A 72,089-nucleotide genomic window follows, 5' to 3' on the forward strand; every position below is an offset into this window, starting at 1 on the left:
ACATACAGTATATTTGAAATGTAGTTTTAAAAATATTTTCCATATATTTTATAATAAAAACGCATTTCAACATGCAATATATTTTGAAATATATTGAATATGGCCAAAATTGTAGTATTTCAAATATATGGCAATATATTTGGGAAGAATATTTGTAAAATATATTTCAAATATATTTTTCTTCCATGTGGGACAGTACAAGTGTATATTGTTAGTTTAGTAATTTAACATCAAAAGTTTAAAATATGAACATTACATCTATTTATATAATTCTATTTGTTTCTTAAGGGAACAGGTATTTTAGAAGCAAAGGCACTAAAACAATGACACTAAAGGCAAAGGCACTAAAACTCATTAATGCAGATGCAAGGACAGACAGTTGGTATGTTGCCTGGGGTCCCTTTTGTCTTATCCTCCTGTTGTGCAGGTCTAATCTACTTTTCATATCAACACCTTTTCTGCTTGACCCTTTTAAATTGCAAATCGCTCCTTGCATGAATATTCAATGTGCAAATGAGGAATTGGCCCCACTCCCCTCTTGGAGACTTTCATCCTGATTATGTGGCTCTAAAGACCCCCTGTGCATTTCATTCAATATGGTAATTGTGGGGGGGTTTTTCTAAACCTGAAGTTAAAACAAATGGGACATGAGAATCACCTGATTAATTTAAGCTGAATGCCTATATGTTATAACAAATTAGATATTACTGTATAATAGAAGGAAGGCATAAGTCTATATTGCCAGAATGCTTGCCTTGCAGGGTTGGGCTCATCGGTTCAATAGTCATCAAGGCAGGGGCGGACTGACAACTCATGGGGCCCCCGGGCAATAGGGGATCATGTGTCCCCTGTGTTTTTGCCCAAACTCAAAAAAGCCTATGAAAAAGGTACCAGGGGCATCTCATGGGGCCCCCTACTGACCCCGGGCCCTCGGGCAGTGCCCGAGTTTCCAAATGGTCAGTCCGCCTCTGCATCAAGGTGATTATCAGCATAACATTCATATATTTTATTCATGTTTCCACTGGTTTCCTCTAAGTGATGAACCCAAAAACATATTTATTGGAGGACTGATTATCACTACTGCCTGTCAGTAAGTTTTACTGTACATAACCAACACCAAAGAGCCAAATCTATATGGATTCCCTCTAAGTTGTTGAGTTCAGGTGTTTTCAGTGAAGTTTACTGTTATTGCTACAGCAGACAAAGACATTTTGGGCTTCCAACATTCTGGTAGCTGTTGGAAAAAGGCCCTTTTTTGTTGCAGGATGACAGTGCCCCTATGAACAAAGCCAGCTACAAAAAAACATGGTTTGATGAGTTTAGTTTGGAAGAGGTCATATAGCCTGCATAAAGCCTTGACCCTCAATCCAATCAAAACCATTGAGATAAATAGGAACATTGTTTACGAGCCAGGTCTTCTCTTCCACCATCAGTAATTGACCTCACAAATGTTCTTCAGGTTGATAGGCACAAATTCCTTCAGAAACAATCCCAAATCTTGTGCAAAGCCTTCCCAGATAAGTAGAGTTTGATATAATTGCAAAGATGGGAACAATTCCATATTAATGCTCATGATTTTGGAATGGGATGCCCAACAAGCTCTTATAGGAGGTATGGTAAGGTGTCCACAAACCTTTGGAGATATGGTGTATTTTACCTCTGTAGCAGCAGTGCAGCCAAATCACCCAGACCATGGAGATGGAAAAGATGTGCATATTAAAAGCCTGCATTCCAGAAGCTGGCCATGCATACAATCTGATTTTATGACATCTGTACAATCTCTGTACAGTCTTTTAGATCCAGCAGGTCTGTGCAGTAGAAGCTCTGTCTTAAACTGTTTGTACACCCTTAGAGTTTAGAAAAGTCTAAAGCTGGCAAACATGGTTCAGTTTGTTTTGAGTGAAAAAACTTAACTAGTTCCCCCATCTACACATTTGAGGTTGATGGGGGAATCCTCCCAGCTGTGGTATTTTATATTCTGACAGTGGGGAAACGCTATCGTAATACACAGATCTGTGCTGGCTGCAGCTGCTGATCAAGCAGCTTTTATCCGACAGAGTGGTTGAGCAGACGTTGATCAGCAGATTTAAAATTTGCCTGGCTGCTGCTGAACTGAACAAGTTTTGATCTATGGCCACCTTAACAGATTCCATCATTCAAGCTATACAATGCAGATAAACACATCTCCTGCAGCAGAAGATGTCAGAATACCCTTATAACAGTTGCATCTGAATGGATACAGCCACTGTTCAATCAAAAAAATCTCCATCCAGCACCTTCAATTTTTCAATGAAAAGATGTAGGGTAGGAGGGATCCAGAGGGGCCAAGCATAGAGTGAATTTTTACTAGAAATCAGCTGAAATCTGAATAGTGTATGAGCAGCTTAAACAATCCATTCCATTTGCATTCAGTTGGGTGGGTCAAACAGAGATATATGAACAGCTTTGGGGCTTGTTCAGATCTCAGCAGTAAAGGGCCACTTTACCAAATCAATGATAACTGTATATGGGATAACTGTATATGGGAACTGGACTATCTGATCAGGAGGCTCATTTCAGATCTCTGTGGTCCTATGATGGTGCATTCCCATCCCTATAGACATGAGATGATTGTTGAAGCCAAACTGGATAATCTCCTGTTTGAGGCAACAAGGCCCAGAGAATCGCTCTCAAAATGTTTTTGAAGTGTCTTGTCACCAGTCCTTTCTTCTCAGAAAAGTCACTAAGAGGTGTCTGTTGATGTTCTGTGCCCCTCCAAAGGTTCAACTAAATAGGTATGCCCTGATAAACCAGGCATACATCTGCATGTTATGGTCAGCAGATAGATGCCTTAGGAAGATGAATGGTACCTGACTAGTGATGGGCCAAACACCCCTGTGTTTGGTTCGCGGTCGAACGTTCAAACCTAATGAATGTTCAACCGTCAACTTTGCACTCAATGTAAGTCTATGGGACTCAAACTTGTAAATTCAAAAGTGCCAATTTTGAAGGCTTATGTGCAAGTTATTGGCCATAAAAGGGGTATGGGGATTCGGGTACTGCTCTGAGGGACATGAATCAGTGAAAAAATGAATTTCAAAAAGTACCATTTTTAAAGGTGCAGTCATTTTTCATTGCTTAAAGTAAAAAAAAAAAAAATCCTGTAAACATCATGCCTGCGTGCCCACCCCCCCCCCCCAATATCCATAACAGACCCTTTAGTAAAAAAATGTTTTTTAAAAGTGTGTGGGGTGCCCCCTAAAAGCCATACCAGGCCCTTTACGCCTTGTAGGACTTTTAAGGGGAACCCCACTCGCAAAAAATGAGGGGGAAAAGTTTGAGGTCCCCCCTAGATTCCTACCAGACCCTTGATCCAAGCACAGGCCTGGCAGGACAGGAGGAAAGGGGGGGGGGTGATCGAGCGCCCCTCCTCCCTGCGGCTTACCAGGCCGCATGCACTAGGCAAAAAAAAAAAGCCAAAAAAAGATTCCATCATTGTAATCCATCATCAGTTACTAAAGGCGGACTGACAACTCATGGGGCCCCCAGGCAATACGGGATCATGGGGCCCTGGTGTCCTCGCCCACACTCAAAAAAGCCTTTGAAAAAGGTACCAGGGGCATCTCATGGGGCCCCCTACTGACCCCGGGCCCTTGGTCAGTGCCCGAGTTTCCAAATGGTCAGTCCACCCCTGTCAGTTACGGTGTCCAATGTTGTCACGGCGATGCCGACTCACCAAGATGATAAAAAAACCTGACGCAGCCGACCTGTCCACACCTGCCGAGCACTCGCCACAATTGCTTATGTCGGACAATCAGACAATTGCTTATGTCTGATTGGCAACTGTCAGAACTGTCATCAACAATAGTGCAGAGCTAACGGTGACTGGCAACTGTCACGCCTGTCTGGCATGTTTATTTATTCTCAATTTAACCCTTTAGTGAATGGGTAGTGGTACAAGTACCCCTACTTATTCACATAGTGGGGCAGCATAAGGGTGCCCTGATGCTAATGAGCCCCCCTGCTCGCAGACCCCCACAGCCACCAGGCAAGGGTTGTGGGGAACACAACCGCCCCAATGCCGAGGGCACGTGGCCTGGTAAGCTGCAGGGAGGCCTTTCCTGGCCTGCCAAGCCTGTGCTCAGATCAAGGGTCTGGTAGGAATTTAGGGGGAACCCACGCTTCCCCCCATTTTTTGGGGGTGGGGTTCCCCTTAAAAGTCCTACCAGGCCTAAAGGGTCTGGTATTTATTACAGGTACTTATATAGTGCTGTAAATTTACACAGCACTTTACATATATTTTGAAACGTAACATCAGTCCCTAACGCTCAAGGGGTGTACAGTCTAAAGTCCCTAACTTATATCCATACATACACATACTAGGGCCAATTTACACAGGAGCCAATTAACTTGCCAGCATGTCTTTGGATTGTGAGAGGAAACCGGAGTACCCGGAGGAAACCCACGCAGACACAGGGCCTGTCACTTGTAAACTCCAGGCAAGTGGTTCTGTGGTTGGGATTCGAACCAATGACCCTAGTACTGCCAGGTAGAAGTGCTAACCATTGGTATGGCTTTTAGGGGGAACCCCACGCACTTTCCTCCCCCCTTTTTGGGAGGTGGGGTTCCCCTTAAAAGTCCTACCAGGAATTTTTTTTTCTCCCCTCTGTCTTATATAGTGTAGGGTGGGGACTGTACACTGTGAGAGTGCAGTGCATTGTGGGGTGTTTGGCTGGCGAACAGTTGGCGGTGTATTCACACTGTAACCCTACTTGATGAGTGCAGGATTGGACCCTGCTCTAACAATTCAAAATGTCACACAGTGTGTTGAAAAAATGGGTCTTGGGTGTTGGTGCCTCTGCACTGTAACTCCATACAGTTACTCTTCATGAGCACGTGAAATTGGCACTGCTCTAAAAAAACGAAATTATACAGTTGTGGCCAAAATTATTCAACCCCCACTGAAATTGAGTGTTTTGGCCAGTTTGACATTGCTTTTGATCATTCAGTCATCTTGCTTACATTTACATTAAAGAGGCACTTGTAGGTCAGACAAATATAACATAACAGTTATAATGAAATAACCACAAATGTCTTTTCTGTGCTCACAGCATTATCAGTTTTATTCAACCCCCAAGTGACATTCAATCTTAGTACTTAGTACAGCATCCTTTTACAGTTATAACAGCTTTTAAACGTGAAGCATAGCTTGACACAAGTGTCTTGCAGCGATCTACGGGTATCTTCGCCCATTCTTCATGGGCAAAGGCCTCCAGTTCAGTCACATTCTTAGGCTTGCGCACTGCAACTGCTTTCTTTAAGTCCCACCAGAGGTTCTCAATCGGATTTAAGTCTGGTGACTGCGATGGCCACTCCAAAATGTTCCAGCCTTTCCTCTGCAACCATGCTCTAGTGGACTTGGAGGTATGCTTGGGATCATTGTCCTGTTGAAAGGTCCAACGTCTCCCAAGCCTCAGGTGTGTGACGGACTGCATCACGTTTCCATCCAATATCTCCTGGTACTGAAGAGAATTCATGGTACCTTGCACACGCTGAAGCTTCCCTGTACCTGCAGAAGCAAAACAGCCCCAAAGCATGATTGACCCTCCACCATGCTTCACAGTAGGCAAGGTGTTCTTTTCATCATAGGCCTTGTTCTTCCTCCTCCAAACATAGCGTTGATCCATGGGCCCAAACAGTTCTAATTTTGTTTCATCAGTCCACAGAACACTATCCCACAACTTTTGTGGTTTGTCCACATGGCTTTTGGCATACTGCAGTCGACTCTTCTTATTCTTTGGAGACAGCAAGGGGGTACGCCTGGGAGTTCTGGCACGGAGGCCTTCATTACGCAGTGTGCGTCTTATTGTCTGGGCTGAAACTTCTGTACCCACATCTGACAAATCTTTTCTCAGTTCCTCAGCAGTCACACGGGGACTTCTCTCCACTCTACGCTTCAGGTAGCGCACAGCAGTCGAAGTCAGCATCTTCTTTCTGCCACGACCAGGTAGCGTTTCAACAGTGCCCTTTGCCTTGAATTTGCGAATGATGCTTCCTAAGGTGTCTCTTGGTATGTTTAACATCTTTGCAATCTTCTTATAGCCATTGCCCTTCCTGTGAAGAGAAATCACCTCTTCTCTTGTCTTCCTGGACCATTCTCTTGCCTTCACCATGTTTGTAACCACACCAGTAAATGTCTAGAAGGAGCTGAGTATCACAGTCATTTTAAAGCTGCCTAATTGGTGCTTATTATGCTTGATTGCTGCTCGGTGACATCCACAGGTGTTTTCAATACCTGATGGAAAGCACCTGTATGAACCTCTGTTCTTCAGAGTGGTAGTCTTTAAGGGGTTGAATAATTGTGGCAATGAAGAAACCACATAAGAACCATTTACTACTGTATTACATAAACAATTGATGTCATTTTAGTTGCATTTGGGTAGTTACAACGTCCTTGTAGGATTTGATTCTGAATACAATTCCAAATGTACACTATAGTCCCTAAACCCCTTTACAGCATTGGGGGTTGAATAATTTTGGCCACAACTGTATGCACCTGTCATACAGGTCCGGAAAAATTGGGTGTTGGTGATGCCTGAACCCTATAACCTCTCACAGTTATTCTTGATGAGCGCAGGAATAAGCCCTGCTGTTAAAAATGTTTCAAAAATTTAAATTGCATGCACCTAACAGCTGCAGAAAAATTGGGCTTTGGGTGTTGGTAGTGCCCTAAACTAAAAACATTGTTGGAAGCTAGCATAATCAGGATTCAGTAATAGCATAGGCAGCGTAGGCAGTCTTCAAGGGATTCCAGATCCCTAACAAATTTAATCAGGTACATCAGCATCAGGAAATTGATAGCTGCTGTTGATCCAGGACTGATTCATTCTGATAAATGTCAGCTGGTCAATGGAGTTTGTGGACAGACACATTCTTTTATCCATCACAAAACCTCCAGCAGCACTGAATGTCCATTCAGAAAGCATGCTGGATGCAGGACAGGCCTGTAGCATACTGAGCAAGTTCTGGCCAGTGATCCATCCTCAAGACCCAGTAACACAGTGTATCCTCAGTTGGACAGATCTCCAAGTCTGCTCTTGCCCCTAGATAATTCTGCACCATATGATGCAGATGCTGCCGATGGGTGCTTAAATCTAACATCCCTGGGCACTGAGGACTGAAGAATTGTTAAAAGGCATCGGTCAGCCGGCAGCCTTTTCCACTGCTTTTTCTTTGACTAAATGAAGCCTCAGAAACATGCCTAGGAAATGGTAACCTTCCAGTGTCTGGAAAGGTGTTACACAAATTTTTCTTCAAGGCGTCCTCAAGATGTTTCATCCTCTGTAAAGGCAGGATGAGCTCTGCAACTTTACCCTCATAACGTGGATCAAAAAGGGTTGCCAACCAGTATTGATCCCTCTCCTTGATACCACGAATCCTTGGGTCCTTTCGTAGGCTTTGCAGAATCAGGGAGCCCATGCAGCATAAGTTTGAGGAGGCATAAGATTCTGAGTCCTCTAGGTCACTGAGGTTGACACTGTGAGGAACTGCCTCCTCCCAGCCACGTACTAGCTGGGTTTCTGGGGACAATCCTCCTCTTCCTGTCTGTTCTGTGCCCCACAGGAATGGTATCTACATAAAGGGGGTCTTGAGAGGAAAGGAAGTCCTCCTCTTCCTCTGGCTGTTCTGCCTCAAGTGCCCTGTCCATGATTCCAAGAGGAATGTGCTCCATCAGGAAGACTAGAGGTATAGCATCACTGATGCATGCATTATCGCAGCTCACCATCCTTGTGACCTCCTTAAATGGTGACAAGACAGTGCATGCATTCTTTATCAGCAGCCACTGGCGTGGCGAAAAGAAGCCAAGCTCCCCTGAGCCTGTCCTTTTGCCATACTCACACAGGTACTCATTGATGGCCCTCTGCTTGCGTGTGCAGCTGCTGCAACATTGCCAATGTTGAGTTCCACCTGGTGGGCATGTCACAAGTGAGGCAGTTGGTGAGCAGGTTGAATTCCCGTTGAATGTCAGCCAGCCGAACACTGATCGGCTATGACTGCCAGAAATGCCCAAAGACTTTTCTGGCCTGCCTCAGAAAATCTTGTAAGTCTGTGTACCTGTTCAAGAAATTCTGCACCACAAAATTCAGGACATTTGCTAAGCATGGAACATGTGTCAAGTGTCCCTGTCGGAGGGTGGAGAGAAGATTGGTGCCATTGTCACATATAACAATTCCTGGCTCAAGCTACCATGGCATCAACCACCTCTGAGCCTGCCCATGCAGAGCTGACCGAAACCCTTCTCTGGTGTGGCTCCTATCGCCTAGACAGACCAGCTGAAGCACTGCATGGCATCTTTTAGCCGGACTGCTTGCATAGCCCCTTGAACGCAAGAGCACTGCTGGTTCAGAGGACAGTTCAGCAGAAGATGCCATAGAGGAAGAGGAGGGGGTGGAGCAGACAGATGTGACAGAATCCCCACCAACTTTTTCTAGATGTGGTGGCGGAACAAGCTCCAGCACTGAACCCTGTCCTGCATCCTTCCCAGCTGCCAGAAGAGTTACCCAGTGCGCCGAGAAGGATGTGTAACGTCCCTGACCATGCCTGCTAGACCACGTGTCAGCAGTACTGTAGACCTTGTTGCTGACTGCCCTGTCCAGCGAGGCCAAAACATTGCCCTCCACATGATGGTACAGAGCTGTAATGGGCTTACATGAAAATAAATTTATTTTCAGAACCTGCCTCTGTGGTACAGCACATTCCACAAATTCACGGAAGGGGGCACCAGATGGAAAAGCAGCAGTTGTAATGCTAGCAATTTGGCCACGCTAACATTTAGACACTGAGCACTTTTTTTTCTTTTTTTGTTTTTTTTTTAACGGTTCAGCAACTGGGGTAGTGAAATTTGCTTGGTGAAATCAACAGGTGGCATACTGCTAGTAGATTGAGTGCGAGGATCTGTGGTACCCATTGCTATTCCATCATCCTTCTCAGTGGAGGTTGTTGAGAAGACCTGAGGTATAGGTTGTCATATGTCTTGTCAAGCACGTGATGCCAAAGCAGCTGGTGTTATGGCCACGCTTGATCCGCTTCAGACAGAGAATGCAAACAGCAACGCTGCGGACTGCTGCACGTGTTGAAAAATGCCCACAACAATGAACTTTTGGAAGTCAGCGGGGAGTCGGCAGTGCCCTGCACCTGCGGAGCTCTGACATGTAATGCAATAGGGTGGCTGCCCTTATGCCTGCCCCTGGAGGACATTCTGCCTCATTGGAGTAGTGCCTCCTCCTCACCTTCCTACTCTGTTCTCTCAGGCACCCAAGTACAGTCAGTGACCTCATCATCCCCTCCCTCCTTGTCACTGGAGCCAACTTGGCAGTATGCTGCAGCTGGGGGAACATAACTTCCAGTTTCTTGTACGTCATTAGCACCCCCTCTCTCAAGGCTCACGTCACTTCCTTCCTCAACCTGGGAACTAACAGCGGAGCATTCAAATTGCTGCACATCCTCCAGCAGCATGCAACTGACACTATGATCGAATAATTCAGGTGACTCCTCCATGAATGATGGTGGGGCTATGGAAAGTAGCTGTAGACAAGGAGCCTGTAGAATAGGCTGTATATTAGGGTTTGGGCTGCTGCTTTTCTGGTATGGCCTTGAGGTCGTTTCCACACATATACTTGGAATAATAGAAAAGTAGGAGTGTCCGATGTCCAAAATAATGCACTGTTGATGGTAGATTAGGAGACATTTATTGAGACTAACAACAAGTACATCAAGCCAACACGTTTCTGAAGAAAAGTTTCTCCTTTCTTCAAGGCTGTTGCTGCACACTATTCAATGGGAAAAATTACCACGATGGTCATATATTTTCCAGGTTTCGAAGGGAAAAATGATAGCGTGACCACTTTCATTCCAGGAGCTGCAATGAAACCGCTGCCCCTGGAATGCCAGCGGTCACTCTGTAATTTTTTTCCTCCAAAACCTGGAAAATATATAACTGGTGTGGGAATATTTCCCATTCAATAACGTTAAGCAACAACCCTGAAGAAGTCTTTTCTCCTGAAACACATTGGCTTAATGTACTTGTCGTTACTCTCAAAAAATGCCTCCAAATCTACCATCAAAAGTGTATTCTTTTGGACATCGTGTGCTCCTTTTTTTCTATTATTCCTTATATAGCGTGGGGCGTGGACTTAGCCTGTGGGCCATAATTGGCCAAAGTCACCAAGACTTTGGCCAATCATGGCTCTCGCAGTGCATTGTGCTATAATTGGCCAAAGCATTGCACCTGACTTGTGGTCAGGTGCATTGCTTTGGCAAATCATGGCTCTGCACTGTGAGAGCACATTTTACCGTTTGTGTGTTTGCTGAACACACAAATGGCCGATGTTCGACTCAAACATCTAGCCCATCTCTAGTGCCAAGTGTAAAGTTTGGTGAAGGGGGATTATGGTTTGGTGTTGTTTTTATGTTTGACTCGAACATTAAGACCAACCCTACTCATTTCTGAAGGGTTCATAAAGAACATGATGAATTACTGGGCAAATGGTGTATAGATAGAATGGTTGTTGTTGCAACTGGGCCCATGTTATTAGAGGAGCTAATAAGGCCACCTTTTTCTGAGAAAATTTAGCAGCCTTTTGATCCCTTTTTCTATCAATAACATTGGTTATAAGTCCTTTCCTGATATCCATGCTAACCTAGCCATGCACAGACTCCATCTCTTATCATCTCAAGCACGTGTACTGTTATTCTCTAATTGTTGTAAGGTGGAAGAGCCATGAAAGCTGGACGAGATTAGGTACCAAAGAGGCGTTATGAGTTAAATGGTTTAAGTATGAGAGGTAATAGCGGGGCATGTTAGCTGCATGGGTATGAATAGGAGTTGGGAATTTTGAGCACTGGGCATGTTAATAAAACTCTTCCTCACGTCTCGTACTGGTGATCAGATGTTTCATGACACACCACTATTTAAAGATTCCTACAAAGGTCAACATCAGCAAATGGAGAATAATTTCAAAATATAAATCAGTTGAATATCTTGGTGCTATTTAAAAATATTTTTATTTTATACTAGAATTTGAAAATGTGCAAAAATTAAGAGGCTGGGCATAAATTTTAGAGTTCCAAATAGTTTTTAGTAGTTAAATAGTACTATTTTAATACAAAATGTATATGGGAGGGACAACTGGGGAGAAAAGATGGACAGGGGGATTGATTCCACAATATGGACTGTCCATCCAAAACCAAGACATTTGAGAGCCCTGTTCAAAGAAGACCTGAATTTTACTAATAATAATTATAAACAAAGGCTTTTGAGACCATTTTATAATAATTTTGAGTCCATGAGAGCAGCTACTGTGCATTGATTTATAATGTGATGTTCCTGAAAAGGTACTTTGCCTCTTGTATCATTGCTGTTGCTGGTAAAAGGTAATTTATAGTTTCTTTAAATCTTTAAATATTTGTAAAAAATTCTATGAATTTTTAGTATATTGGGCTGTCTGTTTACATACTCTTTGCTAAATATGTTATCCTTGAAACCAACAGCAATGTACAAGTCTCAAAAAATACTATTTTTCCTTTGTGGGGCCTGTAGTTCTATTTGCAATAGCAATGGGTTCAGCTATAGGATGAATTCCTTACAAAAGTGAGGGACAGACCCTGGGACCATGTGGATCTTAGCTGGAAATTTCTAATTTGATGCTAGTAAAAGTGCTCATAACCATTTAATTTGGATTATTTGATTGCAAAATTGTTGAGTTGTTAATTCTGAGAAAAGTAAAGCAAGCTTAGATAGTGATTAGCAACTCAACAATTTTAAAATCAAATAATCCAAATCCAATAGTAATGGGACCATGTGGATCTTAGCTGGGAACTTCTAATTTGATGCTAGTAAAAGTGCTCATAACCATTGAATTCTCATTTTTTGATTGTAAAATTGTTGAGTTGTTAATTCTGAGAAGGTAAAGCAAGCTTAGATAGTGATTAACAACTCAACAATTTTAAAATCAAATAATCCAAATCCGATAGTGATGGGACCAAGTGGATCTTAGCTGGGAACTTCTAATTTGATGCTAGTAAAAGTGCTCATAGCCATTTAATTCTCATTTTTTGATTGTAAAATTGTTGAGTTTTTTATTCTGAGAACAGTTAAGCAAGCTTAGATAATGATTAAGAACTCAACAATTTCACAATCAAATAATACGAAATCTATAGTGATGGGACCATGTGGATCTTAGCTGGGAACTTCTAATTTGATGCTATTAAAAATGCACATAACCATTTAATTCAGATTATTTGATTGTAAAATTGTTGAGTTGTTAATTCTGAGAAGGTAAAGCAAGCTTAGATAGTGATTAACAACTCAACAATTTTACAATCAAATAATCTGAATTCGATAGTGATGGAACCATGTTGATCTTAGCTGGGAACTTCTAATTTGTTGCTAGTAAAAGTGCTCATAACCATTTAATTCGGATTATTTGATTGTAAAATTGTTGAGTTGTTAATTGGTTCTGAGAAAAGTAAAGCTTAGATAGTGATTAACAAAGCTTTAGTGTGTTGGCTAAATTAACCATTCTTTTGGTTCAGTCTTTTTGTATGTAAGACATCATACATACAAGGAGTGTCTGATACCAGGGAGACTGATAGAGACAGTTTGCCTACATTGAATAAGCATGCCAAAATTTGACTCAGAGAGAAGGGCAAGCTGCCATGCTACTTTGAAAACCTTTTCCAGTTCACAGACCCAGACTGCTGAATTGCAAATGCTCTGTACACTGTTGCCCCAAATAAAATGCACAAGCTGTGCAAAGGCAAGTTACTAGATAGATTGCATTGGCAGACAGGGTGGAAGAATGCAAGTATTTTAATAAACATAAGAATGTGTTACTGACATTGAGCAATCTAATGTATAGGTAATGAATACTGCTTGTCAGATCATGCGCTATCAAGTTGAGAAAACATGCACACCTCTATTTATGGATAGCAGACATCCTTGTTTTTGCCTCTCTTGGGGGGAAACAGTAGCCTTTAGCGAGGGATAATTAAACCTGAAAACTATATTAATTGACTCTCTTTGGAGTTAACTCTCTACGGAGAAAGCTTGGGTAAATATCTGGATTGGGCAAACATTCTCTATAGAAACTTTCCCTAATATGACCATAAATATCTGTAATGGGCAAACATTCTCAACTATTTCTGTAGATGGCGTCATCCTTAGGGTGGCCATCATAGGGCATGAAGACATCTTTTTCATGCAACCATCTCTTGCTGTTCATGGGCTTTTCTATTACCAAGTTTACAATATTATATATGGTTTTCTTTTTCTTTTCCACTAGTTTTTATTGAGATTTTGAAAAAGGGCAAGTACAACTTGGAAAAGTACACAAGGTACAAAAACTGCATTCCCCCACATTCAGAAATCACTTCCAGAAAAAGAAAACAGAACACGTTCACATTATATACTCTCAAAAGTTATAACTGATTATGCACATAGCACAGTGCAGCTAATAAATGAATCAACTAGGTCTAACAAGTGGCCACAATAACACCTCCATCTGGGAGTTGGGGATGCTGAAGCTCAATTTCCCATATCCTAGCAATGATCAAAAAGGAATAATCATTGCCAGGGATGAGAAAATCTGCTGTATGGATAAGATGTTCTTACATTACATTGAGAATGGAAAAAGACAATGCGACTCCAATATTGGGGTGCACATCCTTCTAATATTATTTTCTTTTTCAATTTTTTTTTGTGCTTGTACTAGGCCAAATTAACATCTATGCATTTTTTTAATGCATTTGCAGATCTGCAGAAATGCACTACAATCCATTCAACCTTATTTCCTATGGGTCCCATTCACATCTTTGCAATTTCCTGCAATACATTTTCTGGAAAGGTGCAGGAATTTTTTACATGCAGCAGTGCATTTTTGACTTCATAAACTTCATAGGAATTGCATTACAAAGGCATATACATGCATTTTGATGTATTTTTGCTGTATTTTCCTACATTACAACATACACCTCTTCCTAGCAACATCAATACAGGTGAAATTCGAAAGATTAGAATATCATGCAAAAGTTCATTTATTTCAGTAATGCAACTTAAAAGGTGAAACTAATATATGCGATAGACTCATTACATGCAAAGCAAGATAGTTCAAGCCGTGATTTGTCATAATTGTGATGATTATGGCTTACAGCTCATGAAAACCCCAAATCCACAATCTCAGAAAATTAGAATATTACATGCAATCAATAAAACAAGGATTGTACATAGAACAATATCGGACCTCTGAAAAGTATAAGCATGCATATGTACTCAGTACTTGGTTTGGGCCCCTTTTGCAGCAATTACTGCCTCAATGCGGCGTGGCATGGAAGATATCAGCCTGTGGCACTGCTGAGGTGTTATGGAAGACCAGGATGCTTCAATAGCGGCCTTCAGCTCTTCTGCATTGTTCGGTCTCATGTCTTTCATCTTTCTCTTGGCAATGCCCCATAGATTCTCTATGGGGTTCAGGTCGGGCGAGTATGCTGGCCAATCAAGCACAGTAATCCCACGGTCATTGAACCAGGTTTTGGTGCTTTTGGAGTTCTGCCCAGCAGTGCCGAAAGTCAGTGCCCAGCAGTGCCGATAGTCAGTGCCCAGCAGTGCCACCCATCAGTGCTACATATCAGTGCAGGAAAAAAAAACAGCATGGGGATCCCCCCCCCCAATCCATACCAGGTGGTTGGGGATTTTTTGGGAGTCTTGTATGGATTTTTTTGGGGGCACACCATTTTTTTTTTATTTTAGCGTGGTGTTCCCCTTAAAATTCATACCAGACCCGAAGGGTCCTGGTATGGATAGGGAAGGGAGGATGCTGTTTTTTTTCAGAAGTTTAACTTTTTTTCTTTTCATTACATTCAGCTGTCAGTGGGGAAACCCGTTGACAGCTGTTAAGAAAGTAGCTGCCGGCTTGCCAGCCTGCTCCTTATTTGGATCGGTTGACACATTTTCGACCATTCTGAATTCAAATCATTCTGAAACTTTAAAATGTGTTAGACAATGAATAAATGAAACTAAACAAATGCCAAAATGAATCAACAGAACAAAATTAGTAACATAACTAATCTATCCAAAATGAAACTAAACACATTTTTCTGTTCTGTGCATGTCTTGACAGAATAGAATTGCACAGCGGGGAGGATTCCTCATCCACCTCACTTGTGTGGATGGTGGAATACATTCGTTTTTTTTAATCAGACAGTGGGCTGACCAAAAAAGATGATCCATCTATGGTCAACCTAAAGGGGCCTATGGTCTTTTATGAAAGTGTATTGTTGCACGGGGCTCTTTTACTAGTTCATAGTACATAGCTGAGTAGTTCACCTAACTCTTAGATTGTAAGCTCCAAGGAGCAGGGCCCTCCTATCCCTCTTCTATTGAACTGTATTGTTGCTATATTGTCTCCCGTTATATTGTAAAGCGCTGAGCAAACTGTTGGCGCTATATAAATCCTGTATAATAATAATACAAAATCAGGAACCTGTGACTAACATCCAGCTGTCACAGAGGGGTTTATTTACTAAAGCTGGAGAGTACAAAATCAGGCTCACTTCTGCAAAGTAACCAATCAGCTTCTAACCTCATCTTGTTCAATTAGGCTTTGGCAATAAAACCTGGAAGCTGATTGGTTTCCATGCAGAAGTGAGCCTGGTTTTGCACTCTCCAGCTTTAGTAAATAAACCCCAGATTGTCATGGCTCACTGCAAATGCAGCAAACCCTTATCATGTGTTTATCTGGGTAGATTATATTTTATTCCCACAAAGAAAGAAAACCAAGTTTGGCTAGTTATCCTAGCATCCAGTTGTATGAATAACACAAAGGTGACCTCTCCTATCTGTGGAGGAAGTGAGTGCTGCCTCTAAAAGACTTGGCCTCCTTTGTTTTCCCCCCAGCAGGGGGTTTAATTGCTTCATTCCATTCAATGGTAATTTAAACAGATCTTGTCTCTGGGAGGGTACAGAATATGAATTGTCACCCAAATGTGCCTCATTAGCACACCTATCAGAAGAGCAGCTGCTGTACTGGAAGATCCTGTGACCCAGGAATGCAGGAAGAACCTTTGACCTAAGATTAAAGGAATTCCACCCCATCCCCTGCAGGGTCTATCCCAATTGTGAAATTCCTGGATATGCGTAACCTTGATAAGACACTTAATATCAATTTGTTGCTGACTTTTTGAGGCTCAGTTGTCATCTAGCAGACACTAGGAGGTGAAAGGACACACATGCATGCTCCAAATGTAGCGGCTTACTTCTTGCAACATATCCTATTGCCCAAGTGTGGATATCTACGATTTCTTAGAAAAATGTGTTTGTTGCAAACACATTGCACTGCCAGTCTTGATTCCAAAATGCACCTACAGTGAGTAATGGATATCACACTAAAAATATGGACTATTCAAAACACTGACAAGTGAAAAAAAATCCTTTTGTGTCTTCTATGGAGCATGAAAGGGTTAGAACAGTGGCTGTCAACTTATAAAGTATAGTGGGCCTTAATTGAAGCCTATGAAAGCACCAAAGAGCCACACATAATATTATATACAGCAGGGGTCTCCATACTTTCTAAACAATGGCCCAGTTATTGACCATCAGACTTCGGGGGGGCCAGAATGTGGCTATTGGGAGTAGAAAAGGTCCAGACATCAGTGGCTAAAAACAATGCCCCATCGTTGATGTTAGTGGGAGGAATAGTGTCCCATAAATGGTTTCAATGGATGGAATAGTGTCCAATCTTTGGTGTCAGTGGGTAGAATAATGCCCCATCCTTGGTGTGAGTGGAAGGAATAGTGCATCTTCACTGGTGTCAGTGGGGGGGGGGGGGGGGAGTACGCTCCATTGTTGGTATCAGTGGATGAAATAGTGTCCCAAGGGCTGGATAAAAGCAAGCAAAAGGCCAAGGTATGGAGACCACTGATGTACAGTATTCAGTATGTAATGCTACAGCAGACTACCAGAAAGCCAGAGAGTGTAGGCATGCTGCAGGTGTTGTGGGAAACTGGAAAACTACTGCAGAGGAAAATCAAGGGCAGCACAGTGGCTAAGTGAGTAGCACTTCTGCCTGGCAGCTCTAGGGTTGTCGATTCAAATCCCAGTCATGACACTACCTGCCTGGATTTTGCATGTTCTCCCTGTGTCTGCATGGGTTGCCTCCTACACTCCAAAATACATGCTGGTAGGGTAGTCGGCTCCTGTATAAATTGGCCCCAGTCTGTGTAAGTATAAATGTGAGTTAGGGATCTAAGCTTATTGAGAGTTAGGGACTGATGTGAATGTACAATATATATGTAAATTGACAATGCTATATAAACACCTGCAATAATAATCAAAGATTAGGACCTTTTGTTAGAGACTGTTAGAGATCAATGTTGCAAGTCTATGCTCCTACTCCGAGTGCTGGAGTCTGCAAAGCGCTCTAGGTTGGGCACCTAGGGGTTTGAACTTCCGTTGAGCTTTTACTGATGTCTGTGTCACTACAAGGGAGATTCACCCTCACTGTTGATCTTGGTGACCATGTTTGATCAACTTTTGTCCAATGATCCTGCTGTCAACATTTCAGCTGAACAGCAGCTGCATTCAAGCAGATGATACTGCCACCAATCGACTCTTAATCCTTTCTTACTGTATCCAAAATGTAAAAAAAAAATGTTAGTTTCACGTACACTTCAGTTTTCTGCATGACAAAAGACAATTAAAATGAATTCAGCTTATGGTGGAGGTGGAATTTTATATTCATCCCTCCTTGTGTTGTATTAAATGTGTGTATACATCTGCCTGGTATCTAATTTCACAATCACATTTTTGTGAACCTATTTACTGCCAATATATTACACAGCCAAGGCCAGATTTGAATTTCCTTCACCCTTACAGGACAACTGTTTATTATTATACAGTATTTATATAGTGCCAAAGGGTATGCTCAGCGCTGTACAGTAGCAGGGGGGACAGAACATGAGACAAGACAGTAACAATACAATACACAAGGGGTTCAAGGGCCCTGCTCTTTCGAGCTTACAATCTAGGAGGGAGGGGAAGGTGGCACAGGAGGAGATGGCTGTGGGGGATGGAGTGGTGGGAGGAGTGGAGGAGGTTAGTTGTTAGGTGAGGTCAGGTGTTAGGTGAGGTTGGGGTAGGCTTCTCTGAAGAGGAGGGTTTTCAAAGTGCGCCTGAAGAAGATGGATTGGGTTAGGGAGTTCCAGAGGATGGGAGAAGTCCTGCAATCGGGTGTGGGAGGAGAAGACCAGGGAGCTAGAGAGTAGGAGGTCCTGTGAGGAGCGGAGGGCACGGGTAGGGTAGTATCTGGGTATCAGGTCAGTTATGTAGTTTGGGGCGGCATTGTGAATGGCTTTGTAGGTCAGAGTTAGCAGTTTGAATTTGATGCGTTGGGCAATCAGGAGCCAATTAAGGGATTGGCAGAGGGGAGGCAGATGTGGAGTGGTTGGTGAGGTGGATGAGTCTTGCTGCTGAGTTTAGGATCGACTGGAGTGGGGATAGCGTTCGTTTGGGTGGGCCAGTGAGAAGGGAATTGCAATAGTCCAGACGTGAGATGACGAGGGAGTTGTTTGGTGGTGTCTGGGGTGAGGAATGTACGTATCTTGGAGATGTTGCGGAGGTGGAGCCTGCAAGATCTAGATAGCAGTTGGATGTGGGGTAGGAAGGAGAGGTGGGAGTCCAGGGTGACACCCAGGACTTTGGGTGGGAGAGATGGTGGTGTTGTTAGTATTGATGGAGAGGATGGGGGGGGCGCGGGGAGGGGGGAAGACCAGGAGCTCGGTTTTGGGTAGGTTAAGTTTGAGGAAATGGAGCGACATCCAGTCTGATATGTCGTTTAGGAGGTGGGCGATGCGGGCAGAGAGTGAGGGGGTGAGGTGGGGGGTGGAGAGGTAAATTTGGGTGTCACCGGTATAGAGGTGGTAATTGAGTGGGAGTGAATAAGTTTGCCAAGGGAGGAGGTATAGATGGAGAAGAGGAGGGGCCCGAGGACAGAGCCTTGGGGGACCCCGACAGAGAGGGGGAGGGAGGGAAGGTGGCAGTGTTGTAGGTGACGCTGAAGGAGCGTTGGGAAAGGTAGGAGGAGAACCAGGAGAGAGCAGCATCCCTGATGCCAAGGGAATGCAGTTTAGTAAGGAGGAGAGGGTGGTCAACAGTGTCGAAAGCCACGGAGAGGTCGAGGAGCAGGAGGATAGAATAGTGGCCATTGGCTTTGGCGGTTAGGAGGTCGTTGGTGATTTTAAGTAGGGCAGTTTCGGTGGAGTGCAGGGGACGGAAGCAAGACTGTAGGGGGTCAAGGAGGTTGTTATCAGTGAGGTGGGCGCTTAGGCGATTGTAGGCCAGGAGCTCAAGGAGCTTGGAAGTGAAAGGCAGGAGGGAGATGGGTCTAAGGTTGTTAAGGTTAGTGGGGTCACAGGAGGGTTTTTTGAGTATGGGGGTGTACATGCTTTAGAGGGGAGGGGAAGGTGCCGGTGGAGAGGGAGAGATTGAAGATGTGGGTGAGGGAGCGAATGATGGAGGGGGGGGAGGTGACTGGAGGAGCTGTGTGGGGATAGGGTCCAGGGGGCAGGTGGCTTCAGTGAAGACCTTAGAGACCTCCTTAGAGGTAGTTGGGTTGAAGGAACGGAGTGTTGGGGACGTGATGGTGTGATGGTGTGTTTAGTGTCACCCTGCTTTCTAGTCTATTCAAAGGGTTAAACTGGTCATAGTCAGTGACTCCTTGGCAATACTTCATTTAATAAAATTTGAATGTTTGATCAACTTTTGTCCAATGATCCTGCTGTCAACATTTCAGCTGAACAGCAGCTGCATTCAAGCAGATGAAACTGCCTTATTGGTATATTGTTAAAATAAAACATGCGCACTGGGAAATTCGTCCATCTTCACTGTCTGGAAGAATCATTGTTTTTTCATTCATTAATTCATTTAATTAATTTTTCATATCAGGAATATTAAACGTTGGGTTTACATATTATTTAAATTGGCAACTTTGTTTAAAAAAAATAGGTTTTCATTTTACAAACTCTTGTTGAAATCTTTAACAGACTAACCATCCCACTTAAAGAAACTTTGGGGTGTTTAATCTCCAAAACATGGTCATTTTGTTGGTGTTTCTACAATTTTTGAGCTCTAGGGCCATTAAAAAATAGGTACTCGGGAAAATAGATGTTTAAAATATGCCTGTTGAAAGCTTGATGTACTCTTTGGATTTTAGATCCTTTTTGTGGCTAGGCTGTGAAAACGTTTCACATATGTGGTATGCCCATACTCGGGAGAAGTAGCAGAATGTGTGTTGGGGTATAATTATAAGTATGTCCATGCTCTGTGTTGAGAATATCTTATTAACTGACAACTTTGTGTAAAAAAAAAAAAAGGACTTTCTTAATTTTTCAAAAGCTGGCTGCAAAAAATGAAACCTTTAAAAGATTCATCATGCCTCTTAAATACCTTGAGGTGTCTGCTTTCCAAAATGTGGCCATTTTGTGGGTGTTTTTTTTTTGTACTTTCACTCCCCAGCCTCCAAAAATGTGATAGGTAATCAGAAAATTAGATGCCTAGTTTATGCCCCTTGTAGTCTTGAAGGTCTTCATTAGATTTTGGGTCTCTTTATGCAGCTAGGCTGCAAATAAGTCTCATAGCCACACATGCTAAGGCACTAGTCCGACAATCACAGTAGCCATGGAACCTTATAAGTTATTTCACCCCAGCAGCCACACAGGAACACACCAGGAGTGGTGTAAAGAGAAGCTTAATCCAAAAGTCCAGTTCAAAAGGAGCTTGGGGATACCCCTGTAAATTGCACTATCACAATAGTTGGGAAAAATAACACTGTACTCCTGTACCACAATTTGTCCTCTACTTTTCAATGCGTAGTTGCTGTAATTTTCTGTAAAATTCAGTGCAGTATGGCAACCTGGATTTCCTGCTCATATGATCGGCTCACTGATTTTCCCAGACGTCTGCACTAAGATACATTTAAATTTTAGAAACCCCTGCCCAGGGTTTTGTTTCTCATCAAGACATAACTGTAGTGCACTATGCCACCCCACTGTTTAGAACTATCTTGTTGTTAGAAACCTGGTATTCTGAGACCACCAGTTGCTGAGCCCAGAAGTTGTAATTAATTCCTCTACAGATAGAAAAGTTGGGAGCCATTTTTTCTAAATGAAGACTGCAATCTGCCTCAGACATGATGATCCAATATTATCACCATCAGGGAAACCCACCCTGAGAAAATCCATTCAGGCATCGCTGGATTGCGTGCAGCTAGTTACTGCCAAGGAGCAGGAGGTTAGCAGCATAAACATGCAACAAATGATAAAACCAAGAATTTTATTTTAAATTAAAAAAGGCAATTGTTCATGATCAAAAGTACTTTAACAATCAAAATACCATTCAGTTAGGTTTACATGTTCTTTATGATGGATGTAGCTGTGATCCAAGGGTTATTCTGTGACTTGAGAATTTTCTTGTATCCATTCTGCAATTTGTGCTTTTTCAAGCTCCTTTTCACAGAGTTGCTTCATGTGTCTTCATGTTGTAGAGATTGGAGCTGGCCATACACATTGATCAGTTTCTTTGAATCAGGTAGCAGGGTGATCGAAAAAAATAAAATCAATACAGATTCCACCCCTTCCAGCCCCAACCACATATTCAAGGTGGATCTGGAAATGCTCCCTGCTGCGCTATTGTATTTTGATAGCAAGATTCCACTTCAGCATACACTGATTTGCACTGCATCCAATTGGCTGCATGTGCTGATTGAGCTAAACTTTACCAACAGTCCTGTTTGGAAGAAGTCGATTATTAGATCGACTCCTCCCAAATGGGAGCAGCTATAGATGGATTGAAATTCACCTAGACTCTTCTGAACCAGCCAAATTTCGATCCATCTATGGCCAGCTTGACGCACCAGAACGATGTTGGACCTTCTAGATACACATGTATTTATACTACAGTCACTTGAAACTTGACAACACATAGGTATTTGCCATATAATGATGTAACTTAAAAGATAGGACTACAAGAAATGGGACTAAAAAACCTTTGTTCAATAAGTTGCATGCAGAATAGCTATCTCCTAGTCCTTCCCTACTCCAAAGACTTAAGTCAGCAAAACATGGATCGAAATTCATCTGGTCTCTGCTGCACTGGCTGCATTTCGATCCAGGTATTGGTACCCTGGTTTTACAAAATCAGTTGATCAACTGGCTATAACTGGTAACACTTATTGTATTCTGACTGCAGAGAAGGCTCCAGGCTGCTAAAACACAACAGCACAGCAAGAGTCATTTTTCCAATCCACATGAAATGTGTGGATGGGGGAATCTGCACATTTTTTTTCATTCAATCTACTGTTTGATTGAAAAAAAAAAGTATAATATATGGCCTGCCGCACACTGCAAGTTTGTCAAAGTCAAATTGTATGTTTTTGCAGCAGTCCGTGCAGTTTTATGGCTGAGGACTAGTCAGGCAACCAACATCTTAAGTGTATGGGTATTCCTGGGCTACACAGGCATGATAAAAGTGTTTCAGTTGACTATGATGGCTATGTCTACCAGTGGCTTCCACTGCCTAAACTATTTATACTGAAGCAAGACCAGCTTGCAACTTACATAGAAGCACACTAAAAAACAATCCAACAAATCCAACTGAAAATCGGTGGCCAACCTTACCCCAAATAGAGTCCCTGCACCCTTTAGAAAATCAACCCACCATCTGCTGAAAGTTGTTTACAACAATGTGTCCTTTGATTCTTACTTTACCTTGGAGGAGGCCTGCATTTCACTTTAACAATAATACCTCAACAATGTATATCAATTTATTTTGCATTCAATCATTTCTTTAAGTGTCAGGTTATCTATCTACTGTCCATGAAATAGTGCACAGAGGTCCGTTTTATTGTTGGAGCTACTCTTATCTTGACCCTTTCCCTTCTGAATGATCTCTTGCTATTCACTCTGCAGTAGACAATAAGTAACCCTGCCAATAATGAGTTGTAGAGTAAAGAGTAAAAGTAATAAAAGCGGTTACACAGACATAGAGAACAATCTTCACTTCTCTCAAGCACCTGTATCTGCAGCTGGGTGTCTAAATACAAATAGGTGGATAAGTGTTTAAGTACAGGTACTACTGAGCAATGTGGTACTAAAATAAACATCTTGGGACAAAGCAACACATTTTTATGTAGACGTGAACTATGGCAAGATTAGAGGCCAAAATCCACGTAGAAGATCTCTCATCCTTTAAGACAAACATGGGAAATAACCCCCAGTTGTCGTAAACATTCCAGCAGTATGAAGCCTAGTACACGCAATCATAAAATCATACGAATAATGCCGCTTTTGAAGCAATCATATGATAATCTGATCGTTAGTACACAGCTTTCGTCCAAAATTATTTGAAGGGACAAGCACGAAAAATGTTCTTGTACGATCATACCAAATAGTACGATTTTCATTTAAACCACTTACCTACCAGGAACCTTTACCCCCTTTGTGCCCAGGCCAATTTTTAGCTTTCGTTACTGTTGCACTTTGAATGACAATTGTGCGGTCATGCAACATTGTACCCATATTACATTTTTATAATATTTTTCACAAAAATAGAGCTTTTGTTTGGTGGCCCACTTAGGAGTTTTATTTTTTGCATTATAAACAAACAAAAAAAAAGGTTTTCTTTGTTTCTATTATAAAATTTGCAAACAGGTGATTTTTATCCTTTACTGATGTGCACTGATGAGGCTGCACCAGGGGCGGACTGACAACTCATGGGGCCCCCGGGCAATAGGGGATCATCGGGCCCCTGTGTCCTCGTCCACACTCAACCCACACCCAAAAAAGCCTATGAAAGGTACCAGGGGCATCTCATGGGGCCCCCTATTGACCCCTGGCCCTCGGGCAGTGCCCGAGTTCATGGATGGTCAGTCCGCCCCGGGGCTGCACTGATAGGCAGCACTGATGAGGTGGCACGGATAGGCAGCACTGATGAGGTGTCACTGATGATGCGCACTGGTGGACATTGATGATGCTGCACTGATATATAGCAATAATGGGCACTTATGGGCGGCACTGATAGGCAGCACTTATGGGCAGCACTGACGGGTGCAACTGCTGGGCAGCACTGATAATCAGTGCCCTGACTATCAGTGTGGGTGTCCTCTGTGACATTTGCCGGTTATCGGCAGTACTTTCTCACACTGTGACAGCAGGAGAAAAGTGCTGCTGATAACCAACAACTGTATTTACTTTGTGATCTGCTGTGTCATTGGACACAGCTGATCACGTGGGATTGGCCTTTTACTTAGTCATATGATCAGCTGTATCCATAGGAAACAGCGATCACTGACTGTGCCAGGTGAGTACCTATGGGGGGGCCCGTGTTCTGGGAGGACGTCACACGACACCCTACCAGAAATGGACAACCGCACTGTAGCCATCATTTGGCTATAGCGCTGTTGTAAAGTGGTTAATCAGTACAGTTTTTGTCCAAATATGCAATACAAATACATTACATCACCTCCGAATTTGCTTTCTGTTGTACAAGAATTTTCGCACCTTTAGTAACCACTTCACTTTCGATATGAAACTAGGATGCAAAAAAACGGACAATTTTTTGTCCACTCTTCTCATCGTGTGTACGGGACTTTATATGGATGTTAGAACCTCGAACTGTCACTTTTGCTAAATAGCTTGGCCTGTTACAGGAAGTAGAAAAATAATGGCTCTACTAGCAGAATCAACACTCTGGAAGGAGGAAAGGTGGTGGGCTCAGAAAAACAGATTTTTCATATACATTTGGACAGACTGTTTTATTATACTATTTATTATTTTATTTATTTATTATAAACACAGACTGGCAGTATATGACTTATAGATCATTAAAAAAGAAATCTCTTGGAAAGATCTATGGAAAGGATAGCAGGAATAAAGTGATAATTACACTTCTGTGATGTACTTGCCAAATTAGGCTCTCCAAAGACTTGGAGCACAGTGGTTCACTTAGCACAATGCCTTCATTATGTCCATTTTCTACTTCAGGTTCTGCTGGATTTCTTATCAGAATTATTTGTTCCAATGGATGACTATAGGACCACCATTGCAGAAATACTATTCAGAAAACAGCAGGATCAGTATTATACTAGTAGTACCATCCTGTTCCTACTACAGTTTGCAGAAAGCCTTATCAGAGAAAGGACAGCATTTGCCCCTTGCTATCCTTTCCATAGTTATTACCTGAGGATCTACTTTAACTACTTCAGCTCCAGAAGATTTTACCCCTATCATGAGCAGGCCATTTTTTGCTTTACTGCACTACTTTAACTGGTAATTGTATGGTCATGCAACACTGTACCCAAACAAAATGTATATCATTTTTTTTCACACAAATAGAGCTTTCTTTTGATAGTATTTGACCACTGCTGGGTTTTGTTTTATTTTTTACGATCTAAACACAGAAAAAAAAAAAAGACTGAAAAGTTTGAAAACAAACAATATTTTTTATTTCTACTATACAATATCCAATAAAAAGTTTTTTTAGAAATCTAATTTCTTCATACATTTTTGCCAAAATGTATTCTGCTCCATGTCTTTGATAAAAAAAAAATTCCAATAATTATATTGATTAGTTTGTATGAAAGTTACAGCACCTGCAAACTATGATATATACTTGAATTTTTTTTATACTACTGTAGCACTACCCTTTTGAGGGTTCCGTGATTTGTTCCCCCTAAGCTCTGCACAGGCAGGCAACACACATTTCCCACACTTGCACATTCAGAGTCATTAATACTGCTTTTTCTTGTGAATGCTCTGTTCACATTATTTTTTCTCTAATACATTTCCTCAGCCTAAAGACCAATATCATTTAACCTCCCTAGCGGTCTGATTATGTCAGTATTTCTGTGCTCAAAGCGGTACATTTTTTTGCATGGAAATATGTATTTTTTTTATTGTAGGCCTGTAATTTTTAGGAATAACTCACTGAAATCTGTTCGAACAAGAATCTAGTAAACATCCCAGGTATGATAAAATTTGAAACACGAAATCATAAATTATAATTTAATAAATAATCATAAAAAATAATAATAAATTTAGTTCAATAATATAATCAAACCAGAAACACTGAAAGTTGAAATATAGCGCCAAGTTCGCACATCACTGAGCAAAGTCGCAAAATTGTTTTCAGTGTCTGATGATGAATTGCCCCACGAATCACTATCACTCAATTCTGCAAGTGGTTCTAATTCACTGTCACTGTTTTCTAACTGGTCTAAAACCGCTTTTGACCTAAAGGGCCATGGACGTTTCTCAGTTTCCAGGCAGAAAGAACGGTAAAAATGCAGGCAGGGCGCAGGACAAAATTTAGGTGAAATGGTTTGATACAGTAATGTAATACTAAGATTACAGTGCAGGGGAGGACTGACAACTCATGGGGCCCCTGGGCAATAGGGGATCATGGAGCCCCTGTGTCCTCGTCCATGCTCAAACCACCCCCGAAAAAGCCTATGAAAGGTACAAGGGGCATCTCATGGGGCTCCCTACTGACTCTGGGCCCTCGGGCAGTGCCCGAGTTCCCGAATGGTCAGTCCGCCCCTGTTACAGTGTATTGTGTGTGTATGTAAAATTTTTACTTTTTTGAATCTCGCGCCGGTTCTGCCCCCCAATATGTCCATGAATGAATTAACTAACTGCAAGTGCCGACAGCCTTAGCAGCTGTGGGCTTGTAGTTGTCAATGAACTACCAAGACACTGTGGAGTACCATGGTAATTCATCGAAGCTTCCTGTCAGAATATCTGCTTGCTTCTACATCCCGTATGACAAGCAAATATTCTGACAGGTCTACAGGAGACCTGCGTATCATCAGTGATCTACTGATCACTGGTGCAATGCTTTTCGGGCTCCTGCAGACAAAAATTAATGCACATTTTTTTTTTACCTGCAAAAAAAAAAAAAATGTGCATTTATTATTTTGTCTAAAAGGTGAACTTATCCTTTAAACCTGCTTTCAGGCCTTTCGCTGGCTCCTTCCTGACAACAGATGGTCTTCCCTAAGAGAAAGTGGAGGATTGGAGATCCTTCTGTCCAGCAACCAGCCTGTAGGTAGGATCCCCTCCCTGGGCTGACTCATCCCTGGCTGCACCTAACAAACAAAATACTAACTAAAGCTACACTACTACTGGCAGCGATTAGCGGCTTATAATGGGGCTGTAGGAGTGTGGCAGGCAATCTGACACCGCCTTAACTGCCACTAATATCAGTGACATAGCTCCCAACTGTCTCTGATTTGGAACAAAGTCCATCTGTCCCTCTACTCATTTGTCCCTCATTTTGGTCTAATCTATAGAGCTGTATATAAAATGCCCTTTTTTTTTTTTTTCAAAACACGTGTAAACCTTGCTAAACCTTTCATCCAGCTCTAAAGTGTTGCATTTCTACGCTTCAAAGCCAGTATAAAGAAATAGTTGGGGGGGTAAAAGCTTTGTCCTCACCCCTAGAAAAGAAATGAGCAGCCGATCCATGCAAGTTCTAACTGGAGTTCCTCTTTAACTAATTCTTCTTGTAGAACTCTCCTTTAAGGGCACATGGCAGGGTGTGTGTGTCCTATGCCAACATACTTTTGCTAATAGGCATCCCTCATTCCCATCTAAAAAAGTTGGGAGTTAAGCAGTCATTGTCATTAGAATACATTCACTGTTCTAATGACAATGACTAGGAAGGAGTTAACATCTAAGGCAATCAAGGGTTAAATGTGGGCTTAAGGCCCCTTTCAGACTGGGCAGATGCATCAGTGTGATCCATCTGCTCAGCAGGAGATCTCTCCATTGATCCCCTCTGAGCAGGCGGATGACAGGTCTTTGTCTGCTCTGCTGCAGAGTGGACACAGACACAGCCCACTGATTTCAATGGGACGGTCGGATGCAAACAGACCACCTGTCCATTTCCACCCGATTGTCATCAGATCCGCTGAATGGATGGGGAATGGACGGATCCCTATCTGTGTTTTTGGTGTACAGGATCAGAGCATCTATCGTCCGCCGATACCCAATAGTCCATAGATGGACCAATCAGGTCCACCTAAAAAAAAACAAAAAACGGACAGGTAGACCCAATCGGTCCGCTTGTGTGAAAGGGGCCTTACTATATGTAATGTGTGTAAAGTGCTCTGTTTTTACCAAGAGATCCATCAGTTTCATCATCCCTGAAAAACTGACAGATCTCTCCCTGTGTACAGACCTCTGTGTTTTATGTCAACACAGAGCTGTGGGCTGCGAGTGACTGGGAAGTAGGCAGTGACTTATCCGTATCACTTTGCCTATAGCAGCCACGCGTCTCCAGTACTGTGCAGGCAGGCAGTTGTAAAGTGGTTAAAGAATATGTAAACATTTCATATTCCTATGTGCCTGCTGTACCATGTACTTGCATGAAAAAGTATCCTGTTCTCTTTGTGTGAAATCCTTGGTGTTCCAGCCAGTCCCTCGGCTTTCCTACTAACAACTGTCCACACTAACCATGAGAGCACAACATGGTCAGTTCTCTAGCTGTGCTGGGAACTCATCAATGATCAGACTTTCTGCTAAAATACCTCCCCCTCACCACATGCAGGATGCTCAGTGTTCTGTGGTTTCTCCTCCCCCACCCTTCCGTACTGTTAAAAATTTAGTGGATATGATCAGTTAAAAATAGGGGGGGGGGGGGGAGATAACTTTTTTAAGCTATACACAAAAGGTTTTGGCTTTTGTTTCTATTTTAAACCGAGTGGGCTGTTTTAGAAAGCGAGGGTTACATACACCTTAGCACTGACCTAGATAAATGATAAAATAAGCACACACTGTTTTCCATTCCAAGAGAGTTCATTTGAGAACAAACTGATCAGACTCTGCAGATCCCAAAAGGCCCAACAGACACTCTGTAGAGACACATTACAGGTGTGTTTACGAGGAGGAAGTAATAGGAGCCTCAAGAAAGATACACACAGGGCTGTTCTGCCCATGAGGCCCATTAAAGTAAATATTCATTAATTAGCCAAACTAAATTAACTCCTTTTAGCTCAGCAGATGCTGATTAATTTTTTCAAATAAACACCAACTGCCACTGTAAACTCTTTCCTGGTAAAAATGAGTAATGTTAAGCTTGAAAAATGATATTGAAACATTTGACAGCAATGCAAGGATGATGAACTAGGAAACCTCAATATCCATACCCAGCTTTGATTCCCATGTGAATGGTTTGCAGGGTTGTGGTTTTTTTCCTTTAACCAATCACATATTGTGCTTTAACCACTTCAAGTCCAGACACTTTCACCCCCTTCCAGTCCAGGCCGATTTTCAGCTTTCACTTTTTTTGTGTAAAGAAATTACTTTCTCAGGCCTTGTGACATTTCTCTTCCATGTGATGCCATTGCTGACAGCATGAACTGGGAAGAGGTTTTCTTTAACCACTTCCAGACCAGACACTTTTACCCCCTTCCTGACCAGGCCAATTTTCAGCTTTCAGTGCGATCGCACTTTGAATGACAATTGCGCGGTACCCATATTATTTATTAGCACATTTTTGAGACAGATTAAACTTTATTTTGGTGGTATTTATTCACCACTGGAATTTTTATTTTTTTTGCTATATGAATGAAAAAGTTCAGAAGTGTAAAAAAAAAAAAAGTTTCTTATAACATTTTGCAAATAAATAATCTTACTTCATAAATCTTTGGCAAAATGTATTCTTTTATCTTTTAGCAAAAAAAAACCCCCAACATTAGTTTATAACCAAAAATTATTTTTCTTTTTACATTTTTGTATTTATTTTTTTAACATACTGTCACCCTAGTAGTACAGTGTCACTATATTGTGGGGTGGTGATTATTTATTTTTTTACACCGATTGCTTTTACAGCCTTTATGGGTGTAAAAGCAATCATTTCTCCTCTCTGACTGCATTCCTGCAGCCACTGAGAAATACTGTGAGAGCTGTGATTGGTCACAGCTTGTCACACGGTACAAGGCTGTTGTGAATAGTCTTGTACCATGTGACCTCTGATCAATCACAGATTTCACTAGGAGTAAGCAATGATGTCAGAAGGGACATCTTGTTTACTACTATTCATGTGATCACTGATTGGCCAATCAGTGATCACATGAATCGGGACCTCACACAGAGGTCTCATACAGTGATCTGTGTTCGGACACATCCGGCACCGATCGCTGTGCTGCACGCGCACAGGCAATTGATGCAGGGAGATGTTTAGAACCATCCACTTGCATCGGTAGTGCTCCCATCAGGCCATTTATTTACATGGACTGGATGGGAAGTGGTTGATCCTTTGTCTTACAATTGCCCTGTGTAAGATTACAGCAGTATTAAACCCAAAAATGGATTATATTGCAGTTTACCAATTCTTATGGTCAACACGCGTTACAATTTTTTTTGGATTTACCAAAACTCTAATATGAAGACCTATCCAATGCATCCAGACAGGTAGTCCCCTTGAAGTGCATAGATGTTTATCTATCAAAAGGTGATTGTAAAGTGGTAAACTTTAGCTGTGGTTGCTGCATCTGTTTTGTTTTCAGTCATTAGGCATTCAGGCCCCATGCACACTGGACATTTTCAGCTGCTCTTAGGAGCATCTGGCATTTTTTTTTCTGCCTTTAAAAATCCAACAGTGTATCCAGGAGCAGCGGCGTTTTGGCAGAAAGGCACTTTATGCCTGTAAACATGTCTGTGCGTTAATGCTAGATATGTTTAGCACTTGCGCAAATAAATTCTTCTGGCCAATGAAATGAATGACCACGCAGGCACCTAAACACACTCCATGCTTTTACAAGTGTCAAGTGTTTTTTCTGTCAAAATACTGCTGCCTGGAGGAAAGGTTAAGAATTGGCAAAACACCTTGTGTGCATAAGGCCTCAGTGTTAAAGGGAGACTCCATCCTGGTGTACTACTGTATTCTGACAATGAGGTGTCCCCGTCCTCAATAGAATGATTACTGCTGCCAGCTATAGCCTGACAGGCTGATTGTACTGAAGTCAATAGCTGGATATACTTCAGTACAACCAGCCTGCCCATAGACAGATTGACGTTCAGCCAGGGAGCTGAACACTATACTTCAAAACTAAGATTTGAGCTGAACTTCAATCTACAGCCAGCTTTATGACAGGCAAATACCTGAATCTCCAAAGCTTGCATGTTCATTCCTGGCACCCTGGGCGCCGACTAGGTGCAGCAGAGGAAGCAGCCTAGAATCTCTCTGCTTTTCATTGACAGTAGTGACTGCAGTGTCACTCCTGTCAAGAGGGATTTTTTTTTTCCCCATCCAGAGCATGGTGGTACTCTATTAACACCATCAGCAGTAATCCTCTGCTCCCCACCAGCTGACATTTGTAAAAAAAAAAGAGATGGGGCTTCCTGTGCCGATTGTGTTTACATATGACAGTGCACCTCAGTTCAAGAGAAGCAGCTTATACAACAAGGAGATCCAGCACTCAGATGGAATGTGGTATAGATAAACTGGTAGACAGGTCCATGTAAAATAGTAACAATTGTCACGGAATACAAAGTAATCAAACTTGCAATTATGTAAGAGATAACATGTTAAAGATCAGTCCCTCCAAATGGAGGTTGAATGAGGAAAGGTGTGGGCGAAGAAGAGGACCGCACAGTCACTGGCAGTTCCTTGCCAAGGCTGGGGGGAAATCACTCAGAAGACTTGCAGAAAGGAACACAGCATGGTTCCAGGTCAGCATGAATAAAACCAGTAGAAATTTATTCAAAGATCACTTACATGTAAAATACCCCAGTCAGTATCTTGGGTCAGTGTAGTTAGAGACAGCTCTCTCCTGGAGTAGTGGAGCCAATACATGCTGCCAGGCGTGGGGAGAGACCCACTGGAGATGGAAGTCTATGGCATCCCTCTGTGTACTCTTGCCGAGTGGCAGGGGTGTCTGACAGGTGCCGTGGATGAAAAGTGGGTAGGCCGCAAAGCTTTTCCAAGGCTCCACCTCAATTATCAAGCAGCTGTGTAACTGCACTGACCCAGGATACTGACTGGAGTATTTTACATGCTAGTGCTCCAAATAAATTTTTACTGGTTTTATTCACGTGGACCTGGTGCCCTGCTGTGTTCCTTTTTCAAGTGGAGCAGCTGCCCAGAGGCTAGGAATGGAGCACTCTGCAGTGGTGCTGTACTGAGCAGCCATGGAAGGAGGCAAGAGCTGTGTGTACTGGGTGGCTATGGGAGCTGTGTGTACAGGGGGGGGGGCATGGGAACACTGTACTGGAGGTTCTATGAGATTGGGGGGGGGGGAATCAGTGTGTACTGGGCAGCCATGGGAGGGCTGTGTACTGGTGGCTGCTAGAAGGGGAGCTATGTTTTAGGGAGTACTGGGTAAGAGGGGTACCACCATTTTTAGGGGTCTGGGAGGGAGGGGGTGGAAGATGGGAGATCTGCGTCCACTCAATGGGAATCGGGGTGGGGGGGTAATTTTACATCATCCTGGGCAGTGGTTGACCTTGTCCCAGCACTACAGAGGTTTGGGCTGTTTTAAAAGTTTGTAGAGCAAATACACAACTTCCAAAAGTCAACCATTCATCTAACTTTAAAGTCCAACCCCTTCAAAAACTTTAATATTGTAAAATTTTGATAGTGAAGGGCTAGAACATTTGTCAGGTTTTAAATGCCGTCTGGGTCACCTTTGAATATACCGCTTCTCACTTCCTGTTTTGTCCAACACCCATTACCTGATGGCCCAAAGTAAAATCTGAGATTCTAAAATTCTCGCTCAACAAAAAGCAAAAATTACAGGCTGGATCCTTTGAGCCATAATATGTTGGTTGCAGTTTGCCTTTACCTTAAATGCAATTATGAAAGCATCACTAAGTACTGCCCAGAGGACTAAAATAGGCACTAAAGTGGGACTTCCCCTTAAGTATGCTTTTAGCGATAATGCTGTCAATTTATGAAACAAGGGTGTATGTGCCAAGTTTCACAACTGTATAGTGAATATCAATTGTTAAATTCTATGTCAAATGAGTTTAGTTTACAAGAGGTTTTATTGCACGTCAGGTGTATTTGTTGCAAGTATTACTCTTTACATATTGGTAATGTAATCAAGACATGACACGTTAATATCACCAACATTATTAATGTCACTAGCTCAGAATGGCATGTCACTTTTCACAGCAACACTAGCCACAAAAGATTTCAGAAAGTAGATGAGGAAACTAGAATAGAAGAGTTTACTTTAACTATATGCAACATTCTGGCTGAGAAAAAAAAAAAAAAAAAGTTATATTCCTATACCCACAGCTGATCCAGAGGAAGGCAAAAAACCCAGCAAAACTAGATTTAATTTCCCCCTGCAGGGGGAACTTCTCAGTTTGGTGGCCCTTCTGTACTTTCTCCAGTTGCAATATTGTTTGTAAATTGTTGCCCAAAACTGAACTGCATATTCCAGGTGGAATTAATGCTTTCTACAGGGGTAAAATTATATCTCTGGAGTCTATACCTCTTAATACAAGAGGATTTTGCTCACTTTAGAAACTGCAGCTTGGCATTGCATGCAGTTAAGCTTATGACCTACCAAAACTGCCAGATCTTTTCACCCTTGACTCCATTTGCATTCTTCCTATTATGTATGATGCATACATATTCTTAAGCCCCCAAATGCAGAACCTTACATTTATCAACATTAAAGCTCATTTGCCACTTAGTTGCTTAATTAAACAGTGCATTGAGGTTGGCTTGTAAATTGGAGACATGCTGTAAGGATGTTATTCCACTGCAGAGCTTGGTGTCATCTGCAAAGACTGAAATGGGATTTTTAATCCCAGACCCTATATAATTTATAAATATTAAAAATTAAGGGTCCCAACACTGAACCTTGGGGTACACCACTGACAATCCTAGACCAGAGTATGAATCATTAACCACTGCTCTGAATTCAGTCTTTCAGCCAGTTTTCCATCCATTTACATATGGATTTTTCCAAGCCTGTAGACATTAGCCAATGTCAAATGCTTTTGCAATATCCAAGTATACCACGTCCACAGCCACCCCTCTATCCAAGGTTTTGCTTACTTCCTCAGAAGTTGTCAAACAAATCAAATTTTTTTTTTATGTCTCATGAATCCATGCCGTCTGTTACTTACAATTTATTATTGAATAGGACCATATGGATGAGTTCTTGCTTGAAAAAATTTTAACACCATAGAAATTATATTTCAATGCAGACTGCGTTTATTTTTAAATAATTTTTTAGAATTGTAAAACTCCAGTGCAAATACAGAAAAGCAGTGTCCCAGCAAAGTGAGTACATGAATATATACAAGTCACCACCCCACCCCCCCTCCCAAACATTCTTAGGAACACTCCAATGTATACCATGTTCAAGAGGCTTTACTGTCCTATCCCACATCTTTCGTTTCATTCTTGAGTTTGAGGGATACTGCAAAATGACAGCAAAAGTCTGATCTTTGTATTTCTTGTAGAAGGAGCTGGGATGGACAGAATTTTATACTCAAGTTTCAAGGCTTCAAGTCATATGAAATAGTGTTCTCATTTCCTGACCAGGTTGACAATATATGCAAGCAAAAACACATTTTACATTGCAGTTGTTAAAAATGGCCAAAAGATATCTTGAGTGAACAGTCTTAGGCTCACCTCTTAGAAGCAGTGACACCTGCTTGCCATGCCTAGTCCTGTGAAAACATTTGCAACCATGAGAGAGACTTATCCTATGCATGCACACTAACTTTATAGTGGTCTACAGTTTAACACATCTGACTCTACTTTGGTGTCCAGGGAAATATTATCATACACTAGTCCCTTCCACACTCCTTTCTCCTCCAGGAGAACAGTTTCACCATTAATCTTAGTCTTGCGGATGACCATAGTAAAAGGGATTGAAGCATTATCTATTTTAGACACAACCAGCTGAGCCGTGACTTTGCTGTGCTGTGGAACATTCACTGTAATGCTCCTCTTCTCAACAATTGATCGGTTCGTGGATGCAATCTTTTGGAAAGTACCATTGTAGGCAATGGAGGCTTCAAAAGCCATAATTGTGACTGAGGTGGAATGTGTGGTGTTCAGGCCCCAAGTTGTTTCCCACTGGGTAGTATCCGTAGTACGAACCTCCCAACTAAGGGTGAAGTCATGGCTCTGAGGCGCATCTGTTTTGTTGAAAAAGACGTCTTTCTTTACTACACATGGTCGGCAACTGAGTTTTGACAAATCATCAAGCTCCACATTATAGCTATCGAAACAAGGAGCATACATGTCACCCATCCCAGTACGAAGTCGGCAGCAGTCTTCCATATTGGTTTTACCAACCTCAATGATGTCTTCATGATTTTTATAAGACCTGCAAACAAACAGGCCATTGGATGCCTTTAGGATCACTTTCTCCCCATCATTGTACACATCAAACTCACATGACTTATCCGGAATGATTTTCTCAATCTCCAAGTAAGTGGTTCTATCACAGTCCACCCAACTGACATACACGTCTCGGAAATCCTTCAGTAAGACCTTGCCATTTTGAAGTAAAGAAATATGGAATTTACTGCTGAGGTCCTTCAGGTCTCGGGCAAGGATCTTGTACTGTTTTCCATTACAGTAGGAACACCAGAACATTTCATTGTCCGTCTGAAATGAGACCCCTTCCTCTGCATTCAGATACATGCAGAGTGGGCCTAAACCCTTAGAAATACCCTAGAGGAATAAAAAAAAAATTAAGATTATAGAACAAAGCTTACTACTGGTTTTAAAAATTTGATTTTTCTCTTTCCAGAATGTCATGAGGACATTGAGCACAATCTCCACAATTAGGCATTTTCTATTTATCCTAAATCCAATGTTATTTTCAACATGAAGTCTGTTTGCCCACCATATCCCACTAAACTTTGAAGTAAAGCTGTCTGCACATTACCATAGGAACTAATATTGATTAGGTATATAGAATAGCATGGAATCTAAGTGAAACTAAACCCACCAATTTAACAGTTTCCCAAAACTGGAAGTGTAAAACTTACATCTGAAGCATAACTTGAATGAGAACAGTTACTGGTGATCTTATGTTAGCTCTCAACTGAACTATCAAGCTACTAAATAGTTGGGTGTCATAGCTAATCACGTGCAGCACCATGGCAACTGCAGCTCAAACAGAAGCCAAGATGGCAGAGATGGCAGATTTTAGACTTACTAAAGTGGATGCATGCTTATTTTAAGTCAGTTCTTCACTAGGTAGTGAAGCCTACATTTAAAAAAAAAAAAAAAAAAAAGTCAATGGTAGCTCTTTTTTTTTTTTTTTTTTTTTAACACAGGTTCACACGCCATTAATTTTTTTTCTTTATGTGGTTTGAGCCACCCAGTGCTGAAGCCCTTGTAAATGTATGGTAAACAGTTGCTTCATGGATACAGCCTCTTGCCAGACGTGAGTACAAGTGAGCAGCCCTAATAATTACATGGGCTGTCTGCATGCAACACCTGGCTGCAGAAACAAATGACCCATTCATTTTAAATGGGCCTCAGCACCCATGTGAATGGGCCTTAAAGTAGAAACTAAACAAAAAAAACTTTTTTCGCCATGTTGGATAGATAAAAGGGTCATTTTTGGTCCCCGCGTCTCATTGGAACTTTACTTCCCCTTTACTTTACTTCCTTTCCCATAGCCAAAACAGGAAGTGAGGGGAAATCCTTCCAAAGGACAGAAATTCCTGGGTTTCAGAAAGTAGTGTTCCCATTTGAAAACTTTTCCCTCTTTGTGTTCTAACAGCATGGAATTCGGGGTGTTTTTTTTTTAACTTTAAGTATCAATGATGATAAACAGGACAAAGAATAAGTCTCACTAACTGGGCCACAGACTTTTTGCAGTTGTCCCTCTTCACTGTAAACAAGGCTTTGCATTTAGGTATACTTTAAAGCACCAAGTTCTAGCATGTGTATCTCTCCATTATCAGGCCATTTTTTAGTTTTCCATGCCATGATATAGTTTGACAATTACTAGGACATACAATAACCAAAAACTAAACTACAAACTTTATATCTTTGAGACAGAGCTCTCTTTGGTGGAATTTATCCAGTTGCCAAACACCTGCAGTACATATACTGCAGGTTGGCAACAGCCTAAGTGACATACCTGTACATCGCTTAGCACATTTTCACTTGAGAGCCTACTGGGGTGCGCAGCTCCCCCGACTGCTGTGTACACAGGACAATGGATTGCGGTTTCTGGTATCCACCCACTGATCAGTATGCAATCACAATATCAACAACGCTGTTCTGAATTTCATAAGTGGTGTTTCCTATAGTGAACTGGCCCACAGCTATCACATGGTACTTGGGACAATCACAGCACCCTGCACCATGTGATAGCTGGCGGCCATTCAAAATCATAGCTGTTCAAAACATTGCTGTTACAATGAACTTTGCTGTAACAGCAATCAAAATATAAAAAAAATCTGATCCCTCCTTTTCAGAGTAGTACAATGTTACTATGGTGACAATTACTCTGATGAAAAAAAGATAGTTAAACAAATTTAATTTAAAAAAGTATTTGTATTTTTTTTTTTAACCACACATACTGTCACCAGTCAGTACCCCTGATCTCTTCCACACTTCCTCATATGAAGACACTGAGCTGCACTGGTGACACTATGTAAACAGAAATTGTAAACAAATTGTAAAAAATTAAAAACCCACAACTTTAAACTTTTACACCATTAAAAAAACCACATAAATGCCATTTGTACTGTCCTGGCATTTTAAGAGCCTCAAGAAATGAGATCAACCATGAGGATTGATCGATTTTCAAATATGTATACCATGGTTTGGTCAGAAAAAAAAAAAAAAAAGAAAAACCACAAGTGTATATTAATTGGGTTGTGTTAAAGTTATAGCATCTACAAAGACCGAATACATTTTGGCCTAAATTTATAAAGATTTGATTTTTTTTTATTGGATAGGTTTTATAACTGAAAGCAAAAAGTTTTGGTCTTATTATAAAACCTAGTGGTGATCAAATACCAGCAAATGAAAGTAAAATGTAAAAAAACTACCAGTTAAAGTAGTGCGGTGCCAAAAAGAAAAAAAAATTGCCCTGTTCATGGAGAAACCTTCTGGAGCTTAAGTGGTTAACCACTGTTTTAGTTTTACTATATAAAAAAAAAGAGAACACAAAAAACTGTTCCTTTTACTGTCAATACCAAACAATAAAAATTCCAGGACAGTACAAAGCCTTAAAATGACGGTACCAACCCTGCTGCAGTTTGAAAACATATTGCAGTAGGCAAATAGTTAAATGGTCAGTCCACTCAACAGATTTCAGCATGCAGTAAACACTGGAGTTAAGCCACCTGACAGCATGGGTAGGACTTTGAAGGGTTAAAATTGTGACACCCCCCCCCCCCCCCCCACCCAGGGCGGCACAGTGGCTAAATGGTTAGCACTTATTCCTGGCAGTACTAGGGTCAGTTGAATGTCAGCCATGGCACCACCTGCCTGGAGTTTGCATGTTCTCCCTGTGCCTGCATGGGTTTCCTCCTGGTACTCCGGTTTCCTCCCACCTCCCAAAGACATGCTGGTAGGTTATCTGGATCCTGTCTAAATTGGCCCTGCTATATGTATGTATGAATGTAAATAGGGACCTTAGATTGTACACCCCTTGAAGTTGGGGAATTATGTGAATGTGCAATATATGTAAAGCGTTGCATAAATTGACGCCGCTACACAAATACATGAAATAAATAAATGCTCCAGCAGGCCTGTGTCATCTCCCTGTCCCACTAGGTCAGGGGCTGGCAACCTGTTGATTGCAATCTCCCTGTTGATCACAGCTCTTCCCCAGAACCTGGACTGGAGGGGCAGCATTTACTGGAACTGATCCCCTGTATTTTCATCCTGCAGCAGGTGAAAGCCAGATTCTCCTCCACCTCCTGCTGGCATTCAGCTGCTGCAGGAGGAAAACAGGGGATCAGCTCTTGTAAAATGCTACCTCCACTATCCAGCTTCCCCTTCTGTTGCCCAGACTCCCCACCCCGTTCCCCAACCCCCTCCCCACAGCCCTGCCAGATTCCCCTCTTCTCCTGCTGGCTGCAGCAGCAATCATTTTAGGGTGGAGAGCAGGGGAAGAAGCTGGTGTCTTACCAAACCCTTCTTTTAAATATACACAGTGAGCGATCACTCACTGTTCATAAATGAAGCATAGTAAACGGTTTACTATGCTTTTGTCTGAATGGAACAGGAAGACTGCAGAGCACTTCCTGTGTTCATTCTGCATAGCTGAGGTTGCAGAGATGGAGATTGAGGACTATTCAATCTTTCTCGGTCTCAAAATTAAGACACCAGGGTTCTGTTTAGACTCCTGATAATTTCACCAAAGCCCCACCCAAACACAAATGTGGTAACACTCAACACTCCCAGTTGGACAGGTAAAGTTGTCAATTAAGTCAGGAAACCTCAATATTGGAATATCCAACACATAACAGAACCTGGGAGTTGACTCCACTCACCTGGCTCCACTCAGTTAAAATATCACTTTAACATGAACTGACCATTTAAAAACTACCTTCCAAGCACATCCTTCCCACAAGTGTGTTCCTGTAGCAAACAAAATCAGAAAGTACAGTTTCTAGACACTCCACGTTCCCTGGCAGTTTTAGGATTTGTCCTGCATTTGTCTTCAGAAATGTCCCAGGTTTTCAGTACTTACCAAATCCCTTCTACCTGTTCTAGTCACTATCTCCTGATCATTTACAGTTGAGTCAACATTACAAATTATACCTTGCTCAGCAAATATTACCTGTGACTAGTAATACATTTAAATGTGATAGGAATCACTCACAGTCTAAATACCATTCCTCCTAAATTAACCCAATTATGAATGGGCACACAGCTAAAATTGAAAGGGGAAGACAAAAGTGGATTTAAACCACCACTGGGAATTTTTCACTGTCCTCCACAGGGAGATTTTCTCCCACCTCTACCAGTGATGTCACAGGTCACTAGTGAATAAAAAGTAGCACTAGACTGGTGCACAAGATTGCTACAACCACATTTATCTCTGGTACGCTTCATCCTGAAGAGATGTCATCACAAAGGCCTCTGCTTACCATCTGGAATACTGCTGTGACTGAAGAGAACACTGAAAAGAAAGAAAGAACACAGCTTTAGGCCTGCAGCACATGCCAAATCAAGAATCACACAATGGGTCATTGACTCAATCATTAAATTCAGAGGCCATTACATAAATTAAGTTTCATACAGGGATGGAGGAATCTAAATTAAGTTTCATACTGCTTGTGTGGATGGAGGAATCTTTTTCAATTAATAAAAAATATGGGCAGCACAGTGGCTAAATGGTTAGCACTTCCGCCTGGCAGTACTAGGGTCGTTTGTTCGAATCCCAGCCACAGCACCACCTGCCTGGAGTTTGCATGTTCTCCCTGTGCCTGCGTGGGTTTCCTCCCACACTCCAAAGACATGCTGGTAGGTTAATTGGATCCTGTCTAAATTGTCCTAGTATGTGATTTAGGGACACACACACACACACACACACACACACACACACACACACACACACACACACACACACACACACACACACACACACACACACACACACACACACACACACACACACACACACACACACACACACACACACACACACACACACACACACACACACACACACACACACACACACACTAAATTGCCGGCGCTATACAAGTACCTGAAATAAATAATATATCCATATCCCATGTATGGCCACCCTAAGGCTGGCCAAAATTCAGCTGGTTCAGTAGGGATCAGCCAAATTTCCATCCATGTACAGGTACTGTGGTTGTACAGCAGTCTGTCCTGCTGAAAAATTTCCTCTCGATCAGTACTGCAGGCTATAGACTGCAATGCTGATCTGTGAATTCTGGCAGCATGGAAGTATCCCTGCTGTCAAAATAGAAGACTCAGTGGGAAGGATTCCCCCCATCCACCTCAGATATGTGGTTGTCTTTTTAATTCAAACTGCCGGTTGAAGAAAAAAAAAAACCCACACACTTCCATGACCAGCTTTATTCACAGGACCACCAACTAAAATAAAGGAATGCTGGTACCACTATGTAAAGGCGGCTATGCACAGTTTGAATTTCAATCAATTCCTGCTGAACCCACCATATTTCAGTCGTAGGTGAATATTGGCACCAACTGGCAGGGCAAACCGAAAATGTCTAGCCAAACAGTATTTAAAGCAGAACTTCACCCAAAAAGGGAAGATCCACTCTTCATCCTCCACCCCCCTCTGCTATATTTACAGTAAATTTTGCAGGGGGTGGGGTGGGTACCTGGTTTTGACAGATACCCACTCCCACAGCGATTCCACTGGAAGCTCCCCTTTCCCCCCTAACATGTTACAGGTCCCAGAAGGCTTCAGGCCATTCACAAAGCACAGCATGGCTCTCGTATGCACAGTGGACAAGACGACTCCCGGGAGTCAAAGCTGGTTGCCCACAGTTAACATGCTGGCGCTAGGGACCCAAAGACTGGTGAAAAACAGGCCCAGGTGAGGACAGCTGTATCCCTGAACAGGCAAATGTACTTTTATAGAGTCATCAGCTATAGTTTTTGTAGCTGCGGACTTAATTTTTGCAAACCAAACTGAAGCTCCACTTTAAGAAGCCGAAGGCGCTGCAGCTGCTTGAATAAAAACCACCAGGAAAGATTCCTTCATCCATGCTATTTAGCATGGATAGAGAATCCATTATATTGCCATTTCAGGCCATGTTTGTATGGCTAGTCCAGGGACTGGCAAGCTGTAATACAATTACATACTTGCATTTGGGTTTAGATATGCAGCTGAACTACAGGATAAGCAATTACTGTCTAAATTCAGGAGTTGTGTATTTATCCTGGAATCTTTTACTTTTTGTATTTCTTTCAGATCTGTGCAGTAATAGTGTGAAACTTTGCCTTTGGACAGGAGCGTCCTTTAATTACTACAGGTACTTCTATAGTACCATCAATTTACACAGCTCTTTACATATATGGGCAGCACAGCAGCTAAATGGTTAGCACTTCCGCCTGGCAGTACTAGGGTTGTTGGCTCAAATCCCAACCATGGCACCACCTGTCTGGAGTTTGCATGTTCTCCCTGCATGGGTTTCCTCCGGGTATTCCTGTTTCCTCCCACATTTTAAAGACATGCTGGTAGGTTAATTGGATCCTGTTCAATTTGGCCCTAGTAGGTGTACGTAAGAATATAAGTTAGGGACCTTAGATTGTACACCCTTTGAGGGTTAAGGACCAGGGGTGGACTGACCATTTGGAAACTCGGGCACTGCCCGAGGGCCCGGAGTCAGTAGGGGGCCCCATGAGATGTCCCTAGTACCTTTTTCATAGGCTTTGAGTTTGGGCAAGGACACAGGGGCCCCATGATCCTCTATTGCCCGGGGGCCCCATGAGTTGTCAGTCCGCCCCTGTTAAGGACTGATGTGCATGTACAATATATAGATGTAAAGCACTGCTTACATTGACAGTGCTATACAAGTACCTGAAATAAATATATTGTTTGCAATGCAAAATTGAGGCAAATTTCCACAGGTGTGTACCTTGCCTATAGAAATGCATGATTGGACATGGGTATACATCAGTACCAACACACAGACCAACTACATCAAGGGACTTCTGTCTGTACATAAAAATGCATGTAGTACCATAGTACACCCATGTACTGCCATGAATTTCTAAGGATGACTGCTAAAAGCAGGCTCCCATGTAAGGAAATTATGCCTGAATTTTGGGATATATAGCCCCACCCACATGGAAGAAAAATATATTGTAAAAATATTCTTCCCAAATATATTGCCATATATTTTGAAATACTACAATTTTGGACACATTACAGGATATATGAAAAATATTTCTAAAAATACATTTCAAATATACTGTATGTCTTTAAAACACAAATCTACATTTTTGTAGATAAAATATATTTGTTTTTTACATAAATTGTAACATTTTTACATATTTGTAAATGCATTCCAAAAGTGTAGATTTGTCTTTTTAAAGACACAGTATATTTGAAATTAATTTTTAAAAATATTTTTCATATATCTTGCAATAAAAACAAGTGTGTGGAAATATGGCCAAAATTGTATTTCAAATATATTTTTCTTCCATATCGGCAGTGTGGTATTGCAAAATGTATGACACTTGGCACACAATGAAGAGGTTGTTTCTGGTGAATGAGGGGAATCTGGGGAAATTTGCACATCATGCAGGATGAAAGAGAAAAAAAAAAAAAAGCAGCTCCCTAGGGTGACCCCCAGGATTTTAAGGTGAGTCGATGCAGCTGACAAACTCTCCTGACTTTGAGAACATTCGATTAGGCGTTGTACACGTGCCCTAGACTTCATTAAGCATGTCAGATACTCTTTAGAAAAAGGTCTAGTGGTACTGTGACAAATTGGGTAACAGAATCATGTACAGGTCAGTAGACAATACATGAAATCTGTCAACTCCGAAGCCCTGTTCACATATAGTAAGGGGACATGCGTTTTACCACACTGGAAAAACAGGTCACCACTGAGACACCACCTAAGATTTCATGTAAATACCCAAATAGGTGGAGTGTCCTAAACATTGAAATTACACTGTGGGGGCATCCATAGGTGAAAACAAAGACCAATGGGACTTTATGCCTCCAGTAGTGCAAAACAGCTGATTAATATTCCTTATGCAATTTAAATACAAAAAAGTAATGTACAACTTTTTTTGTTGTAATAAAATAGCATACGTAATTTTATTCAGCTGTCGCTTTCATTACTGGAGGTATAATTAAAGTTCCATTGGTTTTTATTTTCACATATGGACAATGCCTCCCATAACATAATGCCAATGGATTGTTTCTCAACTCTCCACCGGAGTATTTGCAGCAGTCAAATATTGCACTAGTTTTATGTTGCCCGCTTATATGTTGATCTGCCCGACTTTTGCCGCTGATCTTTTGTTATATGTGGCCCAAGACATTTCCTCTTCTTCCAATGCGGCCCAGGAGTGTCAAAAGGTTGGATACCCCAGGTCTACAGATTTCAGCAAGCTTTGTTAAGACGAAGGGTGTTTTCTCACTTTAAAATGCACCCTGCCCACAGTTCCCTGCAAAATCCCGATCATGCGATCAACTGCAATTCAGCATCCCAAGTGAAAACAATGGGAGGCTGCTGGCTCTTGTAGCTAACCACATCAACTCACATGTACATGCTCATGAAGCGATCACATGCGAGTGACCAGCCCTGGATGGGGCATCACACTGGCTAAATGGTTAGCACTTCCACCTAGCAGTACTAGGGTCGCTGGTTCGAATCCCAGCCACAGCACCACCTGCCTGGAGTTTGCATGTTCTCCCTGTGCGGGTTTCCTCTGGGTACGCCTGTTTCCTCCCACACTCCAAAGACATGCTGGTAGGTTAATTGGACCCTGTCTAAATTGGCCCTAGTATGTGTATGTATGAATGTCAGTTAGGGACCTTAGATTGTACACCCCTTGAGGGATAGGGACTGATGTGAATGTACAAAATATATATGTAAAGCGCTGCACAAATTGACGACGCTATACAAGTACATAAAATAAATGTGATCACTGCTTGGGAAGTTACATTTGAGTGGGCAGTTATCTGGGAAATTAAGCAGCTTCCCATTGCCTTCAAATGGGGCTGCGGACCCACAGCTAGTCACAGGAACCGCTGCTGGGTTTCTGAATTCATTGAGGGGAGAGGACATTCCCAATTGTGAATGCACCCCAAGACAGGCTTCAGGGTGGAGAGAACTCTAAATGGTAATACAGGCGGTCACTTAAGCTGCTAGCAACATGAGCTCATTCATATTGTGCGCTGATTAGCGATATTCCACATTGGATAAATTCAGGTCACCACTAGGGCACAGGGAAAACAATTGCTTTCTTTGTGCACCATTCCCAACACAATACTGGTGTGATGCGCAGCATATTGCAGTGACAAGAAACACAGCGTGTTCACTTTTCTGCACTAGATAGCGCCACATGTCACCTCACAGCAGCACAACATGAATCACAAAAAAACAAAAACAGCTCAACACATTGAAAACCTATATCGCACAGCTCCCTGCCATACAGGCTAGTGTGAAGCTAGCCTTCATCAGAGTGCTAAAGTTATTGATGCCTGCAAGCGAGCCAGCACCACCATTTATTTAACTTTCCCAAACTAAAGGACGCCTTAAAACAAAGCTTGCTGTACACAATGTTGTTATACAAACTGCTACCATATGCTGGAAGCCTTACAACCCAGTGTCATTCTTCACCATCATTACTCACCACAAAGAGTACACCTCTGAGAAGAAAGGCAAACAACACTATAAGCCCCCCCTGCTGGGATTTATCATCCTGAGCCAGGGCAGCTGTGCTGGGTCAGCCCCTAATTAGAACATTAGCAGGAGGCAGGAAGGAAGGGATGTTGGGAAATCTTGGAATAAACACAGATGGTATGATTGCTGGAACAAAATCAGGTTTAAATTGCTTTTCTGCAGCATAGGGGAGATTTTCCCTCACTTCCTGTGTGGTCACCGAGAAAGGTAGGGAGCAAAATGCCTCCATCAGGGGCACAGACGGTGATAAAAGTTATTCTTTTGCCTTACCTTATCAAAAACTACAAACACTGTCTAGGCTAAAGTTGTACTTTAAGGTATACCAGGCATGTATATTATTGGGCTGCCATTGCTGGCCTCATTCTGAATGAGCTACTAGCATAGCTCCTAACTGTCCCTAATTTTGTAAGGATTGTCTCTCTTTGGGAACCAAATCAAACAGTGCATATTTCCTCCTCAAAAAAGAAATGGGGCTGCTGTGGCACCCCAAAAACCAAAAGGATACGTTTCAGATGAGGATATAATAAAAAAAAAAAAACAGCCACTGTGAATGATGGTGGCAGCTCCCATAAAAACAGGACCTGACTTTACCTAAAGCAGGCCATACATGGGTCGAATTCCGGAAATCGTGCATGCTGGAAAATTCGTGAAAAACTACAGATTTTAGAAATCATTGGTGGCACCATCGGATTAAAGAACGAACAATGTTTTTGATTTTCGATCGAAAAATCAAAAACATTGTTCGTTCTTTAATCTGATGGTGCCACCAATGATTTCTAAAATCTGTAGTTTTTCACGAATTTTTCAGCATGCACGATAAATGAAATGGGGAGGAACCACGAAAATCGGACGGTGCCATTGCCCCACTAACAGAGCAAAAATCGGCCGATTATTCTTGGGTCCGATTTTCGAACAAAAATTTGTTCAGAAATCGACCTATGTATGGCCGGCCTTAAGCACACATAAGAACAAGAGGGGGCGCCGCCATCTAAGTGTAACCTATTTATGTCCAAAAAACATAAACAAAAGTGTAAAATATTTATGGTTTTATGGAAATAAACAGATTACACTAAGATGGAGGTGCCCCCTCTTGTTTGCTCCTCCTTCCTCTTCAATTGTTGATCTTTCTGCAATTTTGAAATGACAAACTGAGGCCTCATGCACACTGGACGTTTTTGCTATCTCTCCTAGACGCTTTTTTTCAGTGTTTTGGTAGAAGAAACACTTGACAGTTGAAATGTGTGTAGGCGCATCAAGCCCTTGGGTGTTAATTCAGTTCATTGGACAAAATATTAATTTACTCTAGCCATTGATTGAAATAATTCACCTAGCGTTCATGCACATTTAGACACGTTAAAACGCATTTACAGAAATCACGCTTTTTTCTGCCAAAACACCCGTGCTCCTGGACATACTGGCAGTGGGGAGTTTTTCTTCCTCTAAACTCCTCTAAATGCCTATGTGTGCATGGACCTATAGGCTAACATGCAGGGGTTTCCTACAGTTAAGTCACTGTATCAAGTGACGAAACACGTCAGGGGCGGGGCCATGTGACGTCATCACACCTGTAAGTGCGAGTTCAGCCATCTATTCAGGGATATTCGTCATTAAGGGGTGCTGTGATCTTATGAGAAGTGGTTTTAAAAAGGTAATTTATCTAGTGCATTGGATGTTATAAATGTGAGTAGTTTTATATTCTTTTTTAAAAATATTAAGGAATTTGTTTGATACTGCACCATGGGAGCCTCTATATTTTATCTCCTTTACTGAATTAGTCGGAGTCTGTGGTAGTAAAGTGATATTCACCTGTTAAAAAGTGGTTTGGAGGAGTGCTGTGCAGTTTTGACCCAGAGTGCTGGGAAAGCATTTTTTTAAAACAATATTTATTGAATTTTATACACTTGGTACAAAAATATCTTGACATACAACACTGTAAACCATTTTTCCATAAGACTGGTGAGTACAGACGTCAGTACAACTTCTGTAATGGAAACAAAAGGCAGTATTCAAATAGGCATCAATGTCACAAAAAATCAGTACAACATAAGCCAAATTCCAAAAATGAAGCAATTCCCTAGCAAGGGAAGTTTGGTTATGAAGGCCTGAACAATAACATCTCTATTAACTGCTTCCCACCTGGCCACTGCACATAAACGGCCAGGTGGGAGCTTCGCCGTTCTGAGTGCATGTTCAGGAACTTGCGCACATGCGCAGCCTCGTGTGTGCCTGTGTCTCTTGGACACAGCACAACACTGCTCGGCAGATGGGCCCTCTGATTGGCCCTTCTGATCACATGACAGCTGTGTCCAATCACAGCTGTCATGTGATGTCAACAAAGCCGCCATTCCGTTGATCGGCTCTGCTTCTCCTCACACAGAGCCGTGAGTGAGGAGAAGCAGAGCCGGTCAGCGAGCACACACAAGCACCTCACCCACACGTCACCCTGTCATAGTACCAGTGATCCACTTCTGTCCCCATACTAGTGATCCACATCTGTGATCCACATCTGTCACAGTACCAGTGATCCATCCACATCTGTCACAGTACCAGTGATTCATCCACATCTGTCACAGTACCAGTGATCCATTTCTGTCCCCATGCTAGTGATCCACATCTGTGATTCACATCTGTCACAGTGCCAGTGATCCATATCTGTCAGAGTACCTATAATCCAGATCTGTTACAGTGCCAATGACATCTGTCACAGTACCCGTGATCCACATCTGTCACCGTACCCATGATCCACATCTGTCACAGTACCAGTGATCCACATCTGTCACAGTACCAGTGATCCACATCTGTTACAGTGCCAGTGATTCACATCTGTCACAGTACCCGTGAGCCACATCTGTCACCTTACCCATGATACACATCTGTCACAGTACCAGCGATCCACATCTGTCACAGTGCCAGTGATCCATCCACATCTGTCACAGTACTAGTGATCCACATCTGTCACAGTACCAGCGATCCACATCTGTCACAGTTCCAGTGATCCATCCACATCTGTCACAGTACTAGTGATCCACATCTGTGATTCATATCTTTCACAGTGCCAGTGATGCACATCTGGGATCCGCATCTGTCACAGTGCCAGTGATCCGCATCTGTCACAGTGCCAGTGATCCGCATCTGTCACAGTGCCAGTGATCCGCATCTGTCACAGTATCCATGAGCCCCTTCTGTCACCGTACCTGTGATCCACATCTGTCACCGTACCTGTGATCCACATCTGTCACCGTACCTGTGATCCACATCTGTCACCATACCCGTGATCCACATCTGTCACAGTACCCGTGATCCACATCTGTCACAGTACCCGTGATCCACACCTGTCACAGTACCAATTGAAAGCAGTGGGGCAGCAACGGATTCTGAGAAGGAGAGAGTCCAAACAAAGAGGTTCAGGAGATCTGAGGAGGAGCAGGCATTCACCAGTAGTGCAGTGGCGAGTATAAACAGCGCAGCACTCCCAGAAGATAGGCAGGCATCCAAAGGTAATTCCATTGTCCTGGTGCTCCAGGGCCTTTAAAATTGTGGTAGGTAGCCAGGAAATGAGTGTAATTTATGCCTCCAGAACAACTGTAGGTCCTACTTGGATGTTGGTCCTCTGTATGTGTTCAAGCTGTGGAAAAGTCTTACACATGTGGTATCCCCATACTCAGGAGGAGCAGCAGAATGTATTTTGGGGTGCAACTTTTGGTATGTACATGCTATGTGTTAGAAATATCTTATAAATGGACAACTTTGTGTAAACTTTTCTGAAAAAAATTACATGTTCAAAATACTCATTATGCCTCGTAGAAAATACATTGGGGTGTTTGCTTTCCAAAATGGGGTCATTTTGTGGGTAATTCCAATGTTCTGGTGCTCTAGGGCCTTCAAAATTGTGATAGGTAGTCAGGAAATGAGATGTGTAATGTAAGCCTCCAGAACGCCTGTAGGTGCTACTTGGATGTTGAACCTCTGGATGTGGCCAGGCTGTAAAAAAGTCTTACACATGTGGTATCCCTATACTCAGGAGGAGCAGCAGAATGTGTTTTGGGGTGAAGATGTAAGTATACATATATGCTGTATGAGAGGAATAACCTGTTAATATAACAGTTGTGTGGAAAAAAAAACAAATTGTATTTAGTGTCTTCATTTTCCAAACAATTGTGGGAAAAAAATTACAGGTTCAAAAAACTCACCATGCATATTACTAAATACCTTGGAATGTCTACTTTCCAAAAGGGGTAATTTGGGGGATATTTGTACTGTCCTGGTTTGTTAGTGCCTCAAGAAATGAGATACTGTAGGATGTCAGTACATCAGGTGTGTTCAATTTTCAATGATTGGTATCATAGATTGTAGACTCTATAGCTTCCACAAAGACCAAATAAAACACACCAATTGGGATTATTTTTACCAAAGCAATGTAGCAGTATACATTTTGGCCCAAATTTATGACGGAAAATTACTTATTTGGAAAATTTTATAACAGAAACAAAGAAAAATAAAAAAAATAAACCCAATGCTAATTAAATACCACCAAAAGAAAGCTTGATTTTTGTGAAAAAATGGACAAACATTTCATTTGGGTACAGTGTTGCATGACTGAGTAATTATCATTCAAAGTGTGAGAGCACTGAAATCTGAAAATTGGCCTGGGCAGGAAGGGGGTAAAAGTGCCCTGTATTGAGGTGTTTAAAAAGACAATTGAGAAAGAGTGTCATATGAGCTAAAGATCACAAGGAGTAGCATGGGCTCCATTGTGTGACTGGGGAATAGAGAGCTGTGGGGTGGGGCTATAAGAGAAGATGGACAATCGTAGTTTACCCAATGTATTGGTAAGTTGAGCTTTGAGATACCAAACCAAATATCGAAAAGGTTCCATATGGGTGGCTAGCTCTGCAGGAGTAAAGGAGTATTCCATGAAGTGCCGCCATCTATAGATGAAGCAACGTGTAGACTTAAAATTCAGAGTAATGGTGTCCATCTTCTCCAGATTAAATAGGGCAGTTAATGCCTGTATTACCGTCTTGAGCTGTGGAGGGTTTGGCTGTATCCAAGCTTGCATGACTGCTCTGCGAGCTACCAATAAACCAATAAACAAATATGGATCTACAGAGGAAGAGCATTAAGACTTGCCGACATCGTGGGATCTTGATAATTGAAGAAACAAGGCATAGGGTCTTTGCTGAGAGAGATGTTGTACAGATAATTAATGTAATGAAGAAGTCGATCCCAGAAGGTGGAAACTTGGGCACATTCTCAAAGGTGATGAAACAAAGTAGGTCGAGTGTGGTCGGACTAAGGACACATAGGGCAGGGAGTGACAGCTGGATTCTCTGAGAAAGGATAGTAAGCTCTGTGAATGGTTTTGAATTGAGTTTCCCGCCATGTTTCGCAGAGGACAAGTGAAGAGATTTTCCAGTATCCCGACATTATTTTGTCTGGAGTTTCATCAGTAGACAGTATGGGAGTCCACGGCTTAAAAGGAGTAAGATGGTATTTTTCAGACTGGTGTGAGAGTAGATGAGACTAGATTGCCGAGATGCAATAATTATCCTGATACAGTCGAATTTCTATAAAGGAGCGCTGAATGGAATGTTGTTTTGGAGAATAGCAAGTCCGAAGGAAGGTCACCAGCTGATGGTAGTAAAAGATATAAGATCCCAGTAGAGAGTATTTGGCAGCTAGTACTGAACAGGGCTGGAAGGTAGGTTTGGTATTATCAAAGATAGATATGACTTTAGTAAGTCCGCTATGAGACCAGTGGGTAAATGCTGTATGCTCAGTCACTGGAGGGAATATAGGGTTTCCAAGAAAAGGCAGATGGGAGGATATCCTTAGCGGTAGGCCAAGTAGTTTCCGCATTTCCCTCCAGGCCAATACTGTGTCTCTAATCAGGGGATTTGATCGGAGAGATCGAGGTGAGGCCTTGAGGTTAGAATGCAGAATGGCTGGAAGGTGTAGTGGAGACACCAGGGTCTCCTCTAGGGAGTAGTTAGAATAACGCATTTTCCCAATAATCTAATCAAGACTCTGATAAAGAAGGCAGGACAGATTGTAAAATCTAATATTCAGCAGGCCTACACCCCCCTCACTCCTTGGGAGACTGAACATTTGAAGTGCAATACACGTTTTTTTACGCTGCCACAGAAAGGTCTGTAGAGCCCTATGAATCTTTCATTTATTTTTATTTATTTATGGTACTTCTATAGTGCCATCAATTTACGCAGCGCTTTACATACATATATATTGTACATTCACATCAGTCCCTAACCCTCAAGGGGTGTACAATCTAAGGTATCTTCTGAATCTTCTGAACATCAGAATGTTTTAACTGAAGAGGGAGTATTTGCAAAGGATAGAGCAATCTTGCAAAAGAAACCATTTTGTAAAGATGACATCTCCCAAAGAGTGAAAGGAAGAGTCGTCCAACCTTCCAGTTCCTGTACAATCTTGTTGATTAAAGGAGGGTAATTTAGGTAATAAAGAGACAATGGTTCTCTGCCTACGTGGATGCCCAAATACATAATAGATTGAGTAGCTATACCAAATGGAGAGGAAGGAATCCAGTACTTTGATGTAGCAGCATTCAAAGGGAGTACTTTGCTTTTATCAAACTTGATTCTTAGGCCAGAGCATTTATGGAAGGACGCAAACAGGTCCTGAAGTAGTAGGAAGTCTTTGGGTGGATCTATTCTGAGAACAGTAATATATCATCTGCAAAGAGAGCTGAGCAGAGAATAAGGTTCATGACACTACTAATTTAGATTTTTTTACATTTTTACACTGGACATGTTTAATGGCAAATAGTAAAAAATATTGTTTTTTTTCTCAAAATTGTTGGTCTTTTTTTGTTTTTATAGCACAAAAAAAAAACTTACAGGCGATCAAATACCACCAAAAGAAAGCTCTATTCATGGGAAAAAAAGGATGTAAATTGCATTTGGGTGCAGTGTTGCATGACCACGCAATTGTCAGTTAAAGTAACGCTGTCATGTAATGCAAAAAATGGCAAGGGCAGGTGGTTAAAGGCAGTTGGATATTCCATGGATCAACAATCTACAGTAGTCATTCTCAACCAGGGTTCTTCCAGATGTTTTTAGGGTTCCTTGAGCAGAGGTTGATTGACCTCCCATTTGATGGTGCCAGCCTAATTCTAGGGCTAAGGTTACTTGGCATAGCCAGCTGCAGGACGCCAATGATCATTTTAACTTTCTGTAAGGGTGACATTCTTTCCACTGGCCAACAATATAAAGAGGCCTTTGCAGAACAGAGTGGGCAGATGACAGGTCCGTGTCCACTCAGTTTATGCAGAGTGGACTTAGATACATACATAGAAACATTAACAATAACATATAAAGCCATTTATAACTCTGCCCCAAATTACATCTCCAATCTTGTCTCCAAATATCATGCAAACCCTACTCTACCTCCTACTCTCTAGCTCCCTTGTCTCCTCCTCCCATGCTCATTTCTAGGACTTCAGAGCCTCCCCCATCCTCTGGAACTCTCTACCCCAGTTTATCAGACTGCTCATTTTTAGGTGATCTCTGAAAACCTGTCTCTTCAGGGAAGCCTATCCTGCCTTCAGCTAATAATGGAATCTTCTCTTCCTCCTACCAGTCCATCCACCACAGTTATTACCTTTTGTACCACTAGCTCCTCCCTCTTAGATTGTAAGCTCCAAGGAGCAGGGCCCTCCTAACCCACTTGTATTGAACTCTACTGTTGCTGTATTGTCTCCCGTTATATTGTAAAGTGCTGAGCAAACTGTTGGCGCTATATAAATCCTATGTGGAAATATAAAATGCAGCGCTGTGTGGTGTTGCCCTAATATAGGCAACAATAATATAGAAATAAGCTATATAAATCCTGTATAATAATAATAGAGCCCACTGTGCTCTATGGGGGGCCGGGACTAAATGGTCTCCACTGTCCATTTACACCCAACTACCCTCTTATCACCCTGGATGGAGGGGGACAGATCCCCTTCCATTTTTTTTTTTTTTTTAGCAGACCAGATCGAATTGAGGTTAGGTGGGTATAAATGGACAAAAGTCTGGTTACACATGCCAATCCATAGGGGTGAATAGAGGACCCAATCTGGTTCATCTGAAAAACTAATGGACCTAATCAGAACTGCCCTGTGAAAGGGGCCTAGTGAAGAAGAGGAGGTGGGCAGAGTCCTGTTCTGTTTCTGTTTTCCTGACAGAGCAGGGTGAGTGCTTGTTGTCTGTCTAGGACTGGAAATGTTTCTGATTGAACCAACAAGTAAAAATTAGAATTAGGGGAAAAAAAATTAAAAAAAGAAATCTAATGAAGACACCACACCAAAGTAGAAGCAAGCTGTAACATATTACATTTTTGGGCTTGGGCTTGGGCTTGGGCTTGGGGATACACTTCAATCCTCTAGCACCCAAAATCTGAAATATGAATTTTAGGTGGACTGACCCTTTACGTTTCCCTTGTTGCGAAACTGTACTCCAGGAACACTTTCTTTTTTTCAAAGATATAAAAGAGGAAAAATCCATTTGGGACTTATTCCAGAGGGCTTTGAGAAGCTTTTTATCTGAGATCAGAGCACAGAGATGTTTGCTGCAAGCTGGAGACACTGTAAGACCAAAACAGCAGTCAGATTGTTATCAGGTGTCAGATCTCACACACCTTTTCCTCACCCTGCTTTGTTCTATACTGTTCATCCTATGGAACAGAGATAACCAGCAGATTTGCATCATCTGTCATTTAATTGCAAAATGACAACGACATTCCAAAATGTACTTTTCTGGAACAGAAAGATTTAGAACGAAGTAAAGCAACATTTTCTAAAAAAAAAGAATTGAAATGATAAATATAGAGAGAATAGACATGGAGAATTTGCATTGACTTTTTTGATGGACATGCTTTGCTACGCAGCTTTTGTTGTCAGAAAACAAGTTGGTGTTTCAGTTTTGGGAGCTTTATAAACTAATGAGCAGAATATGGAAATAATTTTTAGAATTGCATATGTATCAGGATTTTAGATCCTGTGTTAATAAAAATCCAGACTAGAGTTAAATGTTATAGAAGATAAAAACAATGACATGCAAAAAAGTATTTCTTTATTCTAGAAGCAAAGCTGAACCTTTATAATAGATGTAAAGTACTATATATGTACAATGCCTAATAAAAGTTCATCATTTAATAATGTGAAAGATTGATATAAGACCACCTTTTTCAAACAAAGTTTGACTGTCAACTGGTTTTATTTTGATACTTATATAGACCAAATAATTTTCCTTAGTTAAATAAAACTTCAGAATAATTGCCCTAAGATAGTTGTTCCCAGCATCTAGCATGAACTTTTTTTAAGCATTTTTTTAAACTAGCCAAAATCGGTTGTATATTAGATCTGAACGTGTATGGGCACCATTGGTGATACAAACTAAGGTGAGTAATGTAGATAATGTAAATACATAATAAAATACGCAAGGTGCTGTAATAGGACAGTTCATATATGCAGTGCCCTCCGAAGAGTAATCTGTGTTGGATCGCTCATCAGAAGCTATTTGATAGGTTGTGAGGAGGCATTATGTCGCATCTTCACAGCCTGACTTAACCCTGTAACTGATGTATTGCTGCATCACAGTCGCATGCATTGCACATGGTTGTAGGCATAGACTTGCCTGGGTCATTTTTGGTGGATGTAATGCCTACTACATACTATGCTTTGTGGCCATTGCAGAAATTAAGTGGCAAGCAGTTGGGGGTGGTAAAACTGTGTGTCTTCACTTCCTGTCTCAGAGAAAGTTCAGTTTGAGCCATTCATTTTGTATGGGCTCAAATCACATTGCACTGCACAAAAAAATAGGTATTGGTAATTGGACTCGGTGAGTACCTGATAAAAAGTATCAGTACTCGTACTCATTCTTATAAAAAATGGTATCAGTTCAACCTTAACGCCAACAGTTTGTACAGCGCTTTACCTGAGATGCAGCAGTTCCTTTGGGGGTAAGCGCTATATATATACATACATATATATATACATATACACATATATATATATATCGTGTTCCGGCTATACATATGTAGCGCTTACTCCCAAAGGAACCGCTGCATCTTGGGTCCCTTGTTCTTCTTCCCACAACTCTACAAACAGGCCCACGCACTCTGACACACTTGTGGCCTCAACCTGTGGCCTGCGGGCCGCATATGGCCCTTGGAGCCTTCTCATGTGGCCCTTGACCTAAGCTTGGGAACCTGCCTTCAGAGTGCACTAAGCCGGGAGCAGAGGAAGAAGGTGGCCACTGAGAGAGTAGGAGCCACATAAGCCCATGCTTCTTCTGTCCCATCTGCTCCTGTCCCGGGCTCAGTGATTCCAAGTGCACTTCACCTGGGACCTTTCTAGGAGCCTGGAGAGCGATGCCAACAGAGGATGAAAGAGGAAAAGGCCAGTGTATTAAACAACATATACACTGCGTTTTTGCATATTAGCACCTATAAAAGGGTTAACATGATCTGGAGGTGCAGTGCAGTGCACCTGAGGCTTTCCTGCAGGTTAGCTGCACTGAGCCATTGACTTCTATTATATCCTGTGGGTTTGGTGTGCTTTCAGAAAGTGCCACCACACCCGCTAGATATAATAGAAGTCTATGGCAAAGCACAGCTAACTGACAGGAAAACCTCAGGTGCACTGCACTGCACCTGTAGTGTGGGTAAACCGCAGCACATCAGTGTGAAAGCAGCCTTATGGGGGGCTCAGCACAGTAAGGGCTCATTTACATTTGCAGTTTGGGAGGTGGTAAAACCCCATAGTTGAGACGTGTTTTTACCGCAACCCCACCACCACTGGTGTAGGGTCTGTGAAGCCTCCCTGTCACATTCTTTTTTACACTTGGACAGGAAGGGTGGTGGGGGCAGCATATACAGGAACCAATCCCCTCCATTTTCTTTCTGCAGCTTCTGAAAGACAGCTTCTCCTCGTCTCCCTCCTGCCAGGATTCAGCTGCCTCAGGAGTAAAATGATATTCATTGTGCTATTCGAAATAAATAAGTTTGAAATTCTGAGCCATTTCATTTCATTGTGGCCAGTGGCCGGTTACCAAATCACTTAAGTGGCCTTCATGCTTCAAATCGTTGAGTACCCCTGAGTTGAACCATAGCAAGGAATAGATTGCAAATAGGTGAACAATAGAAAAAAATATACAGTAAAGAACACAATCAAATTGGTGTAGAGAGCAACTCACAAAAAGAACACTAGGGAACTGGAGAAAGTACAGAGAAGGGCAACCAAACTGATACACAAGGCATGGAGGAGCTCAGCTATGCGGAAAGATTAGAAAGATTATCCAAGAAAGAATCCAGGCCTTTTTTAAAGCAATCCACTGAGCTGGCCAGAACCAACTCTTGAGGGAGTCTATTCCACATTTTCACAGCTCTCACTGTGAAGAAACCTTTCCGTATTTGGAGATTACATTTCTTTTCATTTTGAATTTATTTTCTTTTAAGAAGAGGAGATTAGGGGGGATATGATCAACATGTATAAATACATCAGTGGTTCATATAGTGAACTCGGTGTAGAGCTATTCACCCTGAGGTCATCACAGAGGACAAGGGGGCACTCTTTACATCTGGAGGAAAAGAAATGTCATCTCCAAATTCGGAAAGGTTTCTTCACAGTGAGAGGTGTGAAAATGTGGAATAGACTCCCTCAAGAGTTGGTTCTGGCCAGCTCAGTGGATTGCTTTAAAAAAGGCCTGGATTCTTTCTTGGATACACAGAATATAACTGGATACTAACATTTATAGGGAAAGTTGACCCAGGGAATATCTGATTGCCTCTCGGAGGATCAGGAAGGAATTTTTTCCCTATAGGAGCAAATTGGATCATGCTTTGCTGTTTTTTTTTTTCCTTCCTCTGGATCAACTGTGGGTATAGGATTATAACCTTTTTTTTTAATGGTTGAACTGGATAGACTTTTGTCTTTTTTCAGCCAGACTATGTAACTCCTCTTCAACACTATGCTGGGACAAACTTAACTAGGGAGAACTACGACTTAATAAGGCCTCATGCACATGTGCTTTATTTTTCCTCCTCTGGATCCTTTGCTCCAGGGGAATAAAAAAGCAGCTTAAAAAACACACCTAAAGTCGCACTTGTAAATGCATTTCAAGGAAGCACTTGGGCATTCATTCATATCATTGGCCAGCATAATAATTTATTCTGGCCCTTGGAATGAATAGTCAGGCGCTTAATTTGCCTAGTGTTAGAGCGCATTTACACACGTGTAGGCGCATTCAGTATTTTTTCTGCTCAGACATTCCTCTCCTGAACGCACAAGTTATGGGGTTTTTCAGCCTCTAAATGCTCCTCTTCTAGTACACCTATGCATGGCCACATAAGATAACATAGAGTTGCATTTAGAGGCTGAAAAAAGTCAAAAGCCTGTAAAAGTGGTATCTTGTATGTCTTGTGTGCATGAGATCTAACATAGTTACATAGTTAGTCTGGCTGAAAAAAGACAAAAGTCCATCCAGTTGAACCATTTAAAAAAAAAAAAAAAGTTATAACCCTACACCCACAGTTGATCCAGAGGAAGGCAAAAAAGGAAGGCAAAAAAACCCAACAAAGCATGATCCAATTTACTCCTAACAGTTCAGCAGTCTCTAATATATATCTCTTCTGCCAGCCAGCTTGTTGGGGCCCACCTGTAAAGTTGGAGCGCTCAGGATAATGTTCCTTTAAGCACTGAGAAAGACATTGGCACCGTGGCACTCGCAGACAACACTGTCCTTCTTAATCAAAGTGTAGTGTGGATTTTGGCAGACGTCTTTCACCAACTCCTATGTCAGCAGGTGACCTGCACTGAAGATCAGTGACCACAGCATTCTTCACCTTGGTCAGGCAGTAGGCTCCTGAAACCTTTGTGGCTCTCTCCAAAGTCCCAAAATATTTGTTACTGTGCCTCTCTCTCAGGTGCAGTGGTGAGCAGTCTGCCAGCAGCCAAAGCTGTATTTAGTTCTCTCAAAACAGCCTCCATACTTCTTCCCAACCTGGGAAGACAACAGGGAACTACCTTTCTTCTTTGCCCCAGTGCCTTGTGGGACTTTAGTTTAGTCCTTCCAGCTCACCAAGCTGGCTCTGTCTGTCAGAACTACACCTCCCACAATCATTGCAGTCCATATACTGTGTGCCTTCATATTGGGAAGAGACCAGACTCAACACTGGCTGTACACAGCTCTGCAATAAGAATCCTCTCCCATAGCTATGCCAATGTAAATGTCTCCTCTGCTGCTAGGCACACAATCCTTTTTCTATCAGGGCTGCAGACTGGGCTACACAAACATTCTAACATGTTCATGTAATATTACAAGTTCTTTTGGTATTTTAAAATCTTAAAAAAAATGAATACCTGGAAATTCTGTTATGAAGGCCTTTGTTTAGGGTGACAATGCTCTGTTCCTGTCAGATGGAGACTACAAGTGGCTGTGTCCCATTACAAGAGGGCCACTGTTGTCACCACCAGACCACATGCATAGGATCAGCAGCACTGAGATGGAACAAAGGATAAAAAAGCAAAAAGTAAAGGTTAACTCCAGCTTGGGTACAGATTTAGATGTGTATCCCTGGCAGGAGTACAAAATAAGAAAAACAAAACATATCAAGATGCAATACTCACCTCCTCTCTGGTGATTTCCCTGCAGGCTAACCAGGTCCAGGAGGCATCTCTACTCCCCTTCCTGGTTGAATGACCGCTCCCTGCAGCATTTGGGACCTTCCCACCACCAGAGGAAGGGGACGAAAAGGACCTGTGATGTCACCGGATCAGACTCCGCATCACCGGAACAAAGTAAGTCGAAAGATTTTTTTAATTCAATTTCCTTTAGATTCGCCTTCAACTATGTAGTACAAGGACCTGCTTGGTTGCATACAAATTGAAAAGTATTTAGGTTTGACCTCATATTATATGGTTTGGTAAATCTAAAGGAAAATTGTACATGAAAATTATATTATGTATGCCCAACCTAAACTGTCTATTGATTTGCAATTCAGTTTGGCAGACCCAAAGGCTACTGAATTGTTGGTAATTCTATAGGAAAAATTGCAACTGGATTGTATTGTGTTTGGTCAGCATTAATTGTACAGTATTCCACCATCGCTCCAAATGCTGCCTCTCTTCTGTCAAGTGAAGCAATGTATTAATTGCCTGGCACAGCCCCATGCTCTCTTCAAAGTGCTGACTGAGAATGGAAATATTTGAGGTGCTCCTTAACCATTAGCCACCCGGCCTATAGCTGTTTGGCGGCCGCAAAAATGCATTAGCTTTGCTGGGTGTACACCATTTGGCGTCCTCCTGCAAATGCGCAGTTCGCGTGGTTGCAGAGCCATGCAGCGGCGCGATCTATTACCGGCCGTGTACCTCGGTCACGGCCGATGACAGATCTGAGTACCGGCCCCCGTTGCCGGTACCATGTGACCTGCTGTGACCAATCACAGCAGGTCACATGACAGTTGTATACAATGGATGGCTTCATTCATGCCATCCATTGTATACTAGTGTCTAGCTGTGAATGGTCACAGCAGGTCACATGCACATGTCATGTGATTAGCTGTGGCCAAATCACAGCTAAGCACAAAAAAAAAAAACAAAAACAAAAAAAGCCTGAATGAATCGATGTCATTCAGATAAATGCTTGCTTACAGCAAAGTAATTCTTTGCTATAAGCAAACTGTGTAAAAAAAATACTGATCACTTCCCCAAAGTAGTACAATGTTACTATGGTAACATTGTACTACTTTGGTCATAGTAAAATATGAAAAAAAAATCTTAAAAATCTAAAAATTATGACAAAAAAAATACAACTTCAAAAAACTCGCCATTCCTCTTATGAAGTACATTGGACTGTCTACTTTACAAAAAGGGGTCATTTGGGGGATATCTGTACTGTTCTGACATTCTTGGACCTCAAGAAATTAGATTGGCTGTCAGTACTTCAGGATTGATCAATTTTCAGATCTATACCATAGTTTGTAAACTCTATAACTTTCCTACAAACTAAATAATACATCCTAATTTGGGTTATTTTCACCAAAGACATGTAGCAGAATACATCTCGGCCTAAATTTATGAAGAACAATTATTTATTTGTAAACTTTTATAACAGAAACAAAGAAAAATTTGTTTTTTTTTTCAAAATTTGTGGTCTTTTTTTGTTAATTTAGCAAAAAATAAAAACCCGGCGGTGATTAAATACCACCAAAAGAAAGCTCTAGTTGTGTGAAGAAAAATTTTAGTTTGGGTACAATGTTGTGTGACCGCGCAATTGTCATTCAAAATGTGAGAGCGCTGAAACCTGAAAACTGGCCTGGGCAGGAAGGTGTAAAATTGCCCGGTATTGAATTGGTTAAAGTGTATTTCCACTTTTGCAGCTTAACCACTTTCCCTCCAGAGGATTTACCCCTCTTCCTGACCAGGCCATTTTTTGCGTTACGGCGCTGCGTTACTTTAACTGACAATTGCGCGATCATGCAACGCTGCACCAAATGAAATTTACGTCCTTTTTTTCCCTCAAATTGAGCTTTCTTTCGGTGGCATTTGATCACCTGTGTATTTTTTAGTTTGTGCTCTATAAAAGAAAAATAATGCTAAACAATGTTGAGAAAAAAAAATTTTTTTTTGCTATTAAACTAGATAACTTGATCCTAACACATATATGAACTCTTAGGGCTCATGTACACGGGATGTTTGGGAAACTCTTCTGAACGATGGAAACTGACTGCTGGAAAACATAGGTTAAAAAACATCAGTTTAGCCGTGTTCGCATAACGCATTTATGTGCCGTTATGCACGTTTGCGTTTAGAAATGTTTTTAAAAGATAACCTCAGGAGACCTTCCCAAATTCCCAGAATGCACTGAAAAACAGTAAAAAATTAACTATTTCATGCATTTTGAGAGAAATTGAGAGAGCAGAAGCAGAGAAAGCAGTATGTGTTGAGATTACCTGTCTTTTCTGGTTGTATTCACTATGGATCCCATCATGAGTATAATGCAGCACGTTCTATCATTTTTTCTTCTTGCAAAACCTGCAACTGACTGCGCTGGGGTACTAGGTCCATTTGAGTACCTGGAAAACATTTCTGATGATGCAAGAATGCAGCCAGAGAGAAGGAGAAATTATTGCTTTTACAGCCTTTATGGGTGTAAAAGCAATCAGTGTAAAAAAAAAAAAATCTTAATCACCCCACAAGTAGTACAGTGTCACTATGGACTATGGTGACACTGTACTGCTAGGGTGATGGTATGTAATAAAATAAAAAAAAAGCATAAATAATAATATAAAAAGAAAATTAAAATGTAAAAATGTTTTTTAAAAATTATAAGTTTTGGTTATAAACTAATTTGGGTTATTATTTTTTTTACTAAAAAGATAACTGAATACATTTTGGCCAATATTTACAAAGAAAGATTATTTATTTGCAAAATTTTATAAGAAAAACACTTTTTTTCAAAATTTTTGGACTTTTTCATTTATATAACAAAAAAAAATAAAAATCCCAGTGGTGAATAAATACCACCAAAATAAAGTTTTATCTGTCTTAAAAAAATTCTAAAAAATTCATATGGGTACAGTGTTGCATGACTGTGCAATTGTCATTCAGTGTGATAGCACTGAAAGCTGAAAATTGGCCTGGACAGAAAGGGGGTAAAAGTGTCCGCACTTGAAGTGGTTAACCACTTCAATACCGGGCACTTTCACCCTCTCTTTCTGCCCAGGCCAATGTTAAGATTTCAGCACTATTGCACTTTGACAGTCATGCAACACTGTATCCATATGACATTTTTATAATTTTTTTAGACAGACAGAGCTTTATTTTGGTGGTATTTAATTACCACTGGGGTTTTTATTTTTTGCTAAAAAAGAAACGAAAAACGAAAATTAAAAAAAAAGTTTTTCATAGTGTTTGTTATAAAATGTTGTAGATAAGTAAATTTTCTTCTTCACTGATGTGCACTGATGAGGCTGCACTAATGGGCACTGGTGAGGCTGCAATGATGGGCACTGATGAGGCTGCACTGATGGGCACTGATAGGTGGCATTGATGGTCACTGATGGGCCGCACTGATGGGGCTGCACCAGGGGCGGACTGACCATTTGAAAACTCGGGCACTGCCCTAAGGCCTGGGGTCAGTAGGGGGCCCCATGAGATGCCCATGGTACCTTTTTCATAGGCTTTTTTGAGTTTGGGCAAGGACACAGGGGCCCCATGATCCCCTATTGCCCGGGGGCCCCATGAGTTGTCAGTCTGCCCCTGGGCTGCACTGATAATCAGTGACCTAATTATCAGTGTAAACAAAATACTAACAGCCTTGCCCAGTGCCAACTCTTTTTTCCTCACACAGACAAAGCAAGTCTGTTTACATGTGATCAGCTGTGATTGGACACAGCTGATCACATGGTAAATTGATGCTGTGATGTGTCCTTTACCGCAATCTGTGATCAGCTGTATCCAAAGGACACAGCAGTCACAAGGCAAGCCCGATGTGGGTCCCAGGGGGCGGGGTTCTGGGAGGAAGTCTATGGATACCCTCCCAGAACAAGAAATCTACGCTGTAGCCATCTTTCGGCTATAGTGTGGTACTGCAGTGGTTAAAGATAAGCTTTGGGGTGTGGTTTTAAAAGTTATGATAATAAAATGATCAATAACCTTTGCCTACTGATATGATAAAAGGGTCCTGGGACAAAACATTCTTTTATGCCTCTCTGTTGTTTCTCAGATTGACTGTGACCCAATGGAAAAAGCTGACCAGGAAAACCAGACTTTGGTGTCTGTGTTTGTGGTTGTTGGCTTATCGGAAGATACAGAACCTCAGCTTTTCCTCTTCTTGGTCTTCCTCTGCATCTATCTCATCACTGTCATTGGTAACCTACTCATCCTTTCTGTCATCTCCTCCAGCCATCGACTACACACACCAATGTACTTCTTCTTAGCCAACCTGTCCATCATTGACATCATCTTTTCTTCTGTTACTGTTCCCAAACTTCTCTTTATTTTAGCCACTGCCCGGAAGACTATCTCTTTCTCTGGCTGTGTCACCCAGCTCTCATTCTTTCAGTTCTTTGTGGTAGCTGAATGTTATCTTCTAGCGGTCATGGCTTATGACCGATATGTGGCTATCTGCTTCCCTCTGAACTATATGCTTATCATAAGCAAGGAGGTCCGCATCCGGATGGTCATTGCCTGCTGGGCCTGTGGACTTGTCAACTCGCTGACTCAAGCCATCTCCATCTTACACCTTAACTTCTGTGGTCCCAATAAAGTGGACCACTTTTTCTGTGATGTCACTCCTCTCTTCAAATTGTCTTGTTCTGACCCGCGGCTTGGGGAGGCTGTGTTTTTAATAGTGGTGGTTTTAGCAGGTGTGGGGCCATTGACTTTTATTCTGGTGACCTATGGTCGAATTATTGCCGCAGTTTCCAAAATTAGCACCAGTAAAGGACGTCTTAAAACTTTCTCTACTTGTGCTTCTCACTTCACAGTGGTGGCACTCTATTACGGCAGTGGCATCTTCAGCTACATCTGGCCATCCTTAACTTACGTCATGAACAAGGATGTCAAAGTGGTGGCTGTACTTTATACAATTATGACTCCCATGTTGAACCCTGTTATTTACAGCTTGAGGAACAGGGAGGTAAAACAAGCCCTGAAAAAGGCTTTGGAGAACAACAAAATAAAATAATGTGATGTCTCAAACAAAATAATGTGATGGCTTAACTATATAAAACAGTGCAAAGAACAAGGATATTATAATTTTACTGAATCTAGTTCAGTGGAAGGTAAAATCTAATTCATTGCAGTGGATTTTTTGTACTTTAGTCCTAATCCTGCAAATACCACAATTCCTGTCCCTGGGTGGCTTCACTGATTTCCCAACTGTATCTATGGATTGAGCCATGGTTGTCACCCAGGCTGGACCTCAAACATGGAAAGAAGAATAAAGCAACCAAATGCATGTACCCCTGCGCTGGACAGTGGACTCCACAATGTCAATATCCCCACATGAGTAAGAAAGGAATGCAAACCTTGTTGCCTCAACGGACCAGGGAAATCCAGACAACTGTATATAAGAAACAAAGAGAGGGCACACAGGCCTGGTGCATTATCTTTAAAAATTTGATTTATTATAAATAGTAAAATACTCACAAGAGAAATAAAATCAAATGGAAAGCATGTCACAAAGGATGCAATGTGGTCCATAACCCCTGAAGGTGGTCTGGTGGGGGACTGTAGACCTCTGGATAGCTGGTGGCTGACGTGTTTCAAGGTTGTACCTCTTCCTCAGAGACTGGCTCTGAGGAAGGGGTACAACCTCAAAACACGCCAGCCACCAGCTATTCAGAGGTCTACAGTGCATCATTGCATCCTTTGTGACATGCTTTCCATTTGATTCTATTTCTCTTGTGAGTATTTTACTATTTATAATAAATCTCATTTTTAAAGGTAATGAACTAGGACCCTGGCCCTCATGTCTGCCTTTGTTCATCTCCAATACAGTTCACAGAAGAAGTTTTTAGTTCAGCTCACAGGAAGAGACAAGGACGTTGCATTTCTTGCAACATCCTTGTCTCTTCCTGTGAGGTATTTACTGAAAATGTTTTAGCCAAAAACGAATGCAACCACTAGAGTTGCACCAATACCGTTTTTTTTATCGGCGACTATGAGTACCAATACTTGTACTCAAGTACTTGCCAATACTAATTACTGATACCTTTGTGGTGTGATTTCATACAAAATGAATGGGCTTAAATCATACAGCAAAGAATTGCATGTGATTTAAACAGGAATGCGGTGCGATTCCTGTCCGAATTACATGCAGTTTCCTTGTGGGTGCTGTGCAATTTGCAATGCAATTTGAGCCATTCATTTTGCAGTGCACCGCACCTGCAGGGAAAATGCATGTGATTCGGACAGGAATCACACCGCATTCCTGTTCAAAGTACTATTTGAGCTGGTTCATTTGGTATGGGCTCAAATTGCACCACAAAGGTATCGGTTTTAGGTATCGGAGCATTTGCACAAGCACAAGTACTCATGCAAATGCTCAGTATCAGCACCGGTACAGATATCGGTATCGGTGCAACTCTAGCAGCCACTACATCTTTTTGTTTTGGATAGACTGGGTAAGGGTTGGAACCTTATGCTAGGTTTTACTGCTACCCAGGGCTCCAGTAGAGAGATTTCTCCCCAAGCACTTTTTCCCTACGTAAAACAGAAACTCCAGGAAAAACATTTTTCTCCCATGCAGAGGGGCTGTGACTGCACTGCATTGGTTAACTGCTCATTTTTGTCTGTGGGGCTGTGTCTGCACTGCATTGGTTAACTGCTCATTTTTGCCCCCTACACACACACACACACACACACACACACTCTCTCTAGTGGTCTTGTGCAGTGGACTGTTCCTGAGCTCTACCTCAGAAGAAGTGCGTGCGCACGAAACGCGTCAGTAGGAGCCTGTGGACGTCGTTGACACTACGCTGCCAGTGCCATGTGGAGGCCCGGTGGCCACCTTTAATTTTAAGAGGGTCAGTGGGTCACTTTCACTTGCCACCTGATTTACATGTTTTTTACTTGGTTTTTTTAAATAAATTGAAGTAATATACTACACTATGAGTATCTCTCTGTGTTCTCTGTGAGGGGTCTCTCTCCCAATTTCACAGCCACAGAGTGATTTCAATCCCAGCCCGGGTTCCATTAAAGAGGAATATCCTATCCTGGGAGCTTCCTGGCCTGCAGGATTTCGCTTTTTCACAAGAGGGCGTTATCATCCATTTCAGCACATATCCATTTTCAGACCAGAGGGAGAGAGGGGAATCTCCAGGATTTCTTACACACATGCATACTTTAAATGCGCTTCTGGTTAGTTTGCATTCTTTCCATTGACACTGGGAATTAATGAGCACCTTTTCAGGACTATTATTGTGTTGATTTGCATGATTTGATCATTTTACAGCGCTGCATTTTATATGTATATGTTTTACTGAGGATTTTTATATGCGTTTATCCTGGATTTTCAGCTGCTGTTTCTTTGAGAGCGCTCACTGTGTGTCTTTTACCTATACACACACGTGAATCTTAATCCATCTTTTACTTGGTATCCTCAAAAGAAATTAAATAAACACACATAGTTCATTATCCTCAATATGATCACACTCACAAAAATGTGTGGCAAATCCGTGCTTAGTCACTCCACCATGTGATCACTTCTAAACGCCTGTAATTCCTACCCTTACCCTCTGTGTGTATATATAAATGCCTTATTGCAGATTGCAACAGCACAGCTCTTCCAATCACACCTTCTTCTTTTCCGTGCTCCCTTCCATGGAAGATATACCCTCCGTAAAATATATTTTATATATAGTGCCCAACGGATAAAATTCAAAACATCAACAATAACATATAAAGCCATTTATAAATCTGCCCCAAATTACATCACCAATCTTGTCTCCAAATATCACCCAAACCGTACTCCCCACTCCTCCCAAAACCTCCTGCTCTCTAGCTCCCTTGTCTCCTCCTCCCATGCTCATGTCCAGGACTTCTCCAGAGCTTCCCCATCCTCTGGAACTCTCTTCCCCAATTTATCAGACTATCGCCTACTCTGCTCACTTTCAGGCAATCTCTGAAAACCTATCTCTTCAGGGAAGCCTATCTTGCCCTCAGCTAACAATGGAATCTTCTATTCCACCTAATAGTCCATCCCCCACAGTTATTACCTTTTGTACCACTAGCCCCTCCCTGTTAGATTGTAAGCTCCAAGGAGCAGGGTCCTCCTAATCCTCTTGTATTGAACTGTATCATTGCTGTATTGTCTCCTTTCCTATTGTAAAGCGCTGAGCAAACTGTTAGCGCTATATAAATCCTGTATAATAATAGTGTAATACCATCCATAACCAAAGGTGTCCTTACGTGCTCCACTCAGAATCAATGGTGACCACCAGTTACACATGATAAATCACTTCACACCTCACACACCATGCACCTTACTGGACTATGTCAGCAAAAAGCATATAGAAGAAACCGCACATCCCGATCCACAGTATTTCCAGTCTTCCAATAGACTTGTATGGATCCAAATGAATAGGCATACATAGAGTATTACTTTTTTTAAAAAAAACCCAGCAATTTATTCCATTAAAAGCCCTTACAAACAATGTAGAGTAAAATAACATGTATTCATCATCAATATGAAGCATTTTGGCTTCAAAACCTTATCCAAGATGGCCGCTACACAAATTCCAATGTACGTCTGACGTCACTTTCTGTCATTTTCGACTTTGTCAAAGGAACAGTCCATTGCTGAACCTGGGGGAGCTCCATTTTCTGAAGGCTCGGGTAAGTATAAGCTCTGCATTCAACCCTACACAAATCGAGCAGTTAACCCATGCAGTGCAGGCACAGCCCCACTGTATGGGACAAAAAAAAAATTCCTGGAGTTATGCTTTAACTGTAAAAACAGCTTTAATTCTGGTTGTTTTGCGTTGGTGAGATTTCAACTCACTTCCTGTCCTAGGGACAAACCTTTTCACCAGACATGGAGTGAATGGACCCTCAAATGGAAGACTTGGGAATGCAAAAGCCATTTGAAGCAAAGGAAGGCCTGGCAACATGGGCCACAAATAATTAGAGACTCTAAATGTATTTGAATATTCACTTCAATGGACCAATCAGTTGAAAATTAAACTCCTGTCTACTCCTCAAACATCTGTCTGCTTCTTTCATCTGCACATAAATGGTATCCTAGGTGAATAGGAATTTGCTTTTCACACTGAAGTGGCTGGTCACAGTTTAATGTGTGAAGTTTCTCAACTCTTTTAGTATATCAGCTCAAAGGTTTCCCATCTTCAAGGAGGAGGATGAGCTCAGTTGCTGAGAGCATGAGCTAAACAAATTAAGTGTGTTTTTATACCATCATGGAGTCCAGGTTTAAGGTGAGCAAAGATGTGAGATGTCCATCATCCAATAAAGTCTCAATTGCTGAAGCCTTTGTATGTTGATGATCCATTAATGATCATAACACGGAACTTCTCTTCTTATCAACATCATATTAAAAAATGAGCATACCGAAAAATATAATGATCATGGTTGTTTCCAAGATATATTCTATTTCTGTGGGTCCCCCTGCATCAGTGTTCCAGATGCTTTTACTGTAAAATTCTCCATCCAACCCTGGAATCTGTAGACAAGAGGCAATATATCAGAGCTGTTTAGCCACCAACCCCTGCCTTCATTTAAAGTGGACCTTTCTCCCATTTTATATTTCAATATTTTTATTGAAAAACTGTAGAAAGTATATACAGAAAAATAGGAAACATAGCCCACCTATATTATTATTATTATTATTATTATTATTATTATTATACAGTATTTATAAAGCGCCAATAGTTCTATGGTGAGTTGTGGCGAACAAACAGATTCATAGAATATATAGGCACATAAGAATATTATTATTATACAGTATTTATATAGCGCCAATAGTTTGCTCAGCGCTGTGCATTAAAATGGGAGACAGTACAGTAACAATACAATACAATACACGAGGGGTTCGAGGGCCCCTCTCCTTGGAGCTTACAATCTAGGAGGGAGGGGAAAGTGGTACAGGAGGAAATAGCTGTGGGGGATGGAGTGGTGGGAAGAGCGGAGGAGATCAGCAATTAGGTGGGGGCTGGGTAGGCTTCTCTGAAAAGATGGGTTTTCAGGGTGCGCCTAAAGGTGAGGAGGGCAGGTGACAGTCTGATGGATTGGGGTAGTGAGTTCCAGAGGATGGGCGAAGCCCTGGAGAAGTCCTGGAGATGGGCATGGGAGGAGGAGACCAGGGAACTGGAGAGTAGGAGGTCTTGTGAGGAGCGGAGAGTGCGTTTTTGGTGGTAGATGGATATCAGGTCGGTGATGTAGTTTGGGGCAGTGTTATGAACAGATTTGTACGTCAATGTTAATATTTTGAATTATATGCACTGGGCAATCGGAAGCCAGTGGAGGGATTGGCAGAGGGGGGAGGCGGATACGGAGCGGTTGGTGAGGTGGATGAGTCTGGCCGCAGAATTCAGGATAGACTGAAGCGGGGATAGCCTGTGTTGGGGTAGGCCGGCGAGGAGGGAGTTGCAGTAGTCAAGTCGTGATATGATAAAGGAGTGAATGAGTTGCTTTGTAGTTTCTGGAGTTAGGAACGTGTGTATTTTGGAGATGTTGCAGAGTTGGAATCTGCATGAATTTGTCAGCGATTGGATCTGGGACTGGAAAGACAGATTGGAGTCTAGAATGACACCTAGTACTTTGGCTTGCGGGGTGGGGCTGATGGTGGCATTGTTGGTCTTGATGGAGAGGTCGGGGGGGGGGGGGGCGCGGGCTGGGGGGAAAACTAGGAGCTCGGTTTTAGCAAGGTTTAGTTTGAGGAAGTGGAGTGACATCCAGTCTGATATGTCGTTCAGAAGGCTAGTGATTCGGGCGGAGACTGAAGGGGTGAGGCGAGGGGTGGAGAGATAGATTTGAGTGTCATCGGCATAGAGATGGTAGTTGAAGCTGTGGGAGTGTATCAGTTGACCAAGGGAGGAGGTGTAGATGGAGAAGAGAAGGGGCCCGAGGACAGAACCTTGGGGGACCCCGACAGCAAGGGGGAGTGAGGGGGAGGTGACAGCGTTATAGGTAACACTGAAGGAGCGTTGTGATAGATAGGAAGAGAGCCAGGAGAAAGCGGAGTCTCTGAGGCCAAAAGAGTATAGCTATTTGAGGAGGAGCGGGTGGTCGACCGTGTCGAAAGCTGCAGAGAGGTCGAGGAGTAATAGCACTGAGTAGAGGCCTTTGGCTTTGGCGGTTAGCAGGTCGTTGGTGAGTTTGAGTAGGGCAGTTTCGGTGGAGTGTAACGGACAGAAGCCAGATTGTAGGGGATCAAGGAGGTTGTTGTCGGTGAGGTGGGAGCTTAGGCGATTATAGGCTAAGCGCTCAAGGAGTTTGGATGAGAATGGCAGCAGGGAGATGGGTCTAAGGTTGTTTAGGTCGGTGGGATCCAGGGAGGGTTACATCAACCAATGATGTTGTAAACAAGAGGACACAGTCCCAGTAGGGTAGCACATATTCCATCGCTCAGTAAACCTGGCCGTTTCAGATAGCCATCTGACAAATAAGGAGACCGAACAAATTGAACAGAAGAGTCAAAGAAGAGATTAAAGAATATTACGGAAAAAAAAACAAAAGAGAAGAAAGAAAAGAGAGAAGAGAAGAGGGCCAGCCATAAATCCATTAGATAATAGAAATATACCTAATCCATGGTTCCCATGTAACCTCAAATTTAGAAGTATTATCATTAACGATACTCGAAAGTTTATCATTTATCATAATCCAATTAAGTTTCTAACTATAGTCATTCGTGCTGCCAACAGAAGATAAAGGATTCATTTAACTGATTTCTTGGGACTATCAGTGGGCAACAGATGAAATAAGGCTACTTCTGGTGATCTACGAATATTAATTCCCGTTACTGAATAAATTAAGATAAATATTCAGATCCCCTTTTGCCCATTTTACTGAAATTCACATCTGCTTGCATCTCTGTATACTGATGTCAATTTTTTTTAGGTCTCATGTACACATTTTTTTTTCTGCCTGTCAATGCCCCTCCATGTTAACCTATGTGTCTATGCACACATAGGTTTTTACAGGAGTTTAGGGGCAGGGGTATTTAGAGGCAGAAAAAACCATCACTTGCATGTTCACAAGAGGAGCGTTTTGGCAGAAAAAATGGCCAATGTGCCTAAACGCATGTAAAAGTGCCTAAACGCTAGGTAGCTTTATTGTTTGAGTGTTTTACAGCATCCCCAGCAGCCTTTGGATATCAGATATTCATATTTACATCAAGCCAAGCTGGACCAATATAAGTAGGCAAAAAATATAATTCCTGAAGTTCAACTCTAAAGTGATATAGGTGGGTAGGGAGGGTACCTAGATTTAGTCAGTGAGGCTTCATGTTCCACAAATGAGTGAGAACCTGTCATGACAGCAAGGAAGGACAGGAAACACTTAAGCTGTGGTTCACACTGATGCGGTGCAGAATTTGCAGCGTTTTCTGTGCAAATTCCGCACCGCATCAGAATTGCACCCCGGTCATGCGAACCGCTGTGGGTGTGTATGTTAAGTTAACAACACCCCGAAAGCGGTCCGAAAAATGTGGTGTGATGTGCAGAATCGGATCGCATAGGTGTGAATACTCATACGATCCGATTCTAGTGCGGACCAAAAAAAGGGTCCTGCATGTTTTTGGTGCGTGTGCGGTGCGAATAGAGCCATACAAAATGTATGGCTCCAATCGCACTGCACACAAATCGCATGTGATTTGCACAGGAATGCGGTGCGATTCCTGTGCGAATCAAATGCGATATGCCACACCGCATATATGTGAACCTGGCCTAAAAGAAGTCTGTGAGCAATTTGGTCACCTGCACCTACCGTACTCAAAACTAAAATATTAGTTTTGTGTGTCAATGCTACAAGGAAGCTACAATTGGTATTTATTGTTTTAAATAGTTACAGATTTTTTAACCACATCCTGTCCATAGGACGTATCCAAACATTCTTGGATGGGAAGGGTGATATCTTTGACTTTGCTGCAGCTGCATGCTGACCAAGATATCATGTTTTAGTGCCAGCAATACAGAAC

At 42.0% G+C, this 72,089-nt stretch overlaps 2 protein-coding genes across 2 annotated transcripts; one reads left to right on the forward strand and one right to left on the reverse strand.

Moving 5' to 3' along the window:
• Positions 1-34,774: 34,774 nt before the first annotated feature.
• On the reverse strand, positions 34,775-55,615 carry LOC149463600 (uncharacterized). Its single transcript, XM_089675325.1, has 2 exons — positions 55,481-55,615; positions 34,775-35,734 (listed from the first exon to the last, which is right to left on the reverse strand). Exons 1-2 carry the CDS (start codon positions 55,613-55,615, stop codon positions 34,775-34,777), a joined length of 1,095 nt encoding a protein of 364 aa, XP_089531451.1.
• Positions 55,616-63,173: 7,558 nt separating this feature from the next.
• On the forward strand, positions 63,174-64,176 carry LOC149463601 (olfactory receptor 5A2-like). Its single transcript, XM_089675370.1, has one exon. The coding sequence runs from the start codon at positions 63,174-63,176 to the stop codon at positions 64,119-64,121; it is 948 nt and encodes a 315-aa protein (XP_089531496.1). The 3' UTR covers positions 64,122-64,176.
• The last annotated feature ends 7,913 nt before the right edge of the window (positions 64,177-72,089 follow it).

This window comes from Staurois parvus, unplaced genomic scaffold, assembly GCF_062004578.1.
Source record: "Staurois parvus isolate SC_StPar_1 unplaced genomic scaffold, SC_StPar_1.0 ptg000154l, whole genome shotgun sequence".
Taxonomy (NCBI): domain Eukaryota; kingdom Metazoa; phylum Chordata; class Amphibia; order Anura; family Ranidae; genus Staurois; species Staurois parvus.

What these genes read in the sequence shown, in the direction of transcription:
- LOC149463601 (XM_089675370.1), top strand. Translation starts at nt 63,174, where the DNA reads ATGGAAAAAGCTGACCAGGAAAACCAGACTTTGGTGTCTGTGTTTGTG.
- LOC149463600 (XM_089675325.1), bottom strand. Translation starts at nt 55,615, where the DNA reads ATGAGAAGGCTCCAAGGGCCATATGCGGCCCGCAGGCCACAGGTTGAG. An exon ending in ATGCAGCGGTTCCTTTGGGA is followed by an intron (nt 35,735 to 55,480) that starts GTAAGCGCTACA and finishes TTATTCCTCTAG; the next exon opens with GGTATTTCTAAGGGTTTAGG.